Source organism: Mastigoproctus giganteus, unplaced genomic scaffold (genome assembly GCF_048544385.1).
Source record: "Mastigoproctus giganteus isolate SK-2022 unplaced genomic scaffold, ASM4854438v1 scaffold_20, whole genome shotgun sequence".
Classification (NCBI taxonomy): domain Eukaryota; kingdom Metazoa; phylum Arthropoda; class Arachnida; order Uropygi; family Thelyphonidae; genus Mastigoproctus; species Mastigoproctus giganteus.
The window spans coordinates 534,101-606,189 of NW_028328297.1; positions in this window are offsets into that span (position 1 = coordinate 534,101).

Here is a 72,089-nt window from a genome sequence, read left to right on the forward strand (position 1 = left end):
TGTTCCTGAAGCTCGATTTGAATTTCCTCTTCGGGCACATTTAGAAGGTCCCATTCCGTAATGACACCTTTTGAGGTATTTAATGTATTGTGTGGGGATACTATTACTGGTATTCCTGCAAAGGTTGTCATTTGTCATAATTTTTCGGAGTGTTTAGCATTGGCCGTTTCTACCAAAATGTCGCCTGATTTTAGTCTTAACTTGTTTTGGTGTGCCAACATAACTCTCAAGAGTCTTTTGTATGAGAAAGGGTGACAATTGTCCTACCGCTTTCTCAGTATTTGAGTGTACAATAATATATGTTGGAGAAATTAAAACTTGAGTCAGTTTTTAATCTCTTTGTGGAGACAGATTCATTTCTATCGCCTTTTCTGATTGTCTTAGAGGTGTCTCCGAAAGAACTAGATTTCTCATATCTTGAGTCAGTTCTATTCGGGTCCGTTGACCCAGTGGATTCCTGGGTATTGGAGTCAGTTCGCTCCATTTCGCCCTGGAAGGGAGAGCTGTTCCCTTCCAGGTTACCGGCCCCGCCACGTGGGGCAGGAGCAGTGCCACCCTGTGACCAAGCACTAGGAGGTTAGTGATTAATATATAACAAACAATAAAAGGGAGAGAGAAGGTTGCTTTCCTTCCTAATCTAGTAAAGTTGCTTTCTTTGCTATGGATTATTTAATTGTGTGTTAATAAATGCTTTAAAGAAGGAAACGATTTCTACTTCAAGAACGAGCGCTAATTCAGAGCAAAGTCACTTGATCACAGAATCGCTTGGCACTTGGGGCCGTGTAGTCAGAACTCAACATGTGTGAACATTAGTACTCCTAGGTTGACTTTTAATTTAATATCTCTTTGTTGTCCTCCAAGTCACGAAATTGTTAATTCTATCCATTATATGGAAACTGTTTTCAGTGAAATTGGTTGTAGTACTTTAATTATTGCATTGGATTCCAATGCAAAGTCTAACTTATGGTTTAGCGGCATGACTGATCAGAGAGGTCGCTTAATGGAGGACTTTATTTTAATGAATAATTTGTGTGTAGTCAATATATCAGGTCAGCCTTATACTTTTAACAATATTCATGGCAGGTCGAACATTGATTTGACTTTAGCTACTCAGGGGTTATCCAGACGAATCTGTCATTGGCTTGTGAAAACGGACTATACGAATAGTGATCATAGATCTTTGGTTTTTCATATTAATTTGACTGATTTAAATACTTCTTTAGATTTTGATAATTTTGAATTAACTAGATTTACGTATAAGAAGATTAACTGGTCTAGTTTTGCACGGTCAGTGGCTTTAGATTTTTCAGGAGACAATATGGTTAATTTCAATTTTTTAAATGCTTGTGAGTATGCTGCTTTCGTTCAGTCTTCATTGCTTAGAGGCCTCAGTTGTGCCTCAAGAAGACAACGAATTAAGAGTCGAGTTGTTAATTGGTGGAATGCGGAATTATCCAGGTTAAGGAAAGAAGTATTTTTATGTAGGAAGGCATATCAGGCATATCAGAGGTATAGGCAGTGGGGGTGAATGAGGCTCAATTTTATCACGCATGTTATAGGAATAAAAAGAAAATTTATTATAGGGCTGTTTATGAGAGTAAATTAAAGGCTTGGAGAAATCTAGTTACTAGTGTGGGCAATACAGATCCTTGGGGATTAATTTATAAACTAAGTATGAATAAAGTAAGACCTGGAGAGATAATGAATACAGTAATCGTTAATGGTGTGGAAACAACTGATTGGATTACAACAGTGCAGACAATAACATCGGAGTTGTTTCCTCATGAGGAAGGAGGGGGGGAGACAACAGAGCAAGAAGGCATCAAGGACTCTAATGTAACATACCTTGGGTCTGTTGATATTAGCTTATTTACTTTAGAGGAATTGAGAGCCGTTTCTCAGAAAATTAACATTTCCAAAGTTCCGGGGATCGATTTCGTAGAGAATATCGCTGTTCTTAAAGTGATTGAGCTTTATCCTAACATCTTGTTAAACTTATATAATAAATGCTTACTTCAAGGTACCTTTCCTGGGATCTGGAAAGTTGGTTTGATCAAGCTGTTTGTTAAGCCGGGTTAGTTAGTTAGTTGGTTGGGTTTTATTGGCGCATCAGCAACTAAGGCTATAATGCGCCAAAACCTTGTCATAAAAAAATAAAACGTTCAGTGACCTAATGAATTAGGTCACTAAGTCAGAGTATAAACTGTAAAAGATAAATATCAGTAAACAAGTAACAATAATAAGGTAGATTTTTTAAATGTGCGTAAAGAGGTTTACTGATTTTAGGAAACTAAAAATAGCAGACACGTGGTCATTGTCAGATAAAATCTGACTGAGTGTATACGGCTCAGTCAGATGGTTAAAAGCGGTAAAACGAGCATTACTAAAACTGGAACAGTTACATAAAATATGTTGAACAGATAAAATGGTGTTGCATTGCTCGCACATAGGAGGGCCATCAGCCCTCAGCAAAAAGGAGTGTGTTAGATGACAGTGTCCTATGCGGAGCCGAGCAAGAACAACTTCCTCTTTGCGATCCCTGCGTAAACTGGACCGCCAAGGATGGATCACAGGCTTAATTCGACATAGTTTATTTGTAATAACCAGGCGATACCACGAATCTTGCCACTGAGATTGCAGGTTACTACGGATCACTTGCCTGTAGTCTGTATACGGGACTAACAGGTCAAGATTATCCGTCAGGGCTGCCGATTTGGCTGCAGTGTCAGCCAAATCATTTCCTCTAATCCCGATGTGACTCGGGATCCAGCAGAAGCGGATATCGAATCAACTTACAAAGAGGCTGTATATTATCTGCTGAATTCGGGACAGGGTTGGATGATTAGTGTGTGACATCGCTGATAAAGCGTGTAGTGCACTCATTGAATCGGCATATATAATACACCGTTGGTAGCGACGTTTTCTAATGTGATCTAGAGCTAACTCTATGGCATGCAGCTCTGCAGTGTAAATGCTGCAGTCAAGGGGTATCTGCTCTGATATGGTATTGTTTGGAAAGACAGCAGCAGATCCCACATACGATTCTGACTTCGAGCCATCTGTGTAAACTGGCAAGAAGTCAGAATGTTCTGCACGATGTTGTGAATAGAGCTGAAGGTAGACAGAAGACGGAGTATTAGACTTCGTCGCAATCTTGAGCGAGAAGTCACATGCTGGTGTTTGTGCATGCCAGGGTGGAAGGGCTCCTCTGGTGATCGGGAAACCTTGTCTACCGAGATGTTAAGTTCATTGAGTAGCTCTTGAACACGAATGCCGAAAGGGCGATTGGCGGTCCGTCGTGTGTTTTAAAGATTTTCCCATCGTGGCTCAAAAACGGATGTCCACGTGAGATGGTCCGGCAGGGACTTCAGCTTAAAGGCATATTGTAGAGACAACAGCATTCGTCGAAGCGACAAGGATGGTTCATTTGCTTCGACATACAGACTTTGGACAGGTGATGTTCTGAATGCACCCGTAGCGATACGAATGGCTTGGTGATGAACGGGGTCAAGCCAACGAACAGCGCTATTTCTGGCAGATGCATATACCTGAGACCCATAGTCTAATTTTGAGCGTACAAGTGCACGGTACAGACGCAGTAGAGTGCATCGGTCTGCACCCCAAGAGGTAGAGGAGAGAGACCGGAGAATGTTAAGCCCTCTCGTGCACTTTGTACGTAGCTGACGAATGTGTTGCACAAAAGTCAGCTTTTTGTCAAATATGAGTCCCAGGAATTTCGCCTCTGATACAACTGGAATGGTGCTTTGTCCAAGTCGTAATTCAGGCTCAGGGTGGAGGTTACGTTTGCGACAAAAATGTACGCAAACGGTCTTCTCCGGTGAGAACCTGAAACCATTGCCCGTGGCCCAGGAGTTAAGACGGTCAATAGTTTGTTGCAGTTGTCTCTCAATAACCCTCATATTGCATGATTGAGAGAATATACTGAAGTCATCGACATAGAGTGCACTGTTTATAGTTGGAGGAAGTTGTTTAGAAATAGAATTTATTTTGATGGCAAAAAGCGTAACACTTAAGACAGATCCTTGTGGTACCCCCTCCTCTTGGCAAAAAGGCCGCGAAAGGGCGGAACCTACACGAACTTGGAAATAATGAGAGGATAAAAAATTTTTAATGAAAATGGGAAGGTGGCCTCTCAGACCGCGGTTGTAAAGGTCTTTTAAAATACCAAATCTCCAAGTTGTGTCGTACGCTTTTTCCATGTCAAAGAAGATGGACACCAAATGTTCTCTTTTTAGGAAAGCATCTCGGATAGATGTTTCCAGTCTAATTAAGTGGTCCAGTGTGGACCTGTTTCTTAGGAAGCTGCATTGAAAGCGGGAGAGAAGGTCGTTCGATTCTAAATACCATAAGAGACGAGCATTGACCATTCTCTCCAATATTTTGCACAGACAGCTGGTCAGAGCAATAGGACGATAGTTTTTTGGACATTTAGGATCCTTTCCTGGCTTAGTAAAAGCAAAAATAGTTGCCTTGCGCCAGGTATCCGGAAAGTGCTCTTCGAGGAAGATTCTGTTTTACAGGAAGAGCAAACGGTCCATGGATTCTGATGAAAGATGTTTGATCATTTCATAATGGATGTTGTCTGGTCGAACAGCGGTAGCCTTTGTATGTGCGAATGCTGTTTTCAGCTCATGGATATTAAATGGCCCATTGTATGGGTGGGAATCCTTCGATGTGAATTTAAGGGCCTGTTTTTCAGTTTTGCGCTTTCTGACCAGGAACTCTGGGGAGTAAGATGATGTTGCAGAGATGTTAGAAAATGTTTCCCCAAAAGCATTGGCTATTGCAGTAGAGTCTGCAATAGTACATCCATTATAATCAAGGACCGATGAGGGATGTGCCGTGTATTTCCCCTTCATTTTCCGAATTTTATCCCAGACCACCTTAGAATTAGTGGACTGAGTAATTGATCATGTAAAACGGATCCACGATTCCTTTTGACTCTGACGGCGGATGTAACGTGCTTTGGCTCGTGCGCGTTTAAAGACTATAAGGTTGTTCGTGGTAGGATATCGGCGGAATATCCCCCACGCTTTATTTTGAGCCTTTTTTGCTACTGTGCATTGTGAATTCCACCAAGGTTTGGGAAATGGTGGAAACCGGGCAGATGTTTTTGGAACAGTATTCGCAGCTGCTTGGACGATAGTTTCTGTGATGTACTTTACTGCATCATTGATAGGCTCCTGACGGACGGTACTGAGGTCAAAATTTGCCTGATGTTGGAAGGCAGACCAGTCAGCCTGATCAATCTTCCACCGTGGTAACCTGAAAGGAAGACACGGCCTCGCACTGTAATACGAGGTTATCACAGGGAAGTGATCACTTCCATATGGATTCTCCTCCACTTCCCAAGTGAGTGAAGGGAGTAGAGAAGGGGAGGAAATAGAGGTCAATGGCAGAAAACGTACGGGTAGGCATGTGGAAGAAGGTATTTGTTCCAGTATTTAGAAGGGAAAGGTCACTGTCATTTAGCATATGCTCTATGACTCGTCCCCTTCCATTGATGTTAGCACTACCCCACAGGGTGTTATGTCCATTAAAATCCCCAAGAAGTAAGAAAGGGGGAGGCAACTGCGTTACAAGATCATCAAGGTCTTACTGGGAGATGTCAGTCCCAGGAGGCAAATAAATAAATTATCTTTTTATACTCCGGGACGACCAAACGGTCAGAGGAGTTCACAAAATAGACAGAATACAAGAAACAGCACCGTATTCAGAAGTCACGGGCTTGAACTCCGGTCACTCAAGGCACGTGTACTTATGCACCCGCGCGCCTGACCATTAGGCTACGGCGGCCTATAAAGAGCAGACCGTTAATAAAAATCCCACCGTAAGGCGAATTGCAACAGCTTCTATGCTAGTTGTAATTAGCAAGGGCTGCACTGGGGTCTGGTTGCCCACAAGGATAGCCACTCCTCCATGAGCAGGACCATCCGCAATTCTATCCTTACGAAAGATTGTGATGTTATGCATTGTGGGATCATCATTTGCCTTTAGGTAAGTCTCCTGCAAGCAAAAGCAAACTGGCTCGTGCTTTTGCAGGAGGGCCTTGATGTCATCAGTATTTCGCCGGAATCGTTAAGCCGGGTAAAAAACCAAATGACCCAAGAGGGTATAGACCAATTTCGTTATTGGCCAATCTTGGCAAAGTTTTTGAAAGATTGTTATTTTTAAGGTTGAACCAAGTCATGGATAAAAATGGTTTGACCCTGCCTTATCAGTATGGTTTCAAGAGAGGGCATTCTACGGAGGATGCCATTAATGATCTCATGAATTTCACCAACCAGGCAGAGCATAAGTATGTGTTAGCCATCTTTATAGATTTTACTGGAGCTTTTAACATGGTGTGGCATGAGAGTATTCTGTCTGCATTAAGGGGTATGCAATGTCCAGACTTTGTATAGGACGATACAGAGTTATTTGTATTGTAGGAAAATTATACTGAAAGCTAAACATCTACAGTTTAATAGGAATCTTTCGAGAGGGTGTCCTCAGGGGTCTGTATTGGGCCCACTTTTTTGGAACTTAGTACTTAATTTATGGCTAGAACAATCAATTGAAAATCTGCATAAGATTGCTTATGCAGATGATTTGGGTTTATGTGTTACTGGTAAATCCAGGGCTGTGCTTGAAATAAGAGTGGCCCAGGTATTAGAAAGTCTAGTGTCATGGGCTGATCTGCACAAACTATTGATATCTACAACTAAAACTGTTATGATGCTTCTTAAGAGGAAACTAAATTATGCGCGACCGCCAAAAGCTTTAATTAAGGGGAGGCAGATTCCCCTAGTATCTGAGGTGAAATATCTAGGTGTAAGAATTGATGATAGATTATCGTTTTTCCCACATTTAAATTACTTACACGAAAAAGTTAAAAAATTTAGTGCAGCAATAATTCGATTAACTTGGGGGTTGAAAAGGAAAGTTTTAAATCTATACTACAAGGCAGTCTTCTTACCCATAGTTGCATACGGAGCATCAGCGTGGAACTTCAGAGTTACTAACGTTAAATTTAAACAGAAATTGTTATCGATTCAGCGCTCAATGCTGTATGTTATTTCTAATTTGTGCAGAACAGTCTCAACGAATGCTATGCAGGTTTTGGCCGGGCATTTGCCTCTAGACTTGTACATTGTGTATCGGGCCCTTTGTTATTACTTAAAAAAAGGCATAGTGGTTTCTTTCATGAATATTACATCTGATGTCACTATAGAGATAGCTAAAGCTAAGAAAAATGTTCTAACACAGTTGATTGGTATGTGGCAACAGAGATGGGATCTTAGTGCAACTGGGGAGGTGACTAGATTGTTTATTCCAACAGTTAAATTTACTTATGATAGTAACAACAAATGGTTTTTTCCTTCTATGGTAACATCGTTTATTTTAACTGGCCATGGCTCATTAAATTTTAAACTACATTACTTTGGTATAGTCAGCTCTCCTGTATGCACTTGTGGTCAACCTGAGACTTGGAGTCATTTATTATATGATTGTAGTTTGTATGTTCAACTTAGAGAAAGGCCAAAAGTGAAGATTGGTAATTTAGTTAGAGGCAGTGAAAGTGACCTTATTGCTAATCAGGATAAATTTCAAGCACTGCAAGAGTTCTGTGTAACTGTTTTTCAACGGAGAAGACATTGGAATAATCTAATGATTACTAATTAAGATTTGGTTATATACATTTTGATTATTTGTGTGTTTTTTTTTTTTTCCCCCTTTTACTTTGTTTATATTATGTGTGTGTGTATATGTATTTTATTTATTTATTTATTTTTTTTTTTTCTTTTTTTTTTGCTGGCTCTCAGGTGTGGGTAGCCTGGGAGCGGGATTGCTGGCACCCACCAGTATAGCACTATTTCTTGTGGGTGCGGGATTTTTGTGCATGAGGCACTTAAAATAGAAGACCAGGCCCAGCACCAAGTGAATATGGGCGGCCATTAGGGTCTCTTCGCCACCGGGGAGCGGCTGTGCAGGTGACAGCTTCTCCCTGATGGCGAAGAGACCTTCCATACATGTCTATTTTGCAGAGGTTCTGCACGAAGTCAACTTTATCAGGTGGAGATAGACGAAAGTCTAGGTGCCACCTTAGACATAATAATAATAATGAATTATTGTAGTACTCTATATTTTGCGAACATCATGTTTTAATAATGAGATTTGAAAAGAAAGATCTTAAGAGAATGTAAGTGATGTATACATGTGTTATTTTATAGTATATATTCAATAAATGTTTGTTTTGCTGAAAGTTTGCCTCGTTGCTAAGCTCCTATACGTACCAGTAATCACTAGAATTAGATAAGGATGAATTAGAAAAATGGTTATTGCAATATTGGAGAAGCTGAGTTCTTATGTTTCTCTATATCACGCAAAAGAGATCCAAATTGCGACATTGGAAGGGGTAAGTTTCTTTGCTCCAATTTTCTATGTTGAGGTTATACGATATTTGGTCGTAATCATGGCCACGAGACCGACACATTACGCCGAATTTACCCTGGAGATGCAAAATATTAGATGCACCTCACTTCTCTAAAGTGCTAATGAAAGTGCCGCATCGAAGATCCAGGTAACACAAGTGGTGCCGTAATATGCACCTGGAACATCTGAAGAGTCTACTCCCCATAACAATTGGGCACGTGACAAACCCCCCCAGTAACAGTTCTTCTTCCTGGAAATCCTTGTTTTTCATCAAGTAGATAACAAATCGACCACAGAACAAACGCAATTTTTAGACATATTATTATGGCGTAAAAAAGCAAAGCTGCTGATGCGACTCAAATCGACCGACGACCAACCTGCTACTGCTTTGCGGATGGCGGCCATAGATGCTTCTATGTTGTAGTTGTAGTGGCGGCCGACCGGGCTAGCTGGGTGGGTAAAGTGCCTGCCTGGCAACCCACAGGTCGCGGGTTCGAATCCCGCCTCGGGCTTGGATCAAAGTACTGCAAAAACCTTGGGAGGTGCATTATGGCCACAGAAGCCGATGCGCTAACAACTACCAAAAAAAAAAAAAAAAAGTAGTGGTGGCATGTGATGCAAGAAAGCAAGTGTATGAGCTTATGCAGCATCAGCCAAAAAAAAAAAAAAAAAAAATTACAAAACAATCCCCTCTAAATGTTTGTCCAGTTCCTCCTTAAATTTATTTAACCTATCAGCTTCCACAGATGCACTTTTGTTCCAGCAATTAACCACCCGCTGGCTAAAGGCAAATTTCCGCACATCTATTCTACATCTGTCCTTCCTCAATTTGAATTTATGCCCCCTTAGGTTCGTAATCTGAACAAGTGGAAGGATCCCATCAGAATTCAGCGTGCTCAATCCATTCAAGGCCTTATACACCTCAATCAGATCACCGCGCAGGAGGTGATCTGATTGTTTTGGGATTATGGTATTATTTGTCTATTTAGGTGATGTATCACGTGCCACATGAGGTCGCTATCGTGGCTTTTGAATGTGCCATTAAACTCTTGTGTGGCTCTGCTGGATTTTGTGTTATTTTTCATTGTAAAGCTAATCGTGGAATGAGTTTTTCATACTCGCAGGTGGTGATAGTAAAGAGCTTTCAGGTCAGTATTAGTTTGCCTAATTTGGTCAGGTTTTGAAATCAGCGTTTATGGTTTCCGTGCTTTGAAAATATGACGGAACAGGAGACGCCATTGTTACAGCATGTGCGAGTGACCAGTGCCGCGATATTGCTACTGTATGTTTGACTCCTGATTTATTTATTCGTTTATCATGATTCGTTTTTATCACTAAAACTAACAAGTTTTTGTGATAAAATCAAATCCTTAAGCTGTCATACACAGGATTACCTGACGTCTCGTTAATTTTTGTCGAGGTGATTTTTTGCCGCCTCGTTTTGTCGTTCTGAAGTCGTAGGCAACGTCTGCAGTTGGAAAAGTTTTTTTTTTTTTTTTTTTGCTGTACCTCAACACATCAACGACTAAAATGTTTTTTAGTTGCTCAGATTCGAGATTGATGGCGACAAAGCTGTAATAATGGTTACCACTTTAATAATACGAATGGGGGAGAAAAAGAGAATGCTGGGCTCATCTACTTTACAGCGAAAGGTCATCAAAAGGAAAAATTCCGTACAAGGTATAATGAATTGCAAGATTATCCTCGCCAGTTCTTTTCGTACTTGAGAATGATTATTACCAGCTGTGAAGAGTTATTACATTTTCCGGGATTATTTTCAGAAACAGTGGCAGGAGTGCTGTGACTCGGGAGAGAACTGAGGGGGGCGATTCTCCAACGCATCAGAGACAAAAAGAATGTGCGACTTGTGAAATGTTTGCGAACTCTCAGGAACGGAACATGATATTGCCATGGGGGATGTCTTTGTGTGTGCGCGATGTAAGGAAATCAGGCGACAATTCAGCGTTGTTATGGGCCTATATGAGAGTTTGAAGGACAGGGTGGATGCCCTCGAAGAAACTAAATTGAGGGGCCCATCAAGCTCTCAGCTGCCCACATCAACGCCAGAGCTTGCACTTGGTCATCACGCAACACAGCGGCAACCCCCAAAGCAGAATGCGCTGGTCCCACAGGAACTAGTAGTTGTTGGTGACTCTATTGTCAGGAAAACGGGAAATATATTGTGTAAAAAGGATAGGTGGAACAGGACCAGGGTATGTCTGCCAGGGGAAAAAGTTGATGACGTTGTAGAGCGGATATCATCTTTTAAGGGCACAAAAGGTGATATAGTTGTACACGTTGGCACTAATAATATTAAGAGTAGGAGACCGGCAGAATTACTTAACAAGTACAGGTCACTGTTGAAAAAAAGCCGTGAATTAGGGTTGAACTTGAAAGTGTCTGCAATTCTGCCCAGACACGATAGGAGGGAGTATATGATGAGAGCCTTGTCGATCAATTCGGCCCTGGAAAGATTGTGCAAGGCTCAAGGGGTAGAATTTTTTTCAGCCTGGACTGTACTTGTTAACAGGAGAGATTGCTTCTACAAGGATGGGATACACTTAAATAGAAAGGGTGCAAAAATATTTGCTGATGCTATCGAGGCAGTGTTAGGTGGGTCGAAAAACTGCTAGTTTGGGTGGGGGGGATACAAGTTTAACATTTGTCAATTTGCAGATAAAGGAACCACTAGGTGGCAGTGATCACAGTGTACTGATGTGGGATTTACATGAAGATTTAATTACCATCAGGGGAAAAGGAAAGGGGTTTTGCTTCCGTAAAGGTGAGTACAGTGGTGTCCGACAGTTTTTAAATTCTGTACAGTGGGATCAACTGACGATGTTACCAACGGTAAATTCTAAATGGGAAGCATTCAAGGAATTAATCGTGGATGCTACTAAAAGTTTCATACCTATTAAGAAATATTGTTCAAGGTTTAGGCCTAAATGGTTATCTAATGAAATAATGAGACTCGTAACAGAGAAGAAAAATGCATGGGATGCATATAAATTATCAAGCGACTCAGAAGCCTATGGCAGATATAAGCTAGTCTGTAATCAGGTCACAAAGGAGGCTAGGCAGGCGAAGGCAGATTACGAGAAATCCTTGGCAAAGGATTTCTCGTAATCTGCCTGACAGAGCAGACATGCCGTCAGGAATTCCCATGGGGATTTGTCTGTGGTGTAAGAAAATTTGCTAGGGATAAGGAGGTGATTTTTACTTTCTGTAAGGCCACATTTAGGCTGCATCTTGAGTACTGTATACAGGTCTGGAGATTTCACTTTAAGAAGGATGTAGACCTGTGGAATGAGTAGAGAGTAGGGCAACCAAATTGGTGAAGGGAACAAAAGGGTACTTTTATCCAGAAAGGCTTTAGTTGTGCAAATTGCAGTGTCTCTAGACTAGGCACCTGCAGAGAAATCTGACTGAGGTGTTTAAAGCCTTGACTGGATTGAATAGGCTGAATGTTAATGGTATTCGCTTGCTGAGATTTCACATGAGGGAGTATAAATTAAACTTGAGGAAGGATAGTTGCAGGATAGATGTGCAGAAGTTTGCATTCACAAGCGAATGGTTGATTGTTGGAAGAGGGTTCCATCTGTTGTGCAAGTGGATGGGTTGAATAAATTCAAGGGAGAACTAGACAAATTCTTGGAGGGTACAGATGGTTGAACTGTTTTATTGGCTGATGCTATACATGCTTGCTTTTTTTTTACATCATTTGCCATTACTACTACTCAGATATAACAGATGTAGAATTTGAATATGGTAAGTACAGTGTATACAGAAAGGACAGTGTATAGTGTTGCTTGTCAAGTTGGCACCAGGGGACCACCAACTCAGTGTAATTTACTCTGTGATGCAGTACAAACTCCTGTAATGGCAAAGATAGTGATGTTTTAGTGTAGTTTGCTATACGGAAAGGTCAGAGATCCCCTGAACTCTGCTTACAGTAAGAACCAGCAGGACAGGAGGGGTTATGCTCTTAGTTAAGAAGCACTTAAAATTTAAGGAAGTGCATCCAGTCGACATGGGTGACTAGTGCAATGTTTAGTCAGTTTGGTGTGACATACACACTGGGAAAACAAAAATGAGAGAAGTGTGTTATAAGTGGAATGACTATGATGAGTACTATAAAAAAAAACTGTACATAGTGTTGATTGTCAAGTGGCACTGCGGATTTCCCCTACCTCTGTATGCACAGAGAAATAGATCAGGGTAGTAAATCAGAATGGCTTATAATAGGGAATTTTAACTTTCCAGACGTTCACTGGAATTTGTGGTTTGGCCACTAACGTGCTAGCAAGACTTGTAGTTTTATTGGCTGTTTTCGACAGCAGCATATTAGAGAGGCACCAAGAGAGAGCAAAGCTGTTGATCTGATTATCAGCATTGAGTCTTCGTACATCAGGAATCTGTAGATAAAAGAACTACATGGTGGCAGTGATCACATTGTATTGATATGGGATTTACTTAAAGATGTAATTAGTATCAAGGGACTGGGTTTTTGCTTTTAAGGGAGACTACTGTGGTCTCAGACTGTTAAATTCTATGCAGGTGGGACCAACTGATGATATTACCATTCAGCAAATTCTAAATGGAGAGCATTCAGGAAAATAATCAAAGAAGCTACTAGGTGTTTCATACTAACTAAGAAATACACCTAAATGGATAGATGAACTATTGAGACGTGGCAGAGAAGAAATGCATATAAAAGTATCAGGTGATATAGAAGCCGATGGTAGATATAAACTAATCTGCAATCAAGTCAAAAAGACAAGCTAAGGCAGATTATCAGAGGTTTTTGTCAAAGGATGCCAAAAAACAGCGAAGACTTCTTTACTTATATTAACAGTAGAAGGAAGGGGCTGAATTAAATTAGTCCACTTGATGTTGATGATCCTGTTCAGGTTGCCGACAGGCTGAATAGGTATTTTCACATATGAGGAATTCTTTAGGCAGGGGTATTCTAGACATTTATTAAAATCTAATAGGTAGGTAATAATCTTGTGATAACTGAGAAGAAAGTGGAAGAGAAGATGAAGTTAAACATAAAAAAGTACATATTGTGGATGGGATCTATCCAGTTATATTATGGTAAGCAGCAAAAAGGAAAGCAAATTCTTATCCATAATTATGAGAGCATCTTTGGATTCAGGGGAAATGGACTGGAGATGGTCAGATGGTCCCTGTGAACTGGAGATGGTCAGATTTATCCCCAAAGGAGCATTCTTCACAAAGGTGATCAAAGGGGACATATGTAATTGCAGAGCTGTTAGCTTAGGTGCCTCCGTAGCCAGGTGGGAAGGAGCAGCAGTGCGTAGCACACGCTTCTTGATTAGACCGGGGTTCCAGTCCGTCACCACCAAATACAGAGGATGCGGAAAGGTCAGGGAATGACTACCGCACATTCCTGGAGCAATATGGCCTTAGTTGCTAATGCTCCTAAAAACCAAAAAACAAACAACCTGTTAGCTTGATTTGTGTTCCCAGAAAGTAATGGAATCTGGTTAAAGTACAGTAATAATGCAGGGCCATCTATACAGGAGTGTACTTACTCTTCAGTCACAGCATGGGTTGGTTAAAAGATCTTATCTGACCAGTTTGTTTGGATACTATGATGTAGTGACAAAGGAACTGGATACAAAAAATAATTTTGATGCATGCTTTGATTTCAGTAAAGCTTTTGATATTGTACATAAAAGACTGCTGTACAAATTGGAGCAATTAAGAGAAAGTTACTGTTGTGGATAAAGGGAGGTTGAGCGGGAGAACATAGTGTTTGTCAATGAACTCTTTGCAGACTAATATTATTAGTTGAATCCCACATAGTGTTTGACCCATTGTTGTTTTCTGTATCGATGAGGATATATATCAGGCTTCAAGTCTGAGTTTGCAGGTTATTACAAAGGTTAGCAGGGTGGTTAATGAAAATAATGGTGTGCCCCTGCAACAAGACCCAGAAAAATTAGACAGATGTGCTAAGAAATGGCAATTGAAGTTTAAATTGACAGATGTAAGGTTCTGTATATGAGTAACAGTAATCCCAGAGGAACATATCAACTGTGTGTGTGGTATACTACACTCAGGGTAGTGGAAAATGAAAAGGACCAGGAATTAATTGTACTGTCTGATATGAAGTTCTTGGAGTATTGCAGATAGTCCCAGGATAGCTCATGGGGTTTCATCAGTGATATTCAGGAGCTTTGCTAGCAGGGATAAGGAAGTGATTAATCATTGTATAAGGCAATGGTCAAGCCCTACAATGAGAATTGCATACATTTGTGGTGGCTTCACTTTCAGAAGGATGTAGAGCTGCTGGAGTGGTAATAGAGAAGGGTAATGATGAGGGGATCAAGGGGGTGCTCTTACAAAGAAAGACTTCAATTCTACAAATTGCAGTTTCTTGAGACTAGGCCACCTGTGAGGTGATTTTATTGAGGTGTTTAACTCTTAAATGGTTGAAGCAGGTTCAATGCTGATTGGATTCTTCCTCTTGCTCAAACTATGTGCATGATAGGGCATAAATGTTAATTGAAGTAGGATGGTTGTTGAGTAGATGTGTGGAAGTTTGCCATCAGTCAGCAGGTGGTTGATTGTTGTAAGAAACTACCATTTATTGTTGCATTGTTGTAGAGTGAATAAATTTAAGAAAGAACTAATTGGAAGGGATGGATAGGTGAAAGGGTTTTTTTTTTTTTTTTTTTTTGTCTGTTTTTGTGGCTGCTTAATCTAGGAGCTTGTGGAGCTCCACAGACCATTAGTTACTGTGGCTATGCTGCCCGGGAGCTTCCTGAGCTTCCCAGAGAGGGCCCAAAAAAAAAAAAACAAAAAAGAAATATGTAAGATAATTAATCAAAAGTTAAAAAAATTAAATTAAAAAAAGAAAATAAATAGAAATTACAAAAAAATTAAATTAAATTAAATAGATAAAAAATAGACTAGAAATTTTAAAAAATAAATGAAATGAATAAAAATGGAAATTAAAATAAAAATAAAATGTCGGCTAGTGCAGGTGGTCCGTGGCTATTGTAAGTTCCCTTCTGCTGTAAATTGCCATCCTTCAGGTAAGGAATGGGTATTCATCAGTTCTCTTGTAGTCTTGTTGGTAGCTAGAAATGGCTGTTTTCACATTTTTGTTTAGTCTCATGTTGAAGTGAGTACTTCTTGAATGTAAACAGGGATGCCTCCGTAGCCAGGTGGGCAGGAGCAGCAGTGCGTAGCACACACTTCTTGATTAGCCTCGGGGTTCGAGCCCGTGACCACCAAATACAGAGAATGCAGAAAGGTCAGGGAATGACCACCACATATCCCCGGAGCAATATGGCCTTAGTTGCTAATGCTCCTAAAAAAACCAAGCATTCGACACAAGGTCTGATTGCTGTGTTGTGTGAAACAACCGGTGCTGCTAGACCCTAAACGCTGTATACTATTTATTTTCACTTAGCACGGGATTCTGTTGGGTCTTTGCTTTGGTATGGTGGGTGGTATTTGTTATTTTCCTCAAATTCTGCTTCGGTTTTCTTTGACTTCTATTATTTGATTTTCTTCTATTCTTGATATTACAATATCTTATTTCCACTCCGGCTGATTGGGTTGTATTTCTTGCTCTTCATCTTCTAGTTCTGGTTCGGTATTTTCTGTATTATTTGTAGCTGGCCACTTATGTCCCGCTTGATGATTTCTAAAATTGCAGGAGCCATTAGGTTCTTCATGATGATGGTTTGTCGCTGGTTGACTATTTACTGTTCAGGGACCTGAACTGTTAGGAATAATTCCGACCACTTGTAGTTTGGTCCTGTACATTGTCGTATTGGTCTCCATCTTGGTTACTTTGTAGTATGTTCACATGATGAGTGTTCATTTTGATGTTCCACTTCATGCAGTGGTGTTTCTTCCCATCGTGGGTGGTCACTAGTGCAGTTGTGGTAGAGACACTTCCAGTTGTTGGGCTTGATGGGTGTGCCATTTCCTTGTGGTAGTCATATGGGGCACAGTACTACTTGCTTCAATTTTCAATGGATTATTATTTATTTTATTTTATTATCAGCTGCAAATGGTTTTATTCCACAGAACACGAAAACGTGGCACTGTTAAACACATACAGACAATATATACTGATGCTTTATGCCCAATCTAGGTGCATGACTACAACAAACAGTACATTGTGAAATTGATTGTTTCAAACTGATTTTAAAAGAAGTAATAAATGTGATGTCAGGTGACTATTGGTTTAAACATAAGGTAATATAAAAAAAATGAAACTGCAGCCATTATCAGCCCACTGAAGGATGGAAGCCTGCTGAACAATTCATGTTGAGGGAGATGGACCATAATCTGCCACGCTGGTCCAGTGTGGGTTGGCAGATCGATCGACTGTATTTAGCAGTCAGGAACTTGAACCCCGGTCTACTCAAGGAGCATGTGCCACTGCACTCCTGCTCATGACCACTCAGCTACGGAGGCCTTAAGGTAATATATCTAACTTAAATCTCTTTTTCCTCTCTAGGCTATTAATTTTGACTTGGTTTCAGTTCCAAACAAATAAAATCACAATTCCTTGTGCATCAAGTGCTGCTTGTTACTGAATTATTACTAGTTAATAACATTTAATTCTGTTAGTTTGCTTGTGTGTGGGTGTGGGTGTGCAAAGAGGCAAAAGTGAGCTGCTGTTGATTTTAGTGAGTGTAAAGTGGCATTGGTGTGCGAGAGTTGGAGGATCCTAGTATTTGGACAGGGCAGGCCCACTCCAGGTGGTGGCCGAATGATCGGTCATCTCCCAAGTCGGTTGCTCCAAGTTATGTTTCAGTGAGAGAAATTTTTAGTTTGTAGATTTAATTTGATATGGTCAGTTGGACTAGTTTATCCCTCTTCCTTTTCAGAGCTTCTCTGATATTTTACTATATTTTTTCTTAAGTTTATTACTTTTCTTCTAACCAGGGGTCAGAGATATGTGTTAGTTTGAGGATCGATCGACCGTATTTAGCAGTCAGGAGCTTGAACCCCGGTCTACTCAAGGAGCATGTGCTACTGCACTCCTTCTATTGACCACTCAGTTACGGAGGCCCTAAGGTAATATATCTAACTTAAATCTCTTTTTCCTCTCTAGGCTATTAATTTTGACTTGGTTTCAGTTCCAAACAAATAAAATCACAATTCCTCGTGCATCAAGTGCTGCTTGTTACTGAATTATTACTAGTTCATAACATTTAAATTTGTTAGTTTGCTTGTGTGTATGGGTGTGCAAAGGAGCAAAAGTGAGCTGCTGTTGATTTTAGTGAGTGTAAAGTGGCATTGGTGTGCGAGAGTTGGAGGATCCTAGAACTTGGGCAGGGCAGGCCGACTCCAGGTGGCGGCTGAATGATCGGTTGTCTCCCAAACTGGTTGCTCCAAGTTATGATTCAGTGAGAGATAAATTTAATTTGATATGGTCAGTTGGACAAGTTTATCCCTCTTCCTTTTCAGAGCTTGTCTGCTATTTTACTATATATTTTTTTAAGTTTATTACTTTTCTTTTATTCAGGGGTCAGAGATATGTGTTAGTTTTTTATATATATTTTATCCTTTTTTGATATGTTTTATAAGCTTATCCCCAATTTCTGCATAGTAATAATTTTCATCTTTTTTCTGCAACATCTAGATTTCATGTATCTTTCACTCTTTAAAAAATCAGTATTCTGGGATTGCTTTTGCTTGATAGGTCTTTGTAAATTGTATGGTATGGAGCTAAGCATTTTTGAAGCTCCCTTTTGAACTTTGTCTTTCCTTCAGTTGAAGGATCTGCATTCAAAAAATAAAATTGTAATTGCTCTGCTAAGTTTATGCCCTCCCGTATGCTTTTTAGCGTAAAATTTGGAACTTCAAAATTTTCGTCTGCGCTATCATCCTTTGAATTGATTTGGTTTTCCTCCGATGCCATTTCCACTAGATCCGCTTCACCAGCCTCTTTTCTACCAGTAATTGTTGAATGCCTTCACTCACATCAAAACCTTCCCCTCTGATCGACTTAGCAAATTCTACTATCGTACCGATTCTGTTTCCTAGCAGTTCGACCATATATTTCCCGAATGAACTGACTCTGGCCATACATTCTTTCGAATACGCACGTGTTGAGATTGGTTTTACTTCTTTGAGCGATAAACCTATGATTCCGATACGGTCCACAACTGAAAAATGTTTCGTTGCCTCCATCACTTCAGTAGATTTGGAATCAATTTTTTTCAAAAATCCATTATAACGATTTTCAGATGTAATGATATTTAAAGGTAGTTATCTAATGGCTGCATTAAAGAAGTTATTATGTGGTAGGAACATTACTTACAACATTTTGGATGGCCTGGTGCATTATCCAATAGTAATAAAATTTTGAAATTAGATTTTTCTGCTTTAAATAGCTATCTACAGCTGGCACAAAACAATTTAGAAAACCATTCTTGAAATAAATCGGCAGTTAGCCTAATTAAGCCTTAGGTCTTTAGGCATAATTTTGGGCTGGAATTTAATTCACAACAAAAATTATTCCAATACGGTTCTTAAGAACAAAGTTAAAGTAACACCCGGAAAATCTATAAACGATCAAATGAAAACCAAAATAACCTTCAAAGTCGCGAACTGCATGATTCGAAGTCCATTTTTTATGGTCTCAAACAAGCACAAGTCAAAAGCACAGAACCTAACACGGATTTCCCAATAATTTTTTGCATAACGATTAGCAAGTGAACAGCTGGGATTCACAAAAAATAATGGAAATGTTTAAAAATGACATCCAACATAATAGCAAGGTTTATCCCTTACAAAAAGTTAAAAAAATACAGTGTTGTGCAACGTTTGGGCCAATTATCTGTGTTAGAGCAAAATGGTGTTACATAAGTAGTGTGTTATGCGAGGATTGCTGCAATTTATCAATTGTGTTATTACGAAACCATATTGTAAAAATAACTTGTTATACAGGGGTTGCCTATATAACTTATACATATTTTTGAGGTATTGGTTTGAATGAACTTTATGTGAATGACTTGTCAGTTTGGTAATTAAAAACAGTTCACGGCCAGTTGCTACGATATCAAAGTAATGCTGGCAACCAAAGGAAACTGACAGATCTGGAAACACTTCTGTTTGAAATATTTTCATGTTCACGATTAAATCATTTCATTTGTTGCATAGAAAATGTTGCTGCTAAAAGTCATGTCTGTTGAAGGTATCAATGCTGAAACACATTTGAAGCTGTACAGTATCAGTGTTTTGAACTAGAAACGTTTAGTTCACTCAAGCAGTGTTTCAAGGATACAGCTACATGACTTGCATTAGCTGTAGCTGTAGTTTTTTTATAATGATGCTGTCGTATAAAAATTACATTGTTTTGTACAAAATGGCTGTTTTTTGATTTTTTTATTATTGTTTTTTTTTTTTTTTTATTTTTTTATTTCCCAACTTTTGCTGAAATTGCTGACCCAAACATTGGCTACATCGCTTAAGGTACGATGTAGCCGATGTTTGGGTTGATGGTGGTTGAAGCATTATTCTACCCATGTGGTCGGCATGACTATGCAAAATGGAGTATAAACAATTGTTTTGAATTTCCAGTTCATCTGGATACTTTTTGTATAGGGCCATTTAAAGGCTAGAAAGTGCCTCTGTGAGAACAAGAAAATTCTGCCCTCCCTTTTGAAAATGTGGCGAGCTCTACATTTTGCCAAAAATATATAACATGTGTGTTGATGAGTTAATTTCTATATTAACAGGGCCTGGCGCCAAATGTTGAATTATTATTTATGATAATTTGCCAATGATTCACAAAGTTAAAAAAAAAAAAATTCCCTTCATATGGCATTTATACGGTAAGAAAACACTGCAGAAGTTTATACAAACAGGACATATTTACGTGTATTAAAAATACATTCTACATTAGCAAACTGATCATAATTTTATAGTTAAAATTAGCATTAGTAGAGGCATATATGCAAGAAACCAAGTTTATTTAGCATTGGCCAAAAAAAAAAAACTTTCTGATTTCACCCATCCATTCACTCAAAGTTTGTCTAGTTCAGCTGCGAATTTATTTAAGCTGTCAACTTCCACAATAACAGATGGAAGTTTGTTCCAGCAATCAAGCACCCACTGGCGAAAGGCAAATTTCTGCACATCTATTCTACAACCATCTTTCCTCAATTTCAATTTATGCCCCATCACGTGCAGAATCTGAGAAAGAGCAAAAATTGCATCAGCACTGTCATTACATCAAACCATTCAAGGCCTTATACACCTCAATCAGATCAACTTGCAGATGTGTAGTCTCCAGACACTATAATTTGCAGAAGTTAAGCCCATTTTCATAACGCCAACCCTTTGTTTCCCCTCACTAATCTCGTTGCCCTTCTCTGTACTCGTTCTAGTCGACATGACATATTTCCTAAAATAACGCTTCCAGTCCTGTATGGAGTACTCAAGGTATGGCCTCACCATTGCCTTATATAATGGGATAATCGCCTACATATACCTTCCAGCAAAATTATTGTATATCACTAATAAGACCCCATGAGCTACTCTTGCAGCCTGTCTGCGCTGTTCAAAAAATTTCATATCAGACTGCACAATAACCCCAGTTCTTTCTCATTCTCCCCTAACTTGAGTTTAGTACCGCACAGTTGGTATGTTACTCTGGGGTTACTGTTACCCATACGCAGTACTTTGCATTTGTCAATGTTAAAACTTCAGTTGCCCCTCTCAACCCATCTCAACTTTTCTAGATCCTGTTGCAGTAGCATACCGTTATTACTGTCATTAACAACCCTACCAATCTTCGTAACATCTGCAAACTTGGACATTAAGCCGGATATACCTTCATCAATATCATTGATAAATACAGAAAACAAAAATGTGCCAAACACTAACCCCTGAAGGACACCACTAATAACATTAGTCAATAAAGAGTAGTGTCCACTGATTACCACTCTGTCTTCTGCCACTCAGCCATCCTTTTATTCGTTGTAGCAACTTGCCCTTAATGCCATACTGCTGCAACGTATATAGTAGTCTTCTATGTGCAACAATATCAAACGTTTTGTGACCAAATCATAGTATCCAATCAGATTGGTCAGACACGATTTCCCCTTAACAAATCTTCTCGTGTTTCTTTAACCAGCGACTCCATTATTTTTCCCCAAACAGAAGTTAAACTAACAGGTCTGTAATTACTAATGTCACCTTTCAATCCCCCCTTTGTGAATTGCGGAAACATTTGCACTGCTCCAGTTCATGGGGACCTGAGTCCAAGGATGCCCTCCTAATGATGGCTAAGGGCCTCCTTACTTCCTTTGCTGCCTCCTTAAATATAACTGGATAGATCCCATTCACTCCTTGGAAACTGTGCCCTCTATGTTTATGACTTTAGCATATTTTGTCAGTCATGCAACATGAGGGTTATTGAAAGACAACTGCAGAAAGCCATTGATCGCCTTAATTCCTGGGCACTTGCTAATGGCTTCAGGTTCTCGCCGGAGAAGGCCGTTTGCGTACACTTTTGTCGCAAGCGTAATCTTCATCCTGAACCTGAATTAAGGCTCGGACAAAATGCTATTCCAGTAGCAGCGGACGCAAAATTCTTGGGACTCATATTTGATAAAAAACTAACCTTTCTGGATCACATCCGTCAACTCCGCACAAAGTGCATTCGAGGGCTTAATATTCTCCGCTCGCTCTCCTCCATATCTTGGGGAGCAGATCGATGCACCTTTCTACGGCTTTACCGTGCACTTGTGTGATCCAAATTAGATTATGGGTCCCAGGTATATTCCTCAGCCAGAGAGAGTGTCCTTCGATGGCTGGACCCCGTCCATCATCAGGCCCTCCGTATCGCTACTGGAGCATATCGCACATCTCCTGTCCAGAGCTTATACGTCGAAGCAAATGAACCACCGTTATCGCTTCGACATAAGCAGTTCTCTTTAAAGTACGCTTTAAAACTGAAATCCCTGCCAGACCATCCTACGTGGCCATTCGTTTTTGAGCCACGATGGGAAAATTTGTACAATACCCGTAAGACTGCCAATCGTCCTTTTGGTATTCGTCTCCAAGAGCTACTCAAAGAACTTAATATCAAGGTAGACAAGGTTTCCCAAATACCAAAGCAACCCCTTCCACCCAGGCATGCTCATGTCCCGGCATGTGACTTGTCCCTTAGAAATTGGGGAAAGTCGGACACTCCATCATCGGTCTACCTGCAGCTTTATTCATTACACCGAGCTGAACATTCTGACTTCGCGCCAGTTTACACAGACGGTTCGAAGTCGGAATCATATGTGGGATCTGCTGCTGTCTTTAGAGACAGCACTACATCGGAGCAGATTCCCTCTGAATGCAGTATATTTGCTGCAGAGCTGCATGCCATAGAGTTAGCCTTGGATCACATTAGTAAATGCCAATACCAACGGTTCATTTTATATTCCGACTCCCTTAGCGTGTTACAGGCTTTAATATCTGTGAGATATAATCCTCATCCAGTTCTGTCTAGGATTCAGCAGAAGATTCACTTCCTCCGTGAATGTGAATATGATATCCGCTTCTGCTGGATTCCTAGCCACGTTGGGATTAGGAGAAATGATTTGGCTGACACCGCAGCCAAATCAGCAATTCCCAATAATAATCGCTGCCTGTCAGTCCCCTATACAGACTACAGGCAAATAATACACCAAAACATACACTCCCAATGGCAGGATTCGTGGAATAGACAGACTGCGAATAAATTATATCGTATAAAGCCTGTAATTGAACCGTGGCAGTCCAGTCTGCGCAGGAATCGTAAGGAGGAAGTTGTTCTTGCCCGGACCCGCATAGGACATAATCATTTGACTCATTCCTTTTTGCTGAGGGCTGATGACCCTCCTATGTGTGAGTCCTGTGGCACAATTTTATCTATTAGACACATTTTAATTGATTGTCCAGAATTTAGCAATTTCCGTTTTACCACTTTTAACCATCTGACTGAGTCGTATACACTCAGTCAGATTTTATCTGACAATGACCATGTGTCTGCTGTTTATAGCTATTTTAAATCAATAAAGGTTTTTACTTGTATTTAAAATTTATTTGTTGATGTTATTTCTTTATTGATTTATCTTTTTTACATTTTATACCGTTGTTATTTTATATCTTGACTTGGTGACCTTAATAATTAGGTCAGTGAAATCAAAATTTTTAAATATCACCTAGTTTTGGCGCATTATAGCCTTAGTTGCTAAGGCGCCAATGAAACCTAACAAACCAAACCAGAACTCCTTTCAGACCAATCCCACCGCAAACAACTTTAGAAGCAATTGCTGCTAGAGTTATGGTTAAGATAGCGGTAACAGTTGTTTCTATATACCTTTCGCCAAACTATTCATACTCTCTAGCAGATTTGAATAATTTAGTTACTCAGCTGCCACCACCTTTCTGTATCTTGGGTGACTGGAATGGGCATCACCCCCTATGGGGTTCCTCGCAGTTTGATAAGAGAGGTCAGTTAATTGAAAAATTTCTTGAAAGGCACAACTTAACATTATTAAACAATGGGACTCACACGTACGTGCATCTTTCCTCAAGGTCAACTTGTGCAATTGATCTTTCAATATGCTCGCCAAATTGTCTTCCTCTTATTGATTGGACGGTCACTGATAACCTGCGAAATAGTGACCACTTTCCAGTAATATGCACACTATCGGCTAACTCACCTCCTCAAACTGAGATAAAAACTGTTTGGAAATTCGACAAAGCTAACTGGAAGAAATATCAAGAGCTGGCACATCTAGGTATTCAGACCCTCACCATTGAGTCTGCCGTAACTCACATAACTGAGTAAATGAAAGCAGCTACAGAAACCAGTATACCCGGATCATCCATCTAAACTCGCTCCCACCCAAAAATATGGTGGAATGAAGCCTGTAGCAATGCGAAAAAATAGAAGAATAGATACTGGAAGTTATTTCGTAAATACCCAACCACAGCTAATCTCATACAGTTCAAGAAAGCTAGAGCTAAATCTCGTGACATACAACGAATAAGCAAAAAAGAGACATGGTCTAAATATGCCTCCTCTATACAGGACCACAAATATCAAAACTGTTTGGACTAAAGTTCGAAGAATTAATGGAAAATATCCACCTATAACCACTCCGATAATATATCTAAAAGGCAAAGAAATCTGCAATCTTCCCGATATTTCTAATACATTAGGTGAAACCTTTGAAAAACTCTCCGCTGTAACCGCATTTGAGCCAAGTTTCCAGGCACATAAAATACAAGCAGAAAAATATAATCTCAATTTCAGTACTTCACGACAGCATCCATATAATGTACCCCTTACCATGGCAGAGTTACGTAGCGCACTTGCAAGATCCAAAAATAGTGGTGCTGGCCCTGATGGAGTGTACTATGCCATGATATATCACTTGAGTGAAGAATCCCTTTCTGCTCTGCTAAAACTGTATAGTAGAATCTTTGGCGAAGACTACTACCCTACCAGTTGGCGTCATTCTATTGTATTAACTTTCCAAAAACCAGGAAAGGACCATTCAGATCCAGCAAATTACCAACCGATAGCGTTAACTAGTTGTATAGGAAAAGCATTAGAAAAAATAATTAATGCCGGATTGACATGGTTCCTAGAGACTGAATGCATTCCAAGTCAAAATCGATATGGATTTCAAAGAACTAGATCAACACTTGACCTTATGGTCAAAGCTGAAGGAAACATCCGAAATGCATTTCTCAGGAACGAACACCTAGTGATGATATGTCTTGACATCGAAAAAGCTTTTGATACAACCTGCCGGTATGGAATTCTTCACGATCTTTATGAATCCGGTATTCGTGGTCATCATCGAAAATTTATCCAGAACTTTTTGAGCAATAAAACCTTTCAGGTATGATTTCACTCTGCTCTCTCGCAAACATTTGTGCAAGAAGAGGGTGTCCGTCAGGGTTCTGTGCTTAGTGCCACGCTCCTCTTTCTCGGGATTAATTCCATTACCAAATGTATTCCCGACACAGTTGAAACCTATCTGTATGCCGACGATCTGGCAATCTCAAGCCACTCACAAAACATGCGTTTCATTGAAAGGTAGCTTCAAGGTACAATTAACAAGCTTGTTCAGTGGGCCAAAAATAATGGATGCAGACTTTCAAAACAAAAAACAACAGCAATTCATTTTTGCCGTAAACGGAATTTTCATCCAGATCCCGATTTACATCTTGATTCTCATCCAATTTCTTTTCAACAGAGTATTAGCTTTCTTTCTTTTATCTAATTCTGGATAAAGAACTTAGTTTCTTAGAGCATATTAAGCATATTCGTACAACCTGTCTAAAGAAGCTGAATCTCCTCAGGGCAATTTCCGCTATGTCATGGGGTGCAGATCGGTACATGATGCTGCACTTATCCCGGTCTCTCATAAGATCCAAACTAGACTATGGGTCACCTGCATATGCCTCAGCTAGAGAAAGTGTATTAAAATGGCTCGACCCAGTACATCACAATGCCCTCCGAATTGCACTGGGAGCTTTTCGTACATCGTCAGTTCAGAGCCTCTATACGGAAGTACACGAACCACCCCTATTTCTTCGTCGGCAAGCTCTGTTATTAAGTTATGCAGCAAAAATCAGAAGTTTCCGACATCATCCTATAAAGCAGTATTTATTCACCCCAAAATGGCATAATTTGTACCAAAATAAACCTTTGCAGAATAAACCAAGTGGCATTAGATTAGAAAGCATAACTACGTGCAGCGAACTAAATATGAATGACATAATTCAAGATATTAGCACGGCTATGCCACCATGGCAAATACCCTTGGCCAACGTTGACCCCCATTTCCAACAATGGGGAAAGAATGCACTTCCAAATTTCAGTATTCAGCAGATCCATGCAACTCACTCTTTTCAGTTCTCTAGTTTCACCCAAATTTACACTGATGGTTCCAAGACAGATAGTAAAGTTGGAGCAGCTGCAGTTCTACCAAACAATACAATATCCCAGCAGCTCCCTTTGGAATACAGTATTTACACCGCAGAACTGTATGCCATCCTGATCCCCTCGACGTGGGCACCTGTACGTGGTGAGGGGACCTCCCAGTGACGCTGCTGGACTTCCAGACTAGCGTCACTGAGATTAAACGCCCACAGCCCAGGTTCCAGGCTAACATCAATGGAATCCGGCGTGTTTGCCGTGCGCTGCGACCCGTGGAAATTCGTAAAGGGGGATCCTGGTGGTTGAGGGGCCCAGCTTTAGTACACCACTTTGGCCCCTGCTTCGACAGGACGGGAGGTCCTGGAAGGCCCAGCTAGTAGGCTCGCTTGCGAGGGTCAACCGTGTCAATGCCATGCCCCTACCCTCATGGTCCGAGGGACAGGATTCAGGCTGGCGGCGGTGCGGGTATGGTGTCTGGGTAGCCCTGGCGTTCCACTCCCGAGCGCATTTATTGTATGCCGGGTAGTGGGTGTCCCTTTGGGCACCGTGGTGGGTGGGGAGCCCGGGCGCTGAACCTTATAAAAACTCTATGAATCCTGATAAACTAGCTTCTTCAGGGGCCCCAACCCAGTCCATATCTAAAAATACAGACGGAGAGGCAGATAGCATTATTGCTACAAAGAGGCAGCAGCGAACTGAAACATCATCAGGGCCTGTCCCAAGATTTTTAATTATACACTCTACGCCTGAAAAACCGATTGCTAAAATGTCACCCTTCTTCATACAGAAAGGGTTAGATGGGTTAGCAGGGTCACCCAAATCAGTTAAGAGGCTCCGTTGTGGAGACCTCTTAATTGAAACCAAAACTGACAGGCAGTCTGAGCAGCTACTCCAAGCAACATTAATCGGAGGAGTACCCATAACAGTGACACCACACACAACACTAAATTCATCGAGAGGTGTCATTTCGGAATGGGACCTTCTCGACGTCACCGAGGAGGAAATCTGCTTAGAACTGAAACCACAAGGAGTTACTGCTGTCAAGAGAATTACTGCGCGAAGGGATGGGAAACTTGTTAAAACCAGGAACATTATCCTAACTTTAACTCGCCCCAACCTCCTGATGAGATTAAAGCTGGATACATCAACTGTTCAGTGCGTCCATATGTTCCTGATGGGATCCTTCCACTTGTTCAGATTACGAACCCAAGGGGGCATAAATTCAAATTAAGAAAAGACAGATGTAGAATAGATGTGCGGAAATTTGCCTTTAGCCAGCGGGTGGTTAATTGCTGGAACAAACTTCCATCTGTCGTGGAAGTTGATAGGTTGAATAAATTTAAGAAGGAACTGGACAGGCATTTGGAGGGAATGGTGTGTTTTTTTTTTTTTTTGGCTGATGCTGCATAAGCTCATACACTTGCTTTCTTGCATCACATGCCACTACTACTATAACACCCTGTGGGTTAATGCAAACGTTAACGGAAGGGGACGTTTCATAGAGCATATGCTCAATGACAATGTTGTTGTTGTGATGGGGGTATAATGGCGCACGAGCTGCTGGGGCTATAGGAAAATAATAAAAGTCAAATTTCAGATAGAATCAATTTATAGTTTAATAGAGTGATGTTTTAAAATTTATGATACAATCCAATTTTTTTCAAAAAAGAGAAGAATTCGTTGATGTTTGCATCGTCACCTATAATATTTTTTAAAGTCTTCGGTTCCGGAAGATTTTTTAGGGAAAGGAGGGTGGATATTCTCTCCTGATCATAGTGAGGGCAGTCAACGAGAATGTGTTTGACTGATAAGTGCGAGGAACAGTGTGGACAATGAGGAGGATCCTCTCCTGTAAGTAGGTGAAGGTGAGTCAGATATGTGTGTCCTATCCGTGCTCGTGCAAGCACTACTTCTTCTCTTCGTACTGTTTTGGTGCTAGACCGCCAAAGCTGTGGATCCTGTTTCAACTGATAAAATTTATTATTGCTTTGGGTGTGCCATAACTCTTTCCACATCGCAAGACATGATGTTTGTACGATATGATTAAAGTCATAGATTGGAATAGGAGCAAAGGTTAAATCATAAGTTGTTGGATTTTTGGCAGTTTTGTCAGCGAGTTCATTCCCTTTTATCCCCGCATGGGCTGGGATCCAGCAAAAGGTCACTGATTGATGACGCGTTCCTCAATTTTTAGTAAGAGGCTTCTGATTTGGTTTAGTATAGGATGAACCTTATAAGAAAAGTTTTGTATTGCTGTAGTTGAGCTTAGAGTTAGTGTATACAATATATTTTAGAGATGGGTAGAGATTCAGGTTTTCTAAAGCTAACTTTATTGCATGAAGTTCTGCAGAGAAGCTGCTATACTCAGGTGGAAGGGAAGCAGAAATGATTGTAGAGGGAAATACTGCTGCTGCTCCAACAGCTGAGTGTGATTTGGAGCCATCAGTATATATTGGCAATAAACTAGCATATTTCTGAATATGGCTTGCATGGAGTTGTTTCATGGTGAGTGGCGGTAGAAGATTCTTTTCCCATTTTTGAAGATAAGTATCACAAGGTAATTGTGGACGAGGTGTCCAAGGTGGGTGAAGGCATTTCAGTACGTCTAGCCTGTTGACATTAGGAATATTCCAACTCTGTGTTATTTCAATTAGGCGTAAGCCGGTCTTATTTTACTGGGTTTGTTTCTATAAAGGTTTTGCAGTGGTGGATTAAAGAGATACGGCCCAATAGGATGCTGACAGCAGTTTTGTATTCGGGCTGCATACTTAAGAAGTAGTGGTTTCCTGCGGAGACAAAGAGGGGGCTCATGTGCTTCAATATATAAACTTTGGGTAGGGGATGTCCTGAATGCGCCAAGGGCAATCCGCAATGCACTATGCTGTATAAGATCCAACCAGCGTAGTGTACTCTTTCGGGCAGAATCGTAGATTGGAACACCATAATCCAAACCGGATCTGATCAATGCTCTATATAACAGAAGCAAAGATATACGGTCTGCTCCCCAAGACATTGCAGATATAGTTCTCAGTATGTTCAGTTTTTTAAGACAGGTAGTACGCAGCGATTTAATGTGCTCAAAGAAATTTAATTTTCTGTCAAGGATTAATCCCAGGAATCTGATATTGTTGGTCACTGCAATGATAAAATTTGACATCTGCAGTTCTGGATCTGTATGCATTTTTCGTTGATTACAAAAGTGGACTGCAACAGTTTTCTGCTGAGATAGACGATAGCCATTGAGTCCTGCCCACCTTTGCACCTTATTCAAGGATAACTGCAGTTGCCGTTCAATGGATCTCATATTCTGAGAATGTCAAGAAATGGAGAGATCATCCGCATAAAGATAGGTCTCAACTGTATTTGGGAGTTCTTTTGTTATAGAATCAATTTTAAGGGCGAAGAGGGTTGCACTCAATACAGAACCTTGTGGCACTCCTTCTTCCTGTAAAAATGTCATAGAAAGCGAGTTGTGGTATCGAACTTGGAACGAACGATTCTGGAGAAAGTTTCTGATGAATATAGGAAGGTTGCCTCGTAGACCAAGGGCATGGAGGTCGCTGAGAATGCCATGACACCAGGTAGTGTCAAATGCCTTCTCTATGTCAGTGGAAACCAAAACGAGATGTTCATTTTTTAAGAAGGCATTGCGAATTGTAGACTCTGCCTTAATCATGAGATCTAAGGAGGACCTGTTCTTACGAAAGCCATGCTGATTATTACTCATTAGGTGTTGTTTCGATGGTCCAAACAAGTCGATTATGAATAATTTTTTTTTTAATTTACCGAGGCAACTGGAGAGGGAAATTGGTCGGTAATTGCATGGCCTTGTAGAGTCTTTTCCAGGTTTCAAAAAGGCAAGAACTGTGGCATGATGCCAAGAGATGGGATAAATGTTTTCCATAAATATTCTCTTATAGTAGACCAGTAGTATTTGTAAATTTGTCTCCAAGGTTTTGTAACATGATATAAGATATTCCACTTGGCCCAGCAGCACCGTTGTGTGTCGTTTTCATGGCATGTAGAAGTTCGTGATATTGAAGAGGCTGGTTATACGGAAGGAAACCTGAGGTTCGAAAGTTTATGGCTCGTTCTTCGGTCTTGGTCTTTATTTTCTGAAAATCTACAGAATAATTTGAGCCCGCTGAAACTTTAGCAAACGTTTTGCCCAAAGCATTTGCTATGTCCTCAGGAGCAGAGAGTTCCTGCCCATTCCATGAAAGAATTGGTGAAGGGGTTGTTGGGAATTTTCCAGAAATCTGTCTGATTTTCTTCCATATTAACCTGGAGTTAGTGTTTCTGTTTATGGTAGATGCAAAATGAATCCAAGAATTCTTCTTGTCTTGCCTTTGAATGAGACGTGCTTTCGCTCTTAGCTTCTTGTAATTGATTAGATTAGTCGTGGTTGGTGATCTGCGAAATAGATTCCATGCTTTATTTTTTAACTTCTTTGCTTTAGTGCAGTCTTCATTCCACCAATAGTTATGGTGCCGTCGGGAATGAGGATTCGACAATGGAATTGAACACTTAGCTGCAGGTAGTATGTGTGAAGTGATATAATCTGTGGCTTCATCTATCGACTGTGTACGTATATATTGCTCATCCAGGGTGACAAAAGATTGAAATTTGACCCAGTTGGCTTGAGAGAACTTCCATTTCCTGCAAGGATTGACTAATGGTCGTTGTGCAGTGAGCAGATCACAAATAATCGGAAAATGATCACTGCGCAAGGGGTCATCTAAAACAGACCATTCTATGATTGGAAACAGAATCGGGGAACATACTGATAGATCAATTGCAGAAGTTTGTCCAGTTGGTAATTGTATGTAAGTGGGTGCACCAGTATTAAGAACAGTAAGGTTTTGTTTGTCTAGAAAAGTTTCAATTAGTCGGCCATGTGTATCTACTTTTGTTAATTCCCATAAGGGATGGTGGCTATTGAAATCACCCAACAGACAGACCGGGGGTGGTAATTGCATTAGCAGGTTTTCAAGTTCTTGGTAAGAGAAAGTATGACTTGGTGGGAGATAGACTGATGCTAGTGTTAACGCAATCTGAGTTATCAAACGTACAGCAACAACTTCAATATCAGTTTGCAAAACAATTTGTTTGGTCGGGATCTTTGAGCTGATGAACATGGCCACACCTCCACGGGCAGCATTTGAAGTATTACGATCTTGTCGATAGATGACATAGTTCTTTATGTTGGTGGAAATTTGTGGAGTTAGGTAGGTTTCCTGTAGACAGAAACCAACTGGAGAATAGCGGTGAATTAGGACTTGAATATCATTAAGGTTGCTACGATATCCTCTGCAATTCCATTGTAGAATATAAGGCATTATTGGTGTTTAGTAGAAGAAGCTGTATCTGACTGCTTTTTTAATGTGGTTGGCTTGTGACGTTCAGGCTTTGGTTTGTCTTTTTTGGAAAAGAATGATCGACCGGTGTCCATTTCTTCTTCCGCATGTAATTCTAATATAGTTTCTTGTCTAGATGAGTCGAATGTATCCATAGATGTTTCTTGGATATTCTTTTTTAAATGTGAGCTCCGATTATTTGATGTAGAAGCAATCACTGTGGGAGGAGAAGGAGTTGTTGCTGGTACTGTAATTGCAGTATTATTTGCCTGGTTCATCTGCTTAGGGGTATTGGACTGTTGCTGGGAGAGAACAGCCCGAGCCCAGTCAGAGATTGAAGTGTTTGTAAGTACTGTAACATCGGTTTGGGTGCCCACTGATTGATACTTTTGCGCAATACTGGCGTATGTACGCTTAGTCATACTGGGAGCAATTACTTTCCTTGCTTCTTGAAAACTTACTTTATTTTCAATCTTATATGTCACAATTTTCTTTTCAGTTTTCCATTTCTCGCATGACCTGGAATAAGCAGGATGGTTGCCTTTACAGTTGGGGCAAGCCATTTCTTTTGCTGAGCAATCACTTTGAGTGTGTTCAGAGGACCCACAATTGGGGCAAACTTGATTTCCTCTGCATCCCATTTGAGAGTGACCATACTTTTGGCACTTAAAACATCTCAAAGGATTAGGGATGTAGGGCCTAATGCGACAATGTAGATAGCCTGCTTTTATCGATGTTGGTAGATTTGGCGTATTGAAAGTGAGGATAATGTTCCTTGTAGGTGCAAGTATATTGTCTTTTTTAGTCATAATCCTTTTGACTGCAATGACATTTTGGTCTTGAAGTTCTTGCGTTATCTCCACTTCCGTGACATTCAAAAGATCCCAGCTGGATATAATCAATTTGGATGTATTTAGGGTAGCATGGGGAGAAACCTTTACTGGAATTCCAGCAAAGTTGACAAGGTTTAGTAGTTTCTGCGAATGTCCATGGTTTATTGTCTCCACTAGTAGGTCGCCTGATTGCAGTCTCTTGACTGTCTTAGGCGATCCTGCCAGACTTTCCAGGTGTTTTTGGATAACAAACGGAGAGAGCTTACTGAGAGGCTGATCTCCAAGAGTGCATTATTAGAAATGCAGGACAATTTGTCGCTGAGGAAGTGGTTTTCATCCTCTTGGGTTGCGACGTGTTATGCTCGTTGTCTAACTCTAGCCGAGAGCTTGTCGGCTCGAGAGGCGGAAAGGCATGTTGAACCATGTTTGCTCCTTTTAGCCCTTGGCAGATTAGCTTTTCTGCCAAGACTTCCGGCCCCGCCACGGGGAGGCAGGAGCAGTGCCCGGTGTGACCAAGCGTACAGTATTAAGTGTTAGTAAAAGAAGTATGAAAAATAAAGAAAGGTAGCTTTTCTTTCTTGCTCTGTACAAGTACTTTTTGTGACAGTAGCTGATATAAAAAAAATTTCTTAAGGACAATAACTTATTATAACTTTAAATCGCTTTTAGATAATCACTTTTTAAGCACAGAGAAAACGCTCGATCACATTCGCTTGGCACCCGGGGCCTCAATGACAATGACCTATCCCTTCTAAATGTGGGAACCTACACCTTCTTCCACATGCCTACCCGTACGTTCTCTGCTATTGACCTCTCTATATTGCTGCCCCTCTCTCCTTCCTTCAATCAACTGGGAGTTAGAAGAGAATCTTTATGGGAGTGATCACTTCCCCGTGATAACCAGCCTACTTAAAGGGACGCCATGCTCACCTTTTAGGTTACCACGATGGAAGATTGATCAGGCTGACTGGAACACCTTTCAACACCTGGCAGAGTTTAACATCAGTACAGTCAGTCGGGAGCCTATCAATGACGCAGTGGCGTACATCACAAAAAGCATTATCCATGCAGCTGCAGCTACAATTCCGAAAACATCTACCCGGTTTCCGCTATTTCCAAAACCTTGGGGCAATGCTGAATGCACAGCAGCAAAAAAGGCATAAAATAAAGCTTGGGGGATATTCCGACGATATCCTACCACAGCCAATCTCTTAGCCTTCAAACGTGCACGCAAGAAAGCGCGATATATTCGTCGTCAGAGCCAAAAGGAATCTTGGGTCCGCTTTACATCCACCATTACCCAGTCAACCAGGAGTAAAGCTATCTGGGACAAAATCCGGAAAATGAAGGGTATATATACATCACACCCTTCATCGGTCCTGGAGTATAATGGATGTGTTATTACAGCTGGGTCTGCAATAGCCAATGTACTTGGGGAGACGTTTTCTGCCATCTCGTCAACATCTGCTTACTCCCCAGAATTTCTGGTCTGGAAAGATAAATGTGAAAAGCAGCCAATTAACTTTAAATCAAAAGTCTTATATCTATAACGGGCCCTAAACCACGGAAGAGTTAGATACAGCTCTAACTCTTACCAAGGCAAGTGCTGCCGGACCAGATCTTATCCATTATGTGTGTGTGTTATGGAGGTTTAATGGCGCATAAGCTGCTGAGGCTATAGTGCGCCTATTCATAGGGAACTGCTAAAAACAAATTTTACTTGTAATAACTTGACTTTTGTTACAGTGATCTTTCAGAATTTATGATATAGTCCAATTTTTTTTAGAAAAGAGAAGAATTCATTGATATTTGCTTCCTCGCCAATAATGTCATTTAGTGTCATCCGATCTCGCACATTTCTCAGGGAAGACAGGACGGATGTGCTGTCTTGTTGATACTGTGGGCAGTCAATTAGAATATGTTTCACTGATAACTGTGTTAAACAGTGTGGACACTGAGGAGGATCCTCTCCTGTGAGTAGATGGAGGTGAGTGAGATACGTATGTCCTATTCGTGCCCTTGCAAGTACCACTTCTTCTCTTCGTACTGTTTTGGTGCTAGTGTGCCAAAGCTTTGGGTGCTGTTTCAACTGATAGAGTTTATTATTGGTTTGGGAGTGCCATAGATTTTTCCACTGCGCGAGACATGCTGTTTGTATGATGCAATTGTAGTCAGAGGCTGGAACATGGACGGAGGTTAAATCAAAAGTTGATGGATTTTTAGCGGTTTTGTCAGCGAGTTCGTTCCCCTTTATCCCCGAATGTGCTGGGATCCAGCAAAAGGTCACTGATTGATGACGTTCTTGTATTTGCAGTAGGAGACTTCTGATTTGATCTAACACAGGGTGAACCTTGTAGGAGGAATGTTGCATTGCTGTAATTGAGCTGAGCGAGTCCGTGTATACTAAGTATTTTACAGATGGGTACTGAATCAGATTTTCTAAGGCTAATTTTATTGCATGGAGTTCTGCTGAGAAGCTGCTATACTGAGCTGGAAGAGCAGCCGAAATGATTGAAGTAGGAAAAACTGCCGCTGCTCCTACCGCTGAATGTGATTTGGAGCCATCAGTATAGATCGGTAAAAAATCGGCATATTTTTGAATATGGCTTGCATGGAGTTGTTTCACGTTGATTATTGGTAGGCGATTCTTTCCCCATTCGTGAAGATAAGTATCGCAGGTTAATTGTAGAGGCGGACTCCAAGGTGGTTGAGAGTAATTCATTACTTGTTGCCTGTTGAAAATTTGAACATTCCAACTCTGTGTTATTTCAATTAGGCGTAAGCCTGCTGGTCTTATTTTAGTGGGTTTGTTTCTATAGAGATTTTGCAATGGTGGATTAAAAAGGTATGGCTCAACAGGATGCTGCCAGCAACTTTGTATTCGGGCTGCATACTTAAGAAGCAGCGTTTTTCTGCGGAGGTACAGAGGTGGCTCATTAGCTTCAATATATAAACTGTGAATAGGCGAGGTCCTGAACGCTCCAAGTGCAATCCGCAATGCACTATTCTGTATTGGATCTAGCCATCGTAGTATACTCTTACGAGCAGAATCATAGAGTGGAGCACCATAATCCAATCGGGATCTAATCAGTGATCTATATAAGAGCAACAAAGATGTACGATCTGCTCCCCAAGACGAGGCAGATAAAGCTCTTAGTATGTTTAGTTTTTTGAGGCAGGAAGTACGTTCAAATTTAATGTGCTCAAGGAAATTTAGTTTCCTGTCAAGGATTAATCCTAAGAATCTGATGTTGTTAGTCACTGGAATGGTAAAGTTTGTTATATGAAGTTCAGGGTCTGTATGCATTTTTCGTTGATTACAAAAATGGATGGCAACAGTCTTCTGCTGTGATAGACGATAGCCATTTAACCTTGCCCACCTTTGGACTTTATTCAGGGATATCTGCAGTTGCCGTTCAATGGATCTCATGTTCTGGGAATGGCAAGAAATAGAGAGATCATCAGCATAAAGGTAGGTCTGAACAGCATTTGGAAGTTCTTTTGTGATGGAATCGATTCTGAGGGCGAAAAGGGTTGCACTCAGTACAGACCCTTGTGGCACTCCTTCTTCCTGTGAAAATGTCGCAGAAAGTGAGTTGTGATATCGAACTTGGAATGAACGATTCTGAAGAAAGTTCCTAATGAATATGGGCAGGTTGCCTCGTAAACCAAGAGCATAAAGGTCACTGAGAATGCCATGACGCCAGGTAGTATCAAATGCCTTCTCTATGTCTATGGAAACCATAACAAGATGTTCATTTTTTACAAAGGCATTACGAATTGCAGACTCAGCTTTGATCATGAGATCTAAGGAGGACCTGTTCTTACGAAACCCATGTTGGTGATTACTCATTAGGTGTTCTGTTTCGATGATCCAAACAAGTCGATTATGGATAATTTTTTCAAGTAGTTTACCAAGGCAACTGGAGAGGGAAATTGGTCTGTAACTGTACGGACTGGTAGGATCTTTACCGGGTTTCAAAAAGGCAAGAACTGCTGCATGATGCCAAGCGCTTGAATAAATGTTTTCTATAAATATTCGGTTATAACAGATCAGCAGTATTTCTAAGTTTTTGTCACCAAAGTTTTGTAACATGATATAAAATATTCCATCTGGCCCAGCGGCACTGTTGCGTGTTGTTTTAATGGCATGTAAAAGTTCAGAATATTGAAGAGGCTGGTTATACGGAAGGGAAACTGGGGTTCGAAAGTTGATGGCACGTTGTTCAGTCGTGGTCTTTATTTACTGGAAATCCGGAGAATAATTTGATGCCGCAGAAACTTCGGCAAAAGTTTTAGCCAAGGCATTTGCTATGTCTTCAGGAGCAGAGAGTTCTTGCCCATTCCACGAAAGAATTGGAGAAGGGGTGGTTGGAAATTTGCCAGAAATCTGCCTAATTTTCTTCCATATTAACCTGGAGTTAGTGTTTCTATTTATGGTAGATGTAAACCGGATCCAAGAATCCTTCTTGGCTTGCCTCTGAATGAGGCGTGCTTTTGCCCTTAATTTCTTGTAGTTGATAAGGTTATCTGTGGTTGGGGGATTTACGAAATAAATTCCATGCTTTATTTTTTAACTTCTTTGCTTTGGTGCATTCTTCATTCCACCGATAGTTAATGTGCCGTCGGAACTGGGTATTCGACAGTGGAATTGAACAGTTAGCTGCAGATAGTAGTTGTGTAGTAATATAATCAGTGGCTTCATCTATCGACTGTGTTCTTATAAATTTCTCATCCAGATTGACAGCTGATAGAAATTTGGCCCAGTTGGCTCGAGAGAACTTCCATTTCTTGCAGGGTTTGGCTACTGGCGGTGGTGCAGTGAGCAAATCACAAATAATCGGAAAATGATCACTGCCCATGGGATCGTCCATAACAGACCATTCCATGATTGGATACAGAATAGGGGAGCATATCGAGAGATCGATTGCAGACGTTTGTCCAGTTGGTAATTGTATGTGAGTAGGTGCACCGGTATTAAGAATGGTAAGGTTTTGCTTATCTACGAAGGTTTCAATCAGTCGGCCATGACTGTCCAGTTAAGTAGATCCCCATAAGGGGCGGTGGCCATTGAAATCCCCCAGGAGACAGATAGGGGAAGGTAGCTGTATTAGCAGGTTTTCAAGATCTTGGTAAGAGAAGGTATGACTCGGTGGAAGATAAATTGATACTAATGTTAACTCAATTTCGGTTACCAAACGCACAGCAATGACTTCAATTTCAGTTTTCAAAACAATTTGCTTGGTTGGGGTTTTTGAATTGACCAAGATGGCCACACCCCCCCACCAGCGGAAGTGGAAGTATTACGATCTTGTCGGTAGATAGAGTAGTTCTTTATGCTGGCAGAAATTTGGGAAGTTAAATAGGTTTCTTGTATACAGAAACCAACTGGATTGTAGCGATTAATTAAGTCTTGAATATCATTAAAATTGCAACGATATCCTCTACAATTCCATTGAAGAATATAAGGCATTATTGGTGTTTAGTAAAAGAAGCTGTATCTGACCTTTTTTGATGTGACTGTTTTATGGCGTTCAGGTTTCGGTTTGTCTTTTTTGAAGAATGGCCGACCGATGTCCATATCTTCTTCCACATGTATTTCTAAGACTGGGTCTTCCTGTCTGGATGAGTCAATTGTATCCATGGATGTGTCTTGAATATTCATTTTGATGTTTGAACCTCGATTATTTGATGGAGCAGCAGCATTGGTTGGAGGAGTAGGAGAAGTAGATTTCGCTCGTACTGTAAGAGCAGTATTGCTTGCCTGGTTCAACTGTTTCGGGATATTGGACTGTTGCTGGGAGAGAACAGTTCGTGCCCAGTCAGAGATTGAGTTGTTTGAAGGGACTGTAACATCAGTCTGGGTGGCCACTGATTGATATTTTTGTGTGATACTGGCATATGTACGTTTTGTAATACTGGGAGCAATTAATTTTCTCGCTTCTTGAAAGCTTCCTTTATTTTCGATTTTATACTTCACAATTTTCTTTTCGGTTTTCCACCTGTCGCATGTCTTAGAATAGGCGGGATGGTTGCCTTTACAGTTAGGACAGCTCATTTCTGTTGCTGAACAGTTATTTTGAGTATGATCGGTGGAACCACATTTGGGACAGACTGGGTTTCCTCTACATGCCGTTTGAGAGTGGCCATACTTTTGGCACTTATAGCATCTCAATGGATTAGGGATGTAGGGTCTAATGCGGCAAAGAAGATAACCTGCTTTTATGGAAGAAGGTAGGTTTGGGGTATTAAAAGTGAGTATAATATTCCTAGTAGGTGCCAGTGTGTTGTCCTTTTTAATCATGATTCTTTTTACTGCAATTACATTTTGCTCCTGAAGTTCTTGACATATCTCCTCCTCCGACACATTCAGTAGATCCCAGCTGGATATAACACCCTTAGAAGTGTTTAGGGTACCGTGGGGAGAAACTTTTATTGAAATTCCAGCAAAATTTGTAATTTTTAGTAGATGCTCCGAATGTTTCCTGCTGATTTGTTTCTATTAGTAGGTCTCCTGATTGCAGTCGCTTGACTGTTTTAGGAGATCCTGCAAGACTTTCGAGATGTTTCTGAATAAGAAACGGAGACAATTTGGTGAGAGGCTGATCCGTAAGTGAATGCATTATGAGAAATGCAGGAAAATCTATGTTTGAAGAGTTGGTCTTAAACCTCTTCGGTTGAGACATGACATGTTCACTTTATGTCTGGTCGAGAGCATGTCGGCTCTAGTGGAGGAAACATATTGTGTTCCATAATTGCTCCTTTTGGCCCTTGGCAGATTAACTGTTCTGCCAAGATTTCCGGCCCCGCCACGGGGAGGCAGGAGCAGTGCCTGGTGTGACCAAGCGAGAAGTAGTAGGTGTTAATAATAAATATATAAGAAATAAAGAAAGGTAACTTTCCTTTCCTGCTCTGTAAAGTTCTTTTTTTAACAAGAGCTGTTACTGAATAAATAAATTGTTTTAAGGACAGGAACGTAAAAGAACTATAATATCACTTTTGAAAATCACTCTTTAAGCACAAAGAATTCGCTCAGTCACAATCGCTTAGCACCCGGGGCCTCTTATCCATTATGATATGATCAAACATCTGTCTGCAAAATCCATGGACCAACTGCTTTTTCTATATAACAAAATATTTCAAGAAGAGCAGTTTCCGGATTCCTGGCATAAGGCAATTGTGCTTGCCTTTCCTAAACCAGGAAAGGACCCTAAAATCCCAACGAACTACCGTCCTATTGCTCTGACTAGCTGTCTGTGCAAAATTCTGGAGAGAATGGTCAATGCCCGCCTTATCTGGTATTTGGAGGCTAATGGGTTCCTCTCCAAATTTCAGTGTTGCTTCCGTAGGAATAGGTCAACTTTGGACTATTTAATCAGGCTCGAAACTTCCATTCGAGATGCCTTTTTAAAACGAGAACACCTGGTGTCAGTGTTCTTCGATATGGAAAAAGCGTGTGACACAACTTGGAGATTTGGAATTTTAAAAGACCTCTACAGTATCGGTCTTAGAGGTAATCTCCCCAATTTTATTAAAAACTTTTTATGTCACCGTTCTTTCCAAGTTCGTGTAGGATCTACTCTCTTGTTCTTTTAGCCAAGAGGAGGGAGTACCTCAAGGATCCGTTTTAAGTGTTACCCTTTTTGCCATTAAAGTGAATTCCATCACAGAACAACTTCCTCCAACTGTAAACTGTGCCCTCTATGTTGACGATTTTAGCATATTCTGTCATTCCTGCAACATGAGGGTAATTGAGAGGCAACTGCAACGTGCCATTGACCATTTGAACTCATGGGCAACGAATAACGGGTTCAGGTTCTCGCCACAAAAGACTGTTTGTATGCATTTTTGCTGAAAGCGCAATCTTCACCCTGAACCTGAACTGAGGCTTGGACAAAACGCTATTCCAGTAGTACCTTAGACTAGATTTTTGGGGCTTATATGTGATAAAAAGCTGACCTTTCTAGAACACATCCGTCAACTACGTGCGAAGTGCATGAGAGGCTTGAATATCCTACGTGCAATCTCCTGACATTCTTGGGGCGCTGACCGATGTACCCTTTTGCGCCTCTATCGTGCACTCGTACAATCAAAGTTAGATTACTGGTGCCAGGTATACGCATCCTCTAGACTCAGCGTACTCCGATGGTTGGATCCCATCCACCATCAGGCGATCCGTATTGCCACTGGAGCATTTCGAACTTCTCCTGTCCATAGCCTCTATGTCGAAGCGAATGAGCCCTCGTTATCGCTTCGCAGGAAACAGTTGTCTCTACAGTAAAGTGTAAAGTGTGTTTAGGGTCAAACGGCACCAGGGGTTTCCCCCATCTCCGCGTAGTTTACATTGTGGTGTGATACAGTTCACTGTAAAGGCCAGAGATTTAAAAGTATGTGGATCTTGGGGTGTGTGATGTTGTGTACCGTTGTTCTTCTGGCCATTTAGCCGCCGGACCCCAGCTGAGGCCCGACGTTGCCCACACTTCGCCCCGTGGAGGCAGACCAGGTACACTAGTATTACAGTTATTTACTCTGGCAGGCCCTGCCACCTAGTTTCCTGAGATTTCAGTGGCAAGGACCTTAAAAAAAAAAAAAAAAAAAAAAAACGTTTGCGTGGGTTGATCGCTAGATTGAAAGACCGAAATGTGAGCGAACTTAATTTGGAGCTATTAAATTTTGACCTGTGGGATATACGCTGGCGAGCAGGTAGAGAGGGAGAGGAGACTGAAGACTGGGGGGGGGGGAAAGACAGAAGAAATAGGGTCGATAGAGGAGTCGGCCCCATTATAAGTCAGTGGGGCATGCCCATGCCCCACCAGGAGGAAATCTGGGTTGGCGAGTAGGGGAGAAGGCAGGAGGGAAAAACCTCCTGTCTCCTCCCCTACCGCCGAGGGAGGGGGAAAGAAAGATGGGTCCAGCAAGAGCGCCGGCACCGATTGCCATTATGGCTGGCATATGCAGAAAGCTCTGCGGTCTCATCGGACTGGTTGGAATTCAGCTGAATAGAAAGTCACTCATGGGGCTGTGTCCTGTCCGAAGGAGGTCTACATATCATATCATGGTTGTTGTTGTGGTGGTGGATGCGGGAGAGTCCGCCTTCTTGTGAAGAGGTCTTGTGCATTTTGAGTGAAGGCACTATAAGTATCTTTTTCAGTTAGTATCAGATATTCCTGGTCTCTTAGTATTATTTGGGTGGTGGTTATAAATCGGCAGCGGAGATCCTCGTACAGTGGGCAGTCGTACATCAAGTGCCCCCATGTCTCGCGTAGTCCGCAGTGGCATAGGGGGGTGTCACTCAATCCGAATCCATGGAGTTTTCCTCTTATGGCGCCATGGCCGGTCAACAGGTAGGTGGCGAGTAGTCCAGGAGAAAGCCAAGGTGGATAGTTTGGGTACACCAGTTGTAGATCAGGAATAATTTTTTTAGTTATTTCACCTTTGGTTGATGTCTGCCAGCGGGTTTGCCAGCTCTGGCTGAGATGTGTGAGGAGACGTTTGCGTTCCAATTTGTGGTCAGTTTCAGGGTCCAAAGTGAAGTTCAGATGGTTAGCCTCACGTCCCTTGGAGAGTTGATATATTAGGCTGCGGAAGACTATTTCAAGGTCTAGGGGAAGAGTCCCTGTCAGGGCCTGGAGGGCGTGTGTGCTTACAGTATTGCAGGCTCTTGTTATTATAAGTAATATATACCGTTGCGTGGTGTCCAGTTTTCTTCTGTTGACGGCCGTGGTAGCCTTCCGGTACCACACGCCAGCGGCATACGTTATGGCAGGCAGGAATACGGCTTTATAGAATAGCTTGAGGGTTCTCCTCCGCAGGCCCCAATCCTTGCGGGAGACCCTCATGAACAGAGCAGAGTATCTTCTGATCTTTTTCTGTATGTAGGTCAGATGGGGGGTGAATGAGAGGTTATTATCTAGGACAACCCCGAGGTGTTTTAGTTCCTTTGTCAGCTTAATTGTAGTTCCTTGGATGCGGATTTGTGGTGGTCTCCTGATGTCCAGGTTACCTTTTAACAGTATTGAGCTGGTCTTGGTTGAGGATATGCGGAGATTGTTTTCGTCGGTCCACTTCTGTAGGGTGTCAATGGCGCGAGTGGCAGAAGTTTCTAGCCTGGCTCTGCTGTCCTCTCGCAGTACCAGGGTCAGGTCGTCCGCGTATGCCTGAGTTGCCACACGACCTAGGTTTAGATTTAGAAAACCGTCGAGAACCATGTTCCAGAAGAGCGGGCCCAAGATTGAGCCCTGTGGGCAGCCTCTGAAGATCTGTCTGGAAATAGAATTATATGGAGTTTCTACAACAACCATTCTGTTGTCAAAATACGTTTTGACGCATTGGTATAGGTTGGCCGGGATGTTGGCCTTCCGGAGCCTGCCGAGGACGCTTGGCCACCACAGGGTGTCAAATGCCCCGGCAAAATCTATTGCGATTACAAGTAGATATTTATCGTTTGTTGTTTCAGCAGCTCTGGAAATGTTTTCCAAGGCATCCAGAGTAGAGCAGCCCCTCCTAAAGCCAAATTGATTCTGTGATTGTAGGCCTGCAGCCATGTAGCAAGTTTCGATTCTAACTTTGAGGGGGTGTTCAAAGAGTTTACTTAGTACAGAGAGAAGGGCTATAGGTCGGTATGACTCCGGAAGGTCCTGTTGCTTGTTTGGACTTTTCAGGATTAAGCGCAATTTAGCAGTCCTCCAAGCTTGTGGAAAGCATCCCTCATTAAGGCAGTGATTAAAGAGGGTGAGTATTACTTCTGGAATTGTCTCGATGGTCTTCTTGACGATTTCAGGCTCCAGTAAGTCGATACCCGGTGATTTCTTGTTGCGCAGTTTTGCTGCAGCAGTATGAAGTTCGGTGATGGTAAGTGGTTCTTCCTTATTGATGGTAGTATAGGTATCATTGTCTTGACATAATTTTTGCTGTTCTGGTGTAGTGGGAGTAATATGTCCAGGAAACATGCTGTCCAGGATGTTGTTGACATTATCCTGCCAGATCTTGGTATAAGTGCCTAGTGGCGTCTTTGTTGCAGGGATGACTTCTCCCCTGGGGAGTTTGTTTGTCGTTATTCTGTAGACAACCCCCCCCAGGGGTGCTCGTTTCCGGTTGTAGAAACAAGTTGCTCCCATGAGCGCTGTTTTCTGAGTCGGATTAGAGCCGTGTACTCATTTCTTGCGGTGCGATAGTGGTCGCGGAGTTGGTCTATTTCTGCTGCTGGCCAGGAAAGTCGTGCCCTCTGGAATAGTCTTCTCCTTGTGTTCACCTCGCGTCTGAGCTGTTGTAGTTCAGGGGACCACCAGGGGACGGCCCCTGGAGTTGGGTTTTTCCTTTTAATTGAGCAGTTTGCAGCGGCAGTGATGAGATCCACCACGGCGGTTTGGTGCTGGTCCGGGCTCAGCCCCTCTATTTGGAGGGTTTGTGCTGCTTCTCTTAAGGTAGTCTGGAAGAGAGACCAGTCTGCCTTCTGTATGACGTATCTATGTTGGATTTGTCGGGTTGGTTGTTGTCCGTCTATGGTGCGTTGAAGAGTGAAGGTTATGACCCTGTGGTCCGATGTGGTCCAGCTTTCCCTGACCATCCATCCCGAGAGGTGACCAGCCAGAGACCTTGAGGCGAGCGTAATGTCAATTGTGGCTTCCCACATTGTGGTGGAAAAGGTGGTGGGGTTATTTGGCTGATTGAGTATAGTGAAGGTACTGTTTGCCAGGAACTCCTCTAGGTGTTGTCCATTTGGGCCGCTGTGATGCCCTCGGGTTTGGCTGAACCACGCCGGGGATCGACAGTTCACATCCGCTCCCACGACGATCCTGGCATTCTGGAATTCTATGAGTAAACTCTGCAGGTACCTGGTAGATGGGAGGATATCTCCCCCTGGGCGGCAGTACAGTGAGACTGCATAGAGTTCGCCGAGCGAGGTTATAATATGGGCACATGCGGCCCAGGATGTACAGTAGCTGGAAATCTTGGTTACAGTGATACTAGGGTTCCTAACCAGGATGCAAGCCCAGGGGTTGTCTCTATTATCCTGGACTATTTTGTAGGATAGGGGATATCCTCTCACCCCCCCCCCCCCCCCGGCTGTGCACATGAGGCTCTTGGATAAGTAGGATGTCGAGGTTCTGTTCATTCGCTTTCTTAGTGAGTTGTCCGGCCACGGCCTTAGATCGCTGTGCATTTAGCTGCGCGAAGTTTACCCTGTCTAGGTTAAAAGGTCTAAGGCGTGCGTCCATAATCAATCCTCATTTGGTATGCACCCTTAGCTTTGATGTAGATGGGACACTTATTGTCCCTGAGTGAGTGGTCCGCTGGCATCTTTTGTGATTTACAGTTTACACAGGTGGGCGGATCATCTTTTTTATGGCAGGTGCCAAATTCATGGCCTTTCTCTGCACAGTGGCCGCAAGTAGGCTCTGTCTGGGCACAGGTGTGCGTCGTGTGTCCAAATCCACAGCAACGGAAGCATTTGGGAACAGACACATGCTCTTTGAAGCCATGGCTGCCCCAATGTATGAAAACCCTGGTTGTTTGTGCAATCGTTTTCCATGCCTCTGGTGTAAGTTCAACTACCCAATTTGTGTGGTCTCCTCTCCTGGATTTTGTTTGGAATTTTGGGGTGATTAGTGTCGTTGGTTCCACGTTTGGGTACTCATGCTGAAGGTTCCTGGAATATAGTTCCTTCTGCAGAGCTTCTGGTGTTAGATCCTTGCTGGTATTAAAAATGACTATACTGGGGCCCTTTTTCTTGGGGGACGCTGCCTCTAAGCCAAGTGTCTGGATCCTTGGGTTGTTGAGGATTTCGTTTGCGTCTTCCTTCGTCTGGTTTCAATGATGACGCCTGTATTCCTTATTTTTCGGACAGATTTGATTTTTGTAGTCTCAAGATCCTGTGAGAGGTTCTTCATAATGGTTTGTTTCACCTCTTCACTAGTCTGGTGTTGTGCTGTTGAGGTCGGTTTTAATATTACTAGGTGTGGAGTCGGCAGGAGCGTTTTGCGTTTTGTAGTAGTTGCCACACGTGGCAGTTGTAGAGAGGTATCTGGAGCAGTGGTCCTCAGCGCTTGTGCATATGTGGGTGCACGCTGTAGCATTTGTTTTGCCCCACATGCAGCGTAGGCTTGCAGTTTAGCCTTGGCCCTTTCGCTCTCGAGGTAGGCTTCGAGAAGGAGTGCATCGAGTTTGTTCCACAATGTTATTATTTCAGCCCTTAGTGCAGTGGTGACTCTGTTTGTTTGCTCTTTAAAGAGGGATTCTAGAGCAGTTTTCAGGAACAGGGATTTTTCATACATTGTACCCTCGGGTAAGGTAGGATCCAGGGAGGTTTCCTGTGTCTTGTCCTGTGTCGTGTCGTCGCTAGTCTCCTTTGTCGTAATCGCTGTGAGATTTTCCTGCGTTTCCCTTATCTCCGTCTGGGAACGGGTTTCTATCTCAAATTTTGGTATAGAGCTTTTTTTTTTTATTTTTCTTCTTACCCGTTTGGGGGGTACCGGAGCGGGGATCCATCCCTTCGTTCTGTTGGTTTGTAATGATTATGCATTCGTCGCCCTGGGTTTCCCTAAGAGGGTCTCTGCTTTTGTCCGTATTCCTCTCCATATCACTCTTTCCGGATGACCGAGACTCGTCGGTTTATCGGGATTTCCTTTCTACTGTCAAGAAGCAGTGTGCGCGTTATGTAAATGAAATCAGCCACAAGTGCGAAGCACAAAAAGAATTTGAGTTGTGGGCCTTTAAGTCATTGGGCTGTCCCCTCAGTCACATGTGGGGAGGGAAATAGCCGGGTGTAAAAATAGACCTAGAACAACGGGACTACTTCCCTGTGGGGTTTCTGGGCGCGGCGAACACGATGGTGGTATTGAAAGAGAGTAGAATCTACCCTAGAAATGTTCCGCCTTTACCATGATAAGTCTATGGCAGAGGTGGGGGGTGCACCCAAATGTCATTATTTTGGGTAAAATTCGCACACAGTTTAGTGGAAAATGTTGGGACACAAATGTTGTCCAAGGTTACAAGCACCGTTGCACCTCCCAAGTCAAGAGCAGGGTAGAAGCGTGGCGATCGCTATATCGGTCGCCTCTCTATATTCCAGATGTCAGCCACAAGGTGACCTTGCGGTCTGACACAAAGAATACAAATAGTAACGCTTCCAACCAGCCAAACTCCCAACAAAGCACAGAAAGTTTTCTCACCTTGAGAGTCCACTGGAGTTGAAGAAACACTGTATATACTCTTGCTGTAAAAAAACACTTTAAACTGAAATCTACGAGCGTGAAATAAACAACGTGTCTGGCAGCCATAATGACGATCGTGAAGGCAGCCCTATTGGCTCTGCGCATACGGGACACAGTATGCTTTAAAACTGAAATCCCTGCCAGACCATCCGACGTGGACACCGGTTTTTGAGCCACGTTGGGAAAATCTGTACAACATTCGCCAGACTGCCAATCAACCATTCGGTATTCGTATCCAAAGGCTACTCAATGATTTGAATATCACATTAGACAATGTTGCCCCATCACCAGGGCAACCTTTTCCACCCTGGCATGCTCGTGTCCCAAACTGCAACTTCTCTGTTAACAATTGGAGAAAGGACAATATATCATCCACCGTCTACCTGCAGCTCTTTTTAGCTGAGCGCTCAGAACATGCTGACTTCTTGCCCATCTATACAGATGGCTCGAGGTCAGAAATGTCTGTCGGATCTGCAGCTGTTTTCCCAGACACCACGGTATCTGAGTAGATTTCCAACGTAAGCAATGTGTTCACTGCAGAGCTGCATGCGGTTGAGCTAGCCTTGTATCGTATACAAACCACCCACCACAAAAAATATATCATATATACCGATTCTCTGAGTTCCTTGCAGGCTTTATCATCGACGAGGTTCAACCCTCATCCTGTTCTGACCCTGTTTCTTCTGGATCCCAGGTCACATTGGGATCTCAGGAAATGATTTGGCAGGAACTGCAGCCAAATCAGCAAACCTATTTAACTCTTGCCTGTCAGTCCCCTATACAGACTACAGGCAAGTAATTCGATAGAAACTGATATCCCAATGGCAACACTCTTGGCATGGACAGACTACAAACAAGTTATGAGATTAAGCCTGTAATTGAACATTGGCAGTCTAGCCTGCGCAGGAACCGAAAAGAGGAAGTTGTTCTATCTTGGCTCCGCAGGACATTGTCACTTGACACATTGCTATCTGCTGAGGGCAGACGATCGTCCTATGTGCAGAAATTGTGACACCATTTTAACAGTCCGTCATATTTTAATTGAATGTCTGTCCTTTTATAATGACTGGCGTTTATATTTTAGCCATCTGTCTGAACCTTATACACTCAGACAGGTTTCATCCGACAATGACAATGTGTCAGCTATTTTTAAGTTTTTACAACTTATTAATCTAGATAATTCTATCTAGAATATTTTTATCGTTTTATGCTATATGAACGTTTTATTTCGTATAATCTTTTACAATAATATAAAAATAATTTAAATTTTATATTCTACGTCTTTTTGACTTGGCGCATTATAGCCTTAGATGCTAATGCGCCATAAAACTCTAAAACAAACAAACAACACCCAATGAGCAATAATCAGCATGGCTTTCGTAAGAACAGGTCCTCCTTAGATCTGATCATCAAGGCAGTCTGCAATTCGTAATGCCTTCGTAAAAAATGAACATCTCGTTTTGGTTTCCATAGACATAGAGAAGGCATTTGACACTACCTGGCGTCATGGTATTCTCAGCGACCTCCATGCCCTTGGTCTACGAGGCAACCTTCCTATATTCATCAGGAACTTTCTCCAGACTTGTTGTATAGCTACTGGCCCTTATCGTACCTCTCCCATATATAGTCTCTATGCTGAAGCCAACGAACCATCTTTAACTCTTAGGCGACAGCAACTCGCATTGTATTACACATTTAAAATAAAATCTATGCATGGACAACCTACTTGGGAGACCCTCTTTGATCCACGATGCAGAAACATATATCAGAATCGCCAACAAGCAAACCGACTCCTGGGAATTAGAATGCAAGACTTTTTGGCAGTACATAACCTTAATATAGACAAAATAGCACACATGCCAGTTCATACTCCTCCACTGTGGGATTTGCATATCCCGATGTGACTTCTCCTTTCAGAAATGGAATAAAAAAGCGGTACCTTCAACAATCTTCCAACTGTTACATGCAGAGCACAGAATTCAATTTGCTGACTATATTCCAATATGCACAGATGGTTCAAAAACCCACTTTAGTGGGAGCAGCAGCTGTATTCCCAGATATAACTTTAACACAACAGCTACCGAAAGAGTGCAGTGTATACACAGCAGAGTTATACGCAATAAAAATAGCCTTAACTCATGTACAAGATAAGCATTACACGAGAAGTGCAATATATACAGATTCCTTGAGTTCCTTAGAATCCATGCAAAACATAGGTACATCCAAACACCCAATCCTTTGGCACATACGGCAAATATTAACTGACTGCGTGAGAAATGAACAGGATACTTTTATCTGCTGTATCCCAGGACATACAGGGATTGCGAGAAACGAAGCAGCAGACAAGTCAGCCAAAGAAGCCATAGTACAGATCTGAGAGGATATATCAGTCCCATGTTCCAATTACAAGCCTGCGATATGGCATATTTGCCAGTTGCAATGGCAAGAAACTTGGAATCAGCAAACTGCAAACAAATTATACCAAATAAAGCCTAATATTGAAAACTGGATTTCTAGCAGTCGAAAGTCGAGAAAAGAAGAAACAGCACTCACCAAGCTAAGAATCGGGCATACCCATCTTACACACTCATTTTTGTTGCGAGCAGAGGAACCACCACGATGCCAGACTTGTGACACCGTTCAATCAGTTCAACACATATTAATAGACTGTCCTACATAAACTTGACTGCACAGATGTTTTCAACTTTCTTAAAGCTATCAGTTATATTCACTTCCTCAGAGGAGGTGGTATAAAGCAACAGACTAACACAAGAACGTATGAATCATGTTAAAATGAACAATTGAAATCGAAAGTAAACACCCCTGAAACACATCACACCGTATGAACTGGCGCATTATGACCCGCGTAGTCCATGCGCCATTAAACCTCAATACAAACCAAGCCAGACTCGTTCGTTCCAAATTCGATGCCACAACTCGCTTTCTGTGACATTTTTACAGGAAGGAGGAGTGCCACAAGGTTCTGTATTGAGTGCAACCCTCTTTGCCCTTAAAATTTATTCTATCACAAAAGAACTTCCAAATACATTTGAGACCTATCTTTATGCGGATGATCTCTCCATTTCTTGACATTCTCAGAATATGAGATCCATTGAACGGCAACTGCAGTTATCCTTGAATAAGGTGCAAAGGTGGGCAGGATTCAATGGCTATCGTCTATCTCAGCAGAAAACTGTTGCAATCCACTTTTGTAATCAACGAAAAATGCATACAGATCCTGAACTTCAGATATCAAATTTTACCATTCCAGTGACCAAAAATATCAGATTCTTGGGATTAATCCTTGACAGAAAATTAAATTTCTTTGAGCACATTAAATCGCTGCCTACTTCCTGCCTCAAAAAAACTGAACATACTCAGAGCTTTATCTGCAATGTCTTGGGGAGCAGACCGTATATCTTTGCTTCTGTTATATAGAGCATTGATCAGATCCGGTTCGGATTATGGTGCTCCAATCTACGATTCTGCCCGAAAGAGTACACTACGCTGGTTGGATCCTATACAGCATAGTGCATTGCGGATTGCCCTTGGCGCATTCAGGGCATCTCCTACCCATAGTTTATATATTGAAGCACATGAGCCCCCTCTTTGTTTCCGCAGAAAAACACTACTTCTTAAGTATGCAGCCCGAATACAAAGTTGCTGTCAGCATCCTATTGGGCCGTATCTCTTTAATCCACTGCTGCAAAATCTTTATACAAATAAACCCAGTAAAATAAGACCGGCAGGCTTACGCCTAATTGAAATAACACAGAGTTGGAATATTGCTAATGTCAACAGGCTAGACGTACTGAAATGCCTTCACCCACCTTGGACACCTCGTCCACAATTACTTTGTGATACTTATCTTCAAAAATGGGGAAAGAACCTTCTACCGTCACTCAACGTGCAACAACTCCATATTCAGAAATATGCTAGTTTATTGCCAATATATACTGATGGCTCCAAATCACACTCAGCTCTTGGAGCAGCAGCAGTATTTCCATCTACAATCATTTCTGCTTCCCTTCCACCTGAGTATAGCAGCTTCTCTGCAGAACTTCATGCAATAAAATTAGCTTTAGAAAACCTGAATCTCTACCCATCTCTAAAATATATTGTATACACTGACTCTCTAAGCTCAATTACAGCAATACAAAACTTTTTTCTTACAAGGTTCATCCTATTTTAAACCAAATCAGAAGCCTCTTATTAAAAATTGAGGAACGTCATCAATCAGTGATCTTTTGCTGGAGTAGTAGGGGAGGCCCATTGAACCAAACAGACCAGGGGGGTGGTCTATCCCCTGCCCACCACCCGCTAGAGGGCGCACCAAACTGACTGGGGAGAGCGGTCTACTCCCCATCCGCTTGGTGCGCCCTCTAGCGGGCGGGGCGGTCTTCATTCCCCGCCAGCTGGCGCTGACATCGAAAAACAACCGATTTTGTCAGTGGGTGGTCTTCCTCCCCCCAATCCGTCACCAGGTGGCGCTGCCATCGAAAAACTGATTTTGTCAGCGGGTGGTCTTCCACCCTCCCTCCACATCTTTGCCGCCAGGTGGCGCTGCCACCGAAACACTGAACAAAACTGACCGGGGGTTGTATTCCACCCCTCCCTCTTCTCACCCCCGCCGCACAATGTTAAAACATGCATGGCATAACATGTCTTATGACGTCATAATCCTTTGTAGTAATTCTTGGAATTGAAAGAGAGGGTTTTGTACCCCCATGAATATGAAGGTGTTTTTTTAATTATGCTGCTGGTTGGTATATTTTTAAATGAGAAGACTATTTTAAACATGTTATTTTTAAAAAATTAGTTAGTGCTATTCATGAACAAATCAATGGTATTATTTGAACATAATTAAAGTAGTTTAACCAATCGTATTTTTTAAAGTATTCATGAACAAATCAATGGCATTATTTGAACATAATTAAAGTATTCATGACCAATATTTTTAACCAATGGTATTTTGTCATTTGAAAGTGATTTTAAATATAACTTTTAATGAAGACACAGAATTATAATGAACGAAGTCTTTTATTGAACACTGTTAACGAAATTATTTACAAAGGAATCATTATTCTGATAAAATCTTGACCCAGCTCTCTCTTCAATATGCACAAGGGAAACTAATAAAAATGAGCACGTCCTTGGTCTAACAACATGGATCTCAGTTCAGATAACATTGAATTTACAGCATTGAATATTTGTTTAAGAATCGAATTGTGAGAAGAGTCCTTTACCTTTCTTTTCCCCGTCAAATTCACGAACAACATCATAAGGATATACAGTCTTTAAATAAAATTCATAAATATCGATGAAAATTTCATTCTCAGCGCCGTTTAAGAAAGTATTGGTTTGGAAGAGTTTCCTTTTTTAGGAACACATCACGAGCTTGACATAAACGTGAAACTATGATATCACCCATAAGTTTGAAGATAGCGACTTCCTCCTGTAAAATCTGCAGTCGTTTTTGAATGGATATGGTTTTAATTGATAAAGTTTCCACCTCTAAATCATCCAGTTTAACATCGTGAATATCGTTGTTTTCTATACAACGAATAGTCAAAAAACCATTCTCACACACTGTTGCCAGATTTTCACTTATTCTGCATTCGGTGTCTTCTTTTTGGTTCAAATCTTTTGTAAATTCCGGAAGTTTCTTTTGAAACAGCATCCATTCTTCACACTTAATAACAATTACTTGAGAATCGGACTCCAACTGGACACAGGGTTTAAAATTTACAAATCCAACCCGGACAAGCCATTTTGAAGACATAGAGCGATAGAAACTGTAATAGCAAATCTTAGACGCCATGGCTGGAGAGAGTTGAAACGAGCACAGATCAAAAATCCTTTTTAAACCAAATATCACCTTACTTTTCAACCAATCAAAAACAGATGCGAACAAACATGTTCAATCGTGATTAAAACCATTGCATGGCCTAACAAGTCTTATGATGTCATGAGACTTGATAATTCATGGGGTAATTCTTGGAATTCAAAGAGAAAGGTTTTGTTCACCATGCATGGTATAACAAGTCTTATGACGTCATAGTCCTTTTGGGTAATTCTTGGAACATAATTCCTAATTAAATAGTTTGTTTTGTAGCCAATAAAAAAATAATCACGTTTATATGAGCGCAATAATAAGTATTGTGATCAAATAAACAAGGGGTCGTTTCAAGCTGAATTTCCTTTCTTTGTGGACAACCATTTTTTCTAAATTATTGCAGATGCATTGGTATATTTTGACAAAATGTGTTTCTTTTCTTCTCCTTTCACATAAATTATACTACACTTTGTAGTGACCATATCCAACCACATCCTTAAATCTTTTTGTTGAATGAAACAATGAAACCCGAATTCCATGGTAATTGGTGACAGTTTTTAAAAATCCAAATATTTTGTCTTAATTGCGTTTGGTAATTCATTCCACCCACATGGCGGGTACATTACATTACTAAATAAATTTTCACCATCAAAATATGTAACTTCCTTTATAAAATAATTTCCATCAGAATTTAGAAACATCTGGAAAATTTTTGACCCATTTCCTGGAACTGTCTGTGGTCAGTTCACGTTGAGGTGGTCCCAAATTTCAACATAAAATCGTCCATGTCGATAATCATACAGATCTTTGAAACATCATCGACAACAACACGTTCAATTACCTTAAAAGAAAGAGAGTGGTTATTAAAACAATTGTAGATTTTTTCAGTAATTTATTACAAATATAACCTAAAAGATAACGACACCGAATTGTTAAATTTCACATGTACAACTAAGAATATGACAAAAAAAAAACACTGTCGAAAGAATAAGATTACCATATTGACAGGCTGTTTAACTTTTTGGAAAGAAAAATAAAATATATATCAGAAATGTTCATTGTCCCTGTCAAATCTTTACACATCCCAATTTTTATGAATTTGGTGTGCATTATACACAATATTCTGCAAAAGGTTACATTAACGATTCGACAGCTAAAACTTATCGATAAACAATAACATCGTTGTGCTCTCAAAACCGTATCGTTACCATGAAAAAAAAATATTATTAGTTGAAAAAAAAATGCACGCGATTCAATTACGATAAATCTAAAATCCAGCATAAAACGACGAATCATAAAGATCTTGTATTTATAAAAATATCAGTAAAAATTTCAACAAAATTTCAAAACGAACAAATTTTCATTTCATATTAGAAGGTATCAAAAATGCCCTAGTCACACCTTTACACGTCCCTTTTTTCGTATGAATTTGATGGACATTATACACAGTATCCTACAGATTAACAATTTGACCGTTAAAAAATGCGGAATTTGTAATAAAAACTTATCGATAAACAATAACATCTTTGTGATTTCAAAACCGCCTGGTTACCATGGAAAAATAGCTATAGAAAACATTGAAACATTGAAAAGGGAATGAACTGGCTGACAAAACTGCCAAAAATCCATCAACTTATGATTTAATGCTTGCTCCTCTTCCAATCTGTGACTATAATCATATCGTACAAACATCATGTCTTGCACTGTGGAAAGAGCTATGACACACCCAAAGCAATAATAAACTTTATCAGTTGAAACAGAATCCACAGCTTTGGCGCTCTAGCACCAAAACAGTAAGAAGAGAAGAAGTAGTGCTTGCACGTGCACGGATAGGACATACATATGACTCACCTTCATTTACTTACAGGAGAGGATCCTCCTCAATGTCCACACTGTTCCTTGCACTTAACAGTCAGACACATTCTCGTTGACTGCCCTCAGTACGATCAGGACAGAATATCCATCCTGCTTTCCCTAAGAAATCTTCGAGAACCGAAGACATTAAAACATATTATTGGTGACGATGCAAACATCAATGAATTCTTCTCTTTTTTGAAAAAAAATGGAATGTATCATAAATTCTAAAACCACTGTAATATCTGAAATTTGATTTTTATTATTTTCCTATGAATAGGCGCGTTATAGCCCCAGCAGCTCGTGCGCCATTAAACCCCCATCACACACACTCCGTGTGTAAAAGACAAACTTTGTATCTTAGTTATTGCTAAGTCAGGGTTGCACACAATCACCGCTGCCTTACAATTTTCATGCTGCGTAATCCGGTAATTCATTGGGTAGCCTTTAACAACCCCATCAACAGTATAGGGTTCCTGCACAAGGAGAAGATGACAATTCTCTTCTCGTGTCCTTTGAGTAAGCTGTAACGCCACTTGATTCGAGCGCTGACCATTAATTTGCAAAACATTTATTTTTGTATTTACAATATTTATAGACCTACTATCCATTTACTCGTTTTTTCTTTATATTTTCAATATACCTTTTATACTCGGGGCAGTCTCTGCTCCTAATCGAATGGTCAGCTCTCATATTTTTCCTTTTACAGTTTGCGCATCTTGGTGACACATGCTTCTTAGGACAGTCTGTGAAGAGATGATCCTCTTCTGCACAATGCCCACAAGTTACCCTTGCTTTACAATTTCTGGAGGTATGGCAAACATCTAAAACATTTAGTCAAAAATGCTATGTTTTTAACTCGATGGGAACTCCAGTGCACTAACACTCTGCCTCTTCCCACCAAAAACGCCTGAATGTCCTTTTAAACCTCTAATATCCAGTTCCTAGCATCTCGGTCATACACTTTGGCCACTGATCGTACCACGGTATTCTTCATAAAATTCACTTTGCTGATACCCATTTCACTTACGTTCTTAGAGTAGATCTGCTCTAAAAATTCATTTTCATCCAATCCTCTTTCCATATCATAGACTATTATTCGATTTCCCTGTTTTCTATGGATTTCAACCCTCATTCCTCCCATCTACCTTCTCATATGTCATCACTCTTGTCAGATCCTATTTTGAGTCGAGTTCTAGGACTACTCCCGTGTCCCTCATAGTTCTAAAACTCCTCACTTTCATATCTTTTAGCTCGGGTCTTACTGTTTTTAACACCTCACTGGTCCTTAACTTGTCACTATCTGCTTTTATAAATATAATATGACATTCGTTTTCCTTTGGAGGCACACTGATCTTGCTTCTTTTAACCACTGCAGCAAAAATTTACTTCTCTTGGCCCATTGCTTCCTTTTCTTTTAGCCTTGCCCTGAGGACTTTGTTTGCCTCATGAACCCTTAATGCTTTTGACTCAAGAGCATCCCACATCTCCATAATTGCGTTCGTAGCTGCTCGATTTACTTTGTTTGAGTCTTTAAAAATAAACTCGTGCAATTGATTTCTTGCTTTTTTAATATCATCGAATGTCATAGTACCTTCACCGTGCAACTTATCATCGCTCTCCACTCTAGAACATTTCACACTTGATCGCTGTGAGGTATTGTAACCATAGGAACTTCAAAATCGATTGTCTCATCCGTGGAGGTCTTAGACTCCTTTGTAACCTCCCTGCTTATGGACGCAGCTTCGGGGGGAAAGAGGACCCATCCTGCATTTCGTCCACCACACCTCCAGAACTACCAGGCTGCTTACCATCTGGACGCACAGCCATGAAAAAATCACCCTTATTTTATACAATACTAACAAAAACTACTCACAATAACAATTTTATCCAAAATACAGACAAAAACAGCACACTTCTTCGCTAGGAACAATTACAAAGCTTGTCCTAACTCAAACAACAAGTTCAATTGCTTGATAACAATCAAGTCCACCCTTCCTAGAAAGGGCACGGAAATACTCAAGGTTCCTTTTTCTAAAACTCCTATTCACACACTGTTTAACTACCGACTGGTAGTCAGGCTCCTCTTCGCCGTCCAGGCGTTGCCTGGGTGCCCACCCCGCACATCGTGGGTGTGGGAGCCCTGAGCAATAATCCGCACTAGTCACTAAACAAACAAAAAAAAGTTGATAGTAGTTCTATCACTTGTCACCTACGATCACACTTTGTAAACGCTTGCTAAGTCACGGTGCGGTGCACACGGGCTTTCTAATTGCTCGCGGGGCTGTCGTTAGGGACAAAGTAATTTGTACGTTACTGGCGGTTTCCAGGGTTTCCCCTATGTCCGCCGTTTGTTAAGCGATTTATTATAGCCAGCTGGATTGTTTAATATTTCTCTAATGGGAAAAAAAAAAATCTGCAATTAGCGAGATTTACTCGTATGAAAAAAAAAAAAAAACGGCAGATAGATTAATTAACGAATTTACGAATTAATAAACTGTTCTAGTGTGTGTAATTGTGTTGTTTATGTTGTTAGTGGCTGGCATCTGGCATTTAGCAGCAAGGGGTCGCGGGCAAGATGCATCCCGACTCCCCCGCTCCCATCCCTAGCCACGAGGAGGCAGACAGGTTCTACTATCTTGAAATTGCCCAGTGGGCCTAAAAAAAAAACACACGTGGTAATGGTCGTGTGCTCAGGTCGTGTGCGCAGGGCCCAATACTGACCTGGAGCAAAGGCACCCTTAGATTTGCCCGCAGCGGTTTCCCGTGATGGGCTCCATCTGAATGTGCTTTCTTATTATTAATATCGTTGATATATATATGTTATAATTTTTTTTTTCTCCTCTTTCAACCGCAATCGTTGTAACGAGCGGTCGTGGAAAACGTCCAAACGCACTTCCACTCGTCCATGCCTCTGCTTTCCTTTCTCCTGGCGATACGATCAGTCGACTAGCGTTTTTTTTTTTTTTTTTTTTCTTCTGTCCACCCCTTTTATTTATTTTTTTTTTCTCTCCCTGGCGCGCGCATGTGCGTCTGTAAATTGCCAGTGCTTCTGTTACGAAAAATTTCACTCAAGTTTATCAGCGTTATCGGTGAAATCACAATCGCGGTTTTATTTTTTTTTTTTTTATTTTGGAAACGATAAAGGACGCGCATTTAGGCTTAGCTCCCTCTTTCTCGCCTTACCTTCCACAATTACGCACAACCGACACGTGTGTCCGATGACCGGTACTGCTTGGCATATTGAAGAATGTTTTCGTAGTAAATAGTGGTGTGTGCGCGTGTGTGTGGGCGCGCGCGCGCACGCCCAGCAAACGTTATAAGCCATTCTGAAACTCAACATGACTGTGGGGTTGAAAGAGCCTGGTAAAACGGACTAGACGCACAAACTAGTGCACTTTTCGTATAAATTCCGAAGAAACTATTCGTAAATTCTTATAATTGGAAAGGGTGTTCAACCCTGACACCATTATTAGGCCCGACTGTGTGCTTTTGTTTTTTTTTCTTTCATTGTTTTCACTGTTTCTTTTTTCGGGTCGGTAGTGTGTCGGTTATTGGCCTGTATATTTTATTTAAGTGAATTTAAATTCGGTGTTTCCCCTCACACTCTCGCTCTCACTCCACCGCTCTCGCGAGCGCGTGTCTTCTCTTCAATTACAACTGCTGTTTTGTTTCTGTGGTTTTCTAATGTTCGCTGTAAAATTATTCCTGCTGTTGTGGTAAATTGAACCCAGTTCCATTCTTGAAGTAGGTTGATTCCTTTTGTGAATCGAACTAATAATAATAATAATAATAATAATAATAATATCCGAATTTAGACATTTCGATCGTAATAATCGTAATGTCTCCAGGAAAAATGTGTGAGGGTGCGTGCGCGTGCGCGCCCTCTCGCTCGCGCCATAAGTGTTTGTTGCTAGCTAAGTTCGCACACATAGTTTCTGGCTTCATCCCGGCCCAGAGAACATCGCTTACCCTGCGATTTTTAACGTTTCCGTTACTTGTGCTCTGGACGAGATTCACTCATTCGGATTTTTGTTCTTTTTCCTTTTGTTGCTGTGGGACTGGAGAAAACTGAATAGTTGTATTTATTGTTTTTCTTGGGCTTTAGGTTAGTTTTTCTTCCTCCGGGTATATTAGAGCTGGATGCAATTGTTTTCGTTTAGGTTTAGGTTACTTTCGGGTAGGCCTGTTTAGGTTAACTTTCTTGCAGACAGCTAAACTCAGCTTGAGTTTCGTTTGCTTAGGTTCCATTCGGTTCGGTTATGCGCGGTTAGGAGACATTTGTTTTTCTTTCTATTATGCCAGGAATTTTCGTTGATGTTACGTTAGGTCCGGCAAATTACTTTCTTTTCCTTTAATTGCTGTTTAATCGGATTAGTGTCCGTTACGTCAGGTTAAATTTTCTTTCGGTCGGGTTGCTCTCAGTTAGGTTAGATTGTTAGGAAGAGTTCGGGTTAGGATAGAATGTGTTCGGCCAGCACGGGTTAGATTCGGTTAGGATAAAACGGGTTAGCTTTGGTTTGGACAGGACGGGTTTGTTTAGGTTAGGGAGGGTTAGGTTAGGATAGGGTGGGTTACGTTCGTTTTCATTTCGTTACATTTCATAACACGATATTAGGAGAGGCTCGTTTCGGTTTTCTATTTTAGGCTGTTTCTTTCGTTCTGTCGAAGTAGTTTGTCTCGCGTTTTCTGTGTACCTCGTTTTGTTTCGTTATTTGTGGCTTGGCGAGACGCTTTTGCTAATTCAACGCAAACAACCGTAATCTCGATGGAAGTAACGCGACCAAACCTAAATCGGTTTAATCAGTCTTTACAGTGAATCCCCCTCCCCCATCGATTAGTAATGTCTTGAGTACATGCAACTGTATTGAGTATTCGGTGATATTTGTTTTCTCTTTCGCGAACAGCGCGTTAGATGATTCGGTAGTGGTGTGCGTATTTAGGGTTAGCAAAATATGTTTCCCGTTTTTCCTTACTAGCTGAAGTTCCCCACCAGTTCTGTTGGTGAACTTTTCTCTCTGTAGGGTTGAAATTCGTGCGTGCATAAGGCAGCAAAATATCATCGTTCATCTGAATACTTCGTTTGTTTCTTGTAAATTCAGTTTCGACAATGCAATCTCTGCGTATTGTTTGTATTGCACATTGTGTCAGCCAATTGCTTCTCGCAGTGGCAAGCGGTAGGTTGGTTGATGTGTTGTTTAATGGCACAAGGGCTGCTAAGGCCATATTGTGCCTGATTCTATTCGATAGTGCAATTTACAGTTAAAATCTGTAAAATATCCTGTCTGCTTTAAGAAATAAAAGAACTCAGCTAGATTTGCATTGTCTCCATCAGATGGGGCCCCGGGTGACAAGCGTATTTCGAGGCCAAGCGATGTTCTTGTGATAAATAGAGAGCTCTTGTAAAGTGTTACGAGCGGTATGAATCCCACCTTTCTCTTTTCGGATTAATTAAATATTCAGTAAAGGATGAATTAATTATTAAGTCTGATTTACCTGGTTGCTGATGTATATTTGAATTGTGTTGAAATTCATAGAAATTGTAATACCATCAGCAAGGACGGAAATCAGTAAAGTCAAGTAAATGTTATTCGAAATTAGAACAAGAATATTAAACATCCTCTAAAGGCCCAGCCCACTCGTAACCTTGCTTTGGAAAAAGTATATACAGTACAGTTTCGGCCGTATAAACTTCCGTTGGAGGGTCAAGATGTCAAGGGAAAAGTGTCTTCTCCTATAAACACATGAGCATTCTACAACGATGGGAAGATGCTATAACAGGAGAAGGACAGTTCCTCCCCGCATAAACAACAAAATACCTTGAGTTCTTTCCGAATGATGGTGATATTGAATAACATCTCGCTTGTCCAAAAATGGTCAGAAAAGTAACACCAGTGTAAGTAGCCATGACGTACATAAGGTTTGCTGCTCGTTAAGTGGTCTAGAAGAAGAGTCAACAGATGCTTTGACCATGACATAGCAACTGAGATTACCTAAAATTCTGGCCTTGGAATTAGACCATCCAATGAGAGCGATGGAAAGATACCCAAAGGATGTGACCCTGAATATAAAAAGCAAAGGAGAGAAAATAGAGTAGAGAGAGAAGAAGTGCGTATGAAAGAGAAACAGATAGTATAGTATTAGTGAGAAGAATTAGAAAATAGTTCATCTTAGAAGATTCAAACAGTCGCGACTCTTTTGTCTGTCGTGTAAACCTTACCTAGTAGAATTGTGCGTGAAAGTCATCGTGGAAAAGTCAAGCAATTCCAGCGGCAGAATCAAGCAGAGGGAAATATCCTGAGAAGGAGGAAATCTCAATCGAAAGAGGGAAGATACAGAAAAACGATAAGCTAAAATGTTTCATCATGTATGTGTGAGAACGAGAGATAGTTTAAATGGAATATTACGGTGACGCAGCTTTTAAAAGATGATTCCTTTCTAAATTGATTTCTTTCTATGTTTTATATATGTTACCCATGAAATATATACATGCCGCGGTACAACAGTTAGGTACCATGAATATTAACTGGTTAACATAAAGATCTGATATCCTAATGTATACACTTAAAATAATAAATGTTTTAAAAGTTGAAACGTTCACAAATACTAAAGGTCGTAAATATTAAACAGAAGAGAAAGGGGAGAAAAGACGATGGTACCCAGTTGATATTCAACAAAGGTCAATAGAAATATATATATATATATATATATATATATATATATATATATGTTTATGGATCGTATAAATTGTTGTATTAATGGTATGGCTCTTGTAAGAGAAATATAATTATAAGGAATCATGGTATAATCTAAAAATGGTTTAAATCAAATGATAATAATTTCTTAATCTTTAATAAGAGGATGAAATGTTATAAAAGTGTGAATGAGTTATATATATATATGTGTATTTTCTTTTTGTAATGTGTTTTATATATATTCTATTAAATAATTGTTTTGTTACAATTACTGCCTCGTTGCTGACTTCAGATCACATCAGTATTCACCTGGGGTTGATTAAGTTCAATTAAAAATATTGCGCTAGGAAGGAAATATATATGTGTATATATATATATATATATATATATATATGTGTGTATATATATATATATATATATATATATATATATATATAATTAATTAAATTATTAATTAAATTCTTTCTTAGTTACACAACGCAAGAAACAGATTCAAATCGCATGCATAGTAGAGGAAATAGATTATTCATCTCATCTATTATGTATTAGGATATACGAAATCTGGTCCTAAACAAAAGCCACTAGACACACAGAGTAAGCCATAACTATGTTGGGGAAGATTACTGATTAAGGAGAAATTTAATCATGCAAACACCTCTTAATGACAGCCTTTATAGCAATTATAGAATATTCTAACAATTCACTCCCCCCCACAATCTGTTGCCATGATTTTATAGCAATTAACCCCCCCCCCCCCAACAAAAGTGACTGAAGTTATTTCCTTTTAAGTTCCTACATTTCTATCAACAGCTTTTCTTTAAAACTAGTTCTATACTTGAAAACCACTAGTTAGAACACAAAGGAAACACACCTTTCTTTTTCCTATATTTCTTGTTCTATTAATCAACTAACACTTCAACCGCTTGGCCTCCGAGCGGCACTGCTCCTGCCTCCCCGTGGCGGGGCCGGTAATCTGGGGGAAAAGTTATCCCCCAGGGCTAAAAGGAGCAACGATGGATAAAAATAAATATCCACCTCTTGAGCCTTCAAACTCAAGGCTAGATAAACCAAACGATGAAGATCTGAACCAACCAAAAAGGCTCCGAAGAGAAGTGCAGTGCAATGAAATGCCAAACTTTCTGGTGATACACTCTCTCTCCAACCAACCTGTCGGAAAATTATCACCATTTGTCATCCAAAGATTTCTGGAGTCGATTGCTGGAACACCAAAAATGGTAAAACGACGGCAATCTGGAGACCTATTAATTGAAACAGCCAACTCCAAACATTCTGAGTGGCTGCTCAAAACAGCGACATTCGGTGGCCTGCCAGTATCCATTACTCCACACAACACCTTAAATTCCTCGAAAGGCGTTATAACTGAATGGGACCTACTTACAATATCAGAAGAAGAATTAGTTCAAGAACTGAGTAATCAAAAGGTAACCAACGCCAAACGCATAATGACTAAAAAAGATGGAAATCTCGTCCCAACTAGGTCAATCATTTTAACCTTTAGTACCCCAGATTTGCCATCCTCAGTAAAAGCTGGCTATTTAAACTGCCGAATTCGGGCTTATATTCCTAATCCCATTCGTTGTTTTAAATGTCAAAAATATGGACATTCCCAACAAGCATGCAGAGGAGAAGCTATTTGTCCTATATGTGGTTCCAAGGAACATACACAAGCAGACTGTTCAGCCTCAAATCCCATTTGCCCCAATTGCAAAGAAAGTCACCCAGCATTTTCAAAATCCTGTGAAATGTGGAAAACAGGGAAGAAAATTCAAAAATATAAAATTGAACACAAAGTCACATACCCTGAGGCACGCAGACAGGTTATGCTGACCATGCCCAGTCGTTCATATGCATCTCACACTCGAAGCGTTATTACAACAGCAGTACAAACAGATGTATCAATACCCCCCAGCACATCTATGGCTAATTGGCTTAAAAATACATTATCAAATTCAGGAAAAGAAACAAACTAAAACCAGTGAATCGACCAACACTCCAATCAGCATCCCAACTGATACTCGGACAGTCTCGCATGATAAAGAAAAATTAAAAACTACCAAAGAAAACAAGAAACCTGAATCATCCACCAATAGTATGGAAGTCGACGTACACGCAGATCTCGAAGAACCCATACTAGAACTCCATGCAAATGACACTATAGATACTGGGCGCCCCAGCTTCCCAAAAACAGACCGGAAAAAGTGCTCAAACAAAAAACAGTCTGATGAATCATCCTCAACTAAACCTAAATGAACCACAGTATCTTACAATGGATTTGCAGAGGTTTTCGTAGCAACACTGATGATATTCAATACCTAATTAACCGATTTTCTCCAGCTGCCTTCTGTCTACAGGAAACTTACCTGACCTCACAAATTTCTCCTTCGATAAAGAACTATTGCCTTTATCGAAGAGATCGAAATACCGCTAATGCTGCCCATGGTGGTGTAGCAATCCTAGTAAACTCGAAGATCCCAACTAGGCATATCACACTCCAAACTGAAATTGAAGCTGTTGCTGTTCGCATAACTCTCCATAATGCAATAACACTTGTCTCAATCTACCTACCACCAAACCGTATTTACTCTTTAAAAGATCTTGAAGACCTCTTTATACAGATACCTCCACCTCTCTGTATATTAGGGGACTTTAACGGGCACCACCCATTATGGGGCTCTCCTAAATTGGATAGACGGGGCCGATTAATTGACAACTTTTTAGAGGCACTAAATTTCAGTATACTTAATACTGGTGCACCGACACACGTACAGCTCCCAGCAGGACACACTTCAGCAATAGATCTCTCGATTTGTTCACCAGTACTAGTCCCAACCATAGAGTGGTATGTAATAAATGATCCCATGGGCAGTGACCACTTCCCAATAGTATGCAACTTTCTGAAAGCAAAGGCTCCATCAATTCAGCCCTGCAGAAAGTGGAAATTTGTCCGAGCAGACTGGGCAAAATTTCAATTATCAATCGATCTTGATGAAGAAAAAATCCGCCTCCAACATATTGATGAAGTGACAGAATACATCACGTCGCATCTTCTAATTGTGGCTAAGAACACAATACCACTATCAAATCCTCCGGGCCGAAAGCATCATAATTACTGGTGGAATGACAAATGCACCACAGCAAAGAGAGAAAAAAAATAAATCCTGGAATTTGTTTCGGCAATGTCCGAGCACAGTGAATCTCATTAATTACAAGAAATTAAGGGCAAAAGCACGCTTCATACAAAAGCAAGCAAAGAAAGAATCCTGGATCCGTTTTGCCTCAAGTTTTCACAGAAATACTGATTCCAAAATAATATGGAAAAAAATTAGACAGCTGTCTTGTAAGTTTCCTACCATACCTTCTCCAATTCTCTCTTGGAATGGGAAAGATCTCTCTAATCCAGTAGATATATCTAATGCTTTGGGCAATACTTTTGCCGAAATCTCAGCAGCAACAGCCTATCCTACCTCATTCCAAAGAATTAAAAACACTGATGAAAAACATGGTATTCACTTCAAAACTGCCCGTCTTCTCCCATATAACAAACCTCTGCAATATTCTGAACTTTTACATGTCATTAAAACCGCCCGAAATGGTGCTGCCGGGCCAGATGGGATTTATTATATCATGCTACAACATCTTGATGACAAAGCTTTGCGCTGCCTCCTGGTCTTTTACAATCGCATTTTTTTAGAAAATGTTTTTCCAGCTACTTGGCATCACTCTACAGTTTTGGCTTTCCTGAAACCTGGAAAAGATCCATCCAACCCCAATAGCTATAGACCAATATCTCTCTCAAGCTGCCTCAGCAAAATTCTTGAGAAAATTATCCACAGAAGACTCATCTGGATCATTGAGTCGGAACAGCTAATGAGCCATAGTCAATATGGCTTTCGTCAAAACAGGTCATGCCTAGATCTTATGGTCAAGGCTGAATTTGCCATCCGAAATGCTTTTGTCAAACATGAACATCTAGTAATGGTTTCAATAGACATAGAGAAGGCTTTTGATACCACCTGGCGGTATGGTATACTTAGTGATCTTTACCTTCTCGGACTACGAGGCAACCTTCCTATATTTGTTCAGAACTTCTTACATACTAGATCATTTCAAGTTCGATACCAACATGCCCTTTCCACAACTTTCATCCAGGAAGAAGGTGTTCCACAGGGATCAGTACTGAGTGCCACTCTTTTTGCTCTGAGAATAGATTCTATCACTAAGCAGCTTCCAAATACAGTTGAGACTTACCTTTATGCAGATGACCTTTCGATCTCCTGTCATTCTCAAAACATGAGGTCTATTGAAAGACAGCTTCAGATAGCACTTAATAAAATTCAGCAATGGGCGAGCCTCAATGGTTATCGGCTCTCACAGCAGAAAACAGTTGCCATCCACTTCTGTAGACAACGCAAACTTCATCCAGATCCTGAACTTCAAATTTCTAACATCTTTGTCCCGGTTACCAGTAACATCAGATTTCTTGGATTAATCGTTGACAACAAGTTAAATTTCCTAGATCATATTAAAAATGTACGGATTTCATGTCTAAAAAAGTTAAACATACTCAGAGCTTTATCTGCCCAATCGTGGGGTGCAGATCGTACCTCGCTTCTTCGTTTATACAGGGCATTAATCAGATCCCGTCTCGATTACGGTGCTCCAATCTATGATTCTGCCAGAAAGAGTGCATTACGCTGGCTTGATCCAATTCAGCACAGTGCTTTGAGAATTGCAACTGGTGCATTCAGAACGTCGCCAGCACATAGTCTCTACATTGATGCTCATGAGCCCCCACTAACTTTACGCAGGAAAACACTGTTACTCAAATATGCTGTCAAGATACAAAGTTGTGCCTCTCATCCCGTTCAGTCATACCTTTTCAACCCACCGTTAGAAATCCTATACAGAAACAAACCTAGTATAGTAAAGCCAGCTGGTCTTCGCCTTCTCGAATTGGTGCAAGTTTGGAATATTTCCATCCATTCCGTAAAGCAGGTGGCAACTTATACTCAGCCACCATGGGCTCCTCCTCCTCTTCCAACCTGTGACACTTACCTCTGTCAATGGAGAAAGAATACTTTGCAAGCATCAAATGTCAACCAAATTCATGCAGTTCACACTCAAAGATATACTGATTTCTCCCCAATTTATACAGATTGCTCTAAATCTAATTCAAATGTTGGAGCAGCTGCAGTGTTTCCGAATACAACTGTATCAGTTTCCCTTCCATCAGAATTTAGTATATTTTCGCTGAATTATATGCAATTAAACTAGCTTTAGAAAATCTCTGTTCTGACAGTTCCTTCAAATCAGTTATTTACACTGATTCCCTCAGCTCAATCATGTCGTTATGTAATTCCTCAGATGAAGTCCACCCTATTCTTAATGAAATCAGAAGCTTATTACTGCAAATTAAAGAACGCAACCAACTGGTCACTTTTTGCTGGATTACATCCCATTCTGGTATTTTAGGCAATGAACTGGCCGATAAAGCTGCACAAAATCCAACTACTTTTGATTTAACCAATATCCCTGTTCCAGCATCAGATTATGCACTAACCATTAATGCTGCTTGCCTATCACAATGGACAGCACTCTGGCACTCTCAGACTAATAATAAACTCTTTCAGTTTAAACATGATCCAAAAATCTGGCGCTCCAGTATCCGTACATCGAGACAAGAAGTAGTCCTTTCAAGGGCAAGAATAGGATATCCCATCTGACCCACCTTCATTTACTCACAGGAGATGACCCACCACAATGTACACATTGTTCTAATAATTTGACTGTAAAACATATTCTTATTGGCTGCCCTTATTATAAACAGGCCAGAACTTCATCCTTGATCTCACTGGTTAATCTCCATAAACCAATAACTCTTGAAAATCTCATTGGTGATAAGGCAAATATTTCTGAATTTTTTGACTTTTTCAGGCAAACTGGGCTTTTCAATTATTTCAGATTTTCTTTTGATTTAGGGAAAACTCATGTTTTAATATAATAAGTGAATAGGCACATTATAGCCTTAGCAGCTTATGTGCCATTAAGCCTCCAGAACAACAACAACAACGCTCTTTCTGCGTCATAGTCGACCCGTCTTCGAAAAACATCGAAAATATTTAAAGAAACGCTTCCTTAGAAGACTAAAGTCGTGTTCTCCAAGCGAGAAGTTTGTTTGCTACGCCATATAGACGTCCAGCGTTAATAACTGACTTATTCGATCACTCGCACGACGATACCTTCATTACAATTCGCCTCCTTATTCGGGACTCAGTTTCCTGCCACTATGCACATGCTCGAACACACACACAATATTTACGGTAAATATTTAAGGAAACGCTTCAAGTGAACTCAAAATTCGAATTTTCTAAGCGAAAAGGAGTTCGTTTTATAAGCCTTCTAGAAAAGGAGCCTGCAATAGTGACTTCTGCGTTCACTCTACTATCCCACCCTCATTACAATTCTCCTGCTCACTCGGCACACAGTTTTGTTCCACTGTGCATACACACACACACACACACACAACACGAAGAAAATCGCATCGAACGCTGTTTCTCCGGCCTTGTCGTCCCGTTTGAAACCAAGTCCGTAAATATTTAAGGAAATGCTTCAAGTGAACATGTGGGCATGTGTTTTTGTACAGGGCGGCTCCTAGAAGGTGAGTTCAACTCCGCCTCGTATCTCTGTGAAGAACAGTATCACTTCAAATGGGCGAGATGTGTATGACGTCGGTTTGTGTGTGTGTATTGTGTGTGCGTTCTGTTGTTTTGTTCTGGCCTCTTGGCTACCCAGAAGCATCAATCACCTGGATAGATGATTCTAGGTACTCGTCCACACCACGGGAAGGTTGGCCAGTCCCAATTCAGCACGTACTGTCTCAATACGAGACTCTGAACCACCTGATGTTGCCAAAAGGTGGGCCAGATTTCTCTGGGGGCCCACTCCAGAGGGGGAAAAAAAATAAAATAAAAATTAAATAAACTAAAAACAGAAACAAAATGTATTTCCCGTGGTGCAAAAAAAAAACAAAAAATAAATAAATAAAAAAATTAAATAAATAAAATAAAATAATAATAATAAACAAATAAATAATTATAATAATTCCCCGTGCTGAAAAAGAAAATATATTAAATAAATTAATAAAATAAATAATTAAATAAAATAAGAAAAATAAAATAAAATAAATTCCCTGTGATGAAAAAAAAAAAAAAAAGGGGAGCTGTCTGGCGCCAATGATAGTCCAAATCCCACTTGTCAGAACAGAGCACGAGTCAAAAAAAAAAAAAAAAAAAAAACATGAAGCTAAGTAAATGAAAAATAATAATAATAATAACAGAATAATTGAATAATTTTAATGCCACAGTGAAGAGGAAGATGTAAGTCGGGGTGCCAGCAGAGAGAGAGTAAGAGAAAAAAAATGGGACAGTGGTTATCTGTCCTGCACAAAGTGAGAAAGAAAAAAAGGTGAGCCAAAGCTGTTCCTAGTTCCAGGGCAGGACCCGGAAACAATGCAGAACGGAGGTTAGAAAAAAAAAAAAAAAAAAAAAAAAAGAATAATCAGTAGAAGGAGTGACTTTCAGTTGGCAGTGGAATTGTTAATGATCGGCATTTCCACGTCGGTGATTGACGATCAGTGTCTTCCTGCAGGCAAATACCTCAGCTGCAAAGGTCTGGAAGGCTTCGAGGTTGTTTTGGGTACATATCAGTTGATGCAGATCTGCTGGTGGGAAGTCCTGGATCTTATTCTGGAGACGGTTTCTGATATCGTTGTAATGTACACACTCCAGAAGCAAGTGTTTCCAACTTTCACTTTGTCCGCAAAAGCAGTAGGGAGTGTCGATGAGTCCCAGTTATGCAGTTTCTCATTTAGAGAACCGTGTCCGATAATGAGAAAGGAAGATTCGAGGCTGAGGGAGAACCATCGGGCGTGATTTTTAGTGGTTGCAAAGGTTACCTCCGGAAGAAAACTCCGAGTTACAACCCCTACAGTAGAAGAATCCTATCTGGTCTGCCATACATTGAAGAGTTTATTGAGACATCGAGATTTCTGCTGCTTTATATCCGTACTTAGTGAGAGTTCTATATCCAGGATCGTTGCCGGAATACCTGTTTTAATTCGACAGCAGAGCCCCTTGTAGATTGTGTAAAGGTCGAGAGGGAGGGTGCCTGCTATAACTTGGAGAGCTGCTGTAGAATCTGTACGGCAGATTCGATGGGTCGCCAGTAACATAGCTCTTTGTATAGAGTTTAACTTTTCTTTCATCTTAATGATGGGAACTCTGTGAAACCACACCCTGGCAGCATAGGTTACTATTGGGAGAAACACAGCTTTATAATAAAGAAGAAGGGTTCATTTTGATAGTCCCCACTCACTTTTTCAGATCCGTATAATTGCGGCGGAGAACTTTTTGGGCTTCGAACTCAGATGCTGTAGATGGGGGAAGAAAGACAGACGGTTGTCTACTACTACTCCCAGGACTTTTGTCTGTTCTACGAACGTTAGCTGGGTTCCGTTGATTTTGACCTGGGGAGGCCTTCGTAAGTCGAGTCGGTTTATAAACACCATCATCTTAGTTTTGGCAGGGTTGATTTGCAATTTGTTGTCCAGGTAGAGAGATGGTTGAGTACTCGTTGTGCTGTGGATTCGAGGGCTGCTCTGGAATGACCAGCGACCACGATGGCGAGATCGTCGGCGAATGCTATGATTTTCGTTTTTTCAAAACTGTTACTGAGCCAGCTCTGGAGCACCATATTCCACACAAAGGGCCCCAGGACCAGTGAAGACTGAAGTCGAATTTTATTACCGAAAAGTAGGCCGACCAGGCTAGCCGGGGGGGTAAAGTGCCTGCTTGGCAGCCCAAAGGTCGCGGGTTCGTATCCCGCCTCCGGCTTGGATCAAACAACTGCAAAAAACCTTGGGAGGTGCATGATGGCCACAGAAACCAATGCGTCAACAACTACTACTACCTACTGAAAAGTAGTTCGTGTTATAAGCCTTATACACACGAAGCGGGCAATACAGACTTGTACAGTCCCAAGAACGACGTCACCCTCACTGCAATTACCGTGCTCACTCGGCACGATGTTTTGTGCCTATGCACAATCGCGCAAGTACATTAAACCGAAAAACTCCAATACAACGGTCTTTCTGCGTGGTAGTCGACCCGTCTACGAACAACATCGTAAATATTTAAGGAAATGCTTCATTAGAAGGCTAAACTCGTGTTCTCCGAGAGAGAAGTTCGTTTGCTACGCCATATAGACATCCAACGTTAATAACTGACTTATTCGATCACTCGCACGACGATACCTTCATTACAATTCGCCTGCTCACTCGGAACTCAGTTTCCTGCCACCATGCACACACTTGCACACACACACAATATTTAAGGAAACAAACAATATTTAAGGTAAATATTTAAGGAAACGCTTCAAGTGAACCCAAAAGTCGAATTTTTTAAGCGAAAAGGGAATCGTTATATAAGCCTTATAGAAAGGGAGCCTGCAATAGTGGCTTCTGCGTTCACTCCACGATCCCACCCTCATTACACTTCTCCTGGTTACTCGGCACGCAGTTTTCTTCCACTGTGCATGCACAAACACACATAACACGAAGAAAATCGCATCCAACGCAGTTTCTCCGTCCTTGTCGTCCCGTTTGAAACCGAGTTCTTGAATATTTAAGGAAATGCTTCAAGTGAAGACTAAAGTTTAATTTTATTAGCGAAAAGTAGTTGGTTTTATAAGCCTTACACACACCAATCGTGCAATACAGACTTGTACAGTCCCAAGCACGACGTCACCCTCACTACAATTACCCTGCTCACTCGGAACACAGTTTCCTTCCACTATGCACACACACACAATATTTAAGGTAACTATTTGAGGAAACGCTTCAAATGAACTCAAAAGTCGAATTTTTTAAGCGAAAAGGAGTTCGTTTTATAAGCCTTATAGAAAAGGAACCTGAAATAGTGACTTCTGCGTTCACTCCACGATTCCACCCTCATTACAATTCTCCTGCTCTCTCGGCACGCAGTTTTGCTCCACTGTGCCTACACACCACATAACTCGAAGAAAATCGCATCCAACGCTGTTTCTCCGTACTTGTCGTCCCGTTTCAAACCAAGTTCGTAAATATTTAAGGAAATACTTCAAGTGAAGACTAAAGAGGAATTTTATGTGCGAAAAGTAGTTGGTTTTATTACCCTTATACACACCAAGCGTGCAATGCTGTTTTCTACAGTCCGAAGCACGAGGTGAATCTCAGTACAATTACCCTGCTCACTCGGAACTCAGTTTCATTCCACTATACACGCACTCGCACACCACGCAAATGGCGCCTCCGTAGCCAGGTGGGAAGGAGCAGCAGTGCGTAGCACACGCTTCTTGATTAGACAGGGGTTCGAGCCCGTCACCACCAAATACGGAGGTTTCGGAAAGGTCAGGGAATGACCACCGCATATTCCCCGGAGCAATATGGCCTTAGTTGCTAATGCTCCTAAAAACCAAATAACATAACATAACACCACGCAATATATAAGGAAACACACACAATATTTAAAGTAAATATTTGAGGAAACGCTTCAAGTGAACTCAAAAGTCGAATTTTCTAAGCGAAAGGGAGTTCATTTTATAAGCCTTACAGAAAAGAAGCCTGGAACAGTGACTTCTGCGTTCACTCCACCGTCCCACCCTCATTACAATTCTCCTGCTCACTGGCCCGGGTGCCAAGCGTTATAGTGATCAAGCAATTTCCTGAGTGATTATTAGAGCGTCTTCTCAAAGATATAGTTCTGTTTCAGTTATAAAAGTTTTCTTACTTTCCTATTATTAGGCAACTTAGTCTTACAAATCGTAAGCTAGTTTAAGAAAGGAAAAACCACCTTTCTTCTTTTTTCCT